This window comes from Neoarius graeffei, chromosome 11 (assembly GCF_027579695.1).
Source record: "Neoarius graeffei isolate fNeoGra1 chromosome 11, fNeoGra1.pri, whole genome shotgun sequence".
Taxonomy (NCBI): domain Eukaryota; kingdom Metazoa; phylum Chordata; class Actinopteri; order Siluriformes; family Ariidae; genus Neoarius; species Neoarius graeffei.
This window is the reverse complement of record NC_083579.1, coordinates 45840080-45912168: the sequence shown is the minus strand read 5'-3', so window position 1 is coordinate 45912168 and position 72089 is coordinate 45840080. Positions and strand designations below refer to the sequence as shown.

The following is a 72089-nucleotide window of genomic DNA, read 5'->3' as shown; positions in this document are numbered from 1 at the left end:
CTTTTTTTAGTAACGAGTAATCTAACTAATTACTTTTTACATCGTTATAACGCCGTTCCCGTTACTTACAATAAAATACTATGCGTTACTTTATTAAAGCTGTTCTCATCTGGCACGCTGCTCGTTCAGCCTCTCTTTACTCTGCTTTAGTGTGGGGCGGGGAGACACGAGACAAAGGCACAGTAAGCCAATCAGAGTAGATTTGGACAACATACGTAGGTAGGCCACGCCTACTGCACTTCTGCGCGCTCTTTCAATCGGAAGACCCATCGATGGCGAGCGGTGAGCCCAACACTGCGCTTTCACACTGGAAATACAGCCATTACTTTTCATTACTTGAAATAAAAGGCAAGAGTGTTTACGTTCAATGCACATTATGTCGAGGAACAAAGCGTTTGTCCTCGTCAGTGGCCAGTAATTAGTAACATAATTTTAATAACTACAAAAATATATTACATTTGATAGATGTCTTATCTCACATTGTCCCACAAAAATATTAATATAGTGTAGATCACGTTACTAATTGGTTCTGTTAAGTGTCCATTTCAGTCATTAAACACATTTAATATTCACTTTTATTATGATTACACTAATTGAATTTGATTTTTTTGAGGGGGAACAAAATGTAACGGAATAATTACTTTCCCTGGTAATTAGTTACTTTTATGACAAAGTAACTCAGTTACTAACTCAGTTACTTTTTGGGAAAAGTAACTAGTAACTATAACTAATTACTTTTTGAAAGTAACGTGCCCAACACTGGGCATGACCCTTTATTTATGAATTTAGGGTATCTTTACTTGGTTTGCAAGCTCAGTTTAGGACACAAAGCTAGTAAATATGATAAAACTAAGAGAAAATTGCACTGAGTGCCTGGCAGCAATCCATGTTATGGCCTTAAATTAAACAACATATCTTCATTACATAATGATGTAAATGATTACAGTAATTATTGGAGTGTGCGCTCTGCAAGTTTCATGTTTTTCTAAAGCGCTCAGGTCTGTAGATTCTGTTGGTTAAAACATTACCAGTCAGAATGGATGATATTGACACATAACACTTCAGCATTAATGTAAAGTCATGGTAATGAAGTAAAGCATAAAACATGTCAGGATGTGCTGTTATTGGAAAAGAATTAATGATGGGGTGGTGTGTTGCAGTTGTTACCACCCTGAAGTGGATTTATTTTTGTGGCAGCGGGGGCATGGTCAAGCGTCGGTCTGTGACAGGAGGGTGGAGCCAGGGAAGGTGAGTGGCAGCATCGCTACACCTGACGGTAATTAACCTGTGTTTTGTGTGTGTTTTCCCAGTAAACTGCTGCCTATTTAAGGAGGCTGAGAGAGAGCAGAGGGAGCGCGACCCAGGATTGGATGCAGAGTGTGTGTGTTTGGGTGTGTGTGTTTACGCTGCTTAGACTGAAAAGTTGGAAAAATAAATAAGCCTTCTCTGCCTCCAAACGTTGTCTTGCCGTCCTCTGTGCTCCACCCACACTTGATCCGCGCTACAGTGGTGCCGAAACCCGGGAAGGTGGAGCACCAGCTTTGCAGCCCCATGGAATCCTCCCCGTTCGTGGACTTGGTCCACGCCCTAGCCACGGCTCAGAAGAGCCAGCACCAGGCACTCGTCATGCTCCGAAAGGAGCAGGAGCGCCGCTTCGAAGCCCTGGTGCTGGCCCAGCAGGAAGATCGAGAGGCGTTCCGGCGTCTCCTCGCGTCGGCGGGGTCCACCAGCGCCCCGGCCGCGGGCCCGTCTCCCCTCACCTTGACCAAGATGGGCCCGCAGGATGACCCCGAGGCTTTCATCACCTTGTTCGAGCAGGTCGCCGAAGCCTCGGGGTGGCCGATGGAGCAGCACGCGGCGCGCCTCCTCCCCCTCCTGACGGGAGAGGCGCAGCTGGCCGCACTACAGCTCCCCGCCGACCGCCGGCTGGCCTACACCGACCTTCGCCGGGCCGTGCTCCAGCGCGTGGGGCGCACGCCCGAGCAGCAGCGCCAGCGCTTCCGCGCGCTGTGGATGGAGGAAGTCGGCAGCCCATTCGCGTTCGGCCAGCAGCTCCGGGACGCCTGCTGGCGGTGGCTGAGGGCCGAAGATCGTGACGCCGAGGGAATCATCGACCAGGCGGCGCTGGAACAATTCATTGCCCGCTTACCAGCCGGAACCCCAGAGTGGGTCCAGTGCCACCGCCCGGCGTCGCTGGATCAGGCCGTAGGACTGGCGGAGGATCATTTGGCGGCTGTTCCGGCGGCAGGACAACTGACGACATCATCTTTTCTCTCCTCTTCTCTCTCTCTTTCTTCTCCCCCTCCTCCCATGTCCCGTCCTCGCCCCATTCCCCCACCACGGAGGCGGGGGCCGGCTCCACCCCAGCCGGCCCGCCGCACCCATGGTGGCCCCCCATTTCTCCCTTCTGTGTCTGTCTCTCCCCCCCCTCAGTTGAGTGAGCCCCAGAACACAGCTGCAGAGGGAAGGCCCAGGCCGGTTTGCTGGCGCTGCGGGGAACCGGGCCACCTGCAGCAACAGTGCGCAGCGATGGAGGTGGGGGCGGTGGTGCGGATCCCCGACGCGCCAGAGGCTGCCCTCGATCGGGCCGGAGCGTATCGCATACCGGTAAGTGTACAAGGGGCTACATATCAGGCATTGGTGGATTCGGGTTGCAATCAGACCTCGATCCGCCAAAGCCTGGTGCAAGATGAGGCACTGGGGGAGCACAGGGGGTGAAGGTGTTGTGTGTGCACGGGGATGTTCACAGCTACCCGTTGGTGTCGGTCCACATATATTTCAGAGGGGAAAAATCGATAGTGAAGGCGGCGGTTAATCCTTGCCTTACCCACTCTTTGATCTTGGGGACTGATTGGCCGGGATTTTGGGGTTTAATGGCACGCCTAGTAAAGAGTGGGTCCTGCCGGTTGACAGGGGAGGGTCCCGGTGTCGCTTTGGCTGGAGCTGCGGTCGCAGAGCCGTCTACGTCATCTCCGCGACAGAGTGAGGAGCCGCCGGCCCCTCCTCTTTTTCTATTGGGGAATCCCTCGCAGATTTCCCACTGGAACAATCGCGAGACGAGACTCTGCGACACGCGTTTGACCAAGTGAGAGTAATTGATGGTCAAATGCTCCAGCCGAACGCCACCCCGTCCTTCCCCTATTTTTCCATTTTGAAGGATAGGTTATACCGAGTGACGCAGGACACTCAAACGAAAGAGCGAGTCACCCAGTTGTTAATTCCAAAGAGCCGCCGGGAATTGGTATTCCAGGCGGCTCACTTTAATCCCATGGCTGGACACCTCGGGCAGGATAAGACACTCGCCCGGATAATGGCCCAATTCTATTGGCCGGGGATTCGCGGCGACGTCCGTAAGTGGTGTACGGCGTGCCGCGAATGCCAGTTGTAAATCCAGCGGCCATTCCAAAAGCGCCCTTGCGCCCCCTACCATTAATCGAGACCCCGTTCGAAAGAATTGGGATGGATCTCGTCGGGCCATTAGATCGGTCAACACGAGGGTACCGCTTTATATTGGTTCTGGTGGACTATGCAACGCGATACCCGGAAGCGGTGCCTCTTCGCAATATCTCAGCACGCAGTATTGCAGAGGCCCTCTTCCACGTCATCTCCCGGGTTGGAATCCCAAAAGAGATTCTGACTGACCAAGGCACCTTGTTTATGTCACGAACACTGAGCAAACTGTATGGGCTACTGGGTATTAAGCCGATCCGCACCAGCGTTTATCACCCACAGACGGACGGTTTAGTTGAACGGTTCAATCGCACCCTCAAGAATATTATCAAAAAATTCGTAAGTGAGGACGCACGTAACTGGGATAAGTGGCTCGAACCCTTGCTGTTTGCAGTGCGAGAGGTCCCCCAAGCCTCCACGGGGTTCTCCCCATTTGAATTATTATATGGGCGTAAGCTGCGCGGCATCTTAGATGTACTGCGGGAAAATTGGGAGGAGGGACCTTCACAGAGCAAAAACGAAATTCAGTACATTATGGATCTGCGCGCAAAACTCCACACGCTCACCCACCTAACTCAGGAGAATTTGCGGCAGGCCCAGGAACAGCAAGCCCGCCTGTACAACAAGGGCACGCGCCTTAGAGAGTTCACTCCGGGAGATAAGGTACTCGTCCTGTTGCCCACGTCGAGCTCCAAATTAATCGCCAAGTGGCAAGGACCCTTTGAGGTCACATGGCGAGTCGGGGACATCGACTATGAGGTTAGGCGAACGGACAGGGAGGGGGCACTACAGATCTACCACCTCAATCTGCTGAAACTCTGGAACGAGGAGGTCCCCGTGGCGTTGGTGTCGGTAGTTCCGGAGAAGGCGGAGCTGGGGCCGGAGATCCAAAAAGGGACATTGGCATCACGTACCTCTCCGGTCCCCTGTGGAGACCACCTCTCCCCGACCCAACTCACGGAGGTCGCCCAGTTGCAGGCCGAGTTTTCGGATGTGTTCTCGCCCCTGCCCGGTCGCACTAACCTCATAGAACACCACATAGAGATGCCCCTGGGGGTGGTAGTGCGTAGCCGTCCTTATAGATTACCTGAACACAAAAAAAGGTGGTTCGGGAAGAACTTCAGGCCATGCTCGAAATGGGCATCGTCGAGGAGTCCCACAGTGACTGGAGCAGCCCGGTGGTCTTGGTTCCCAAGGCCGACGGCTTGGTCCGGTTCTGTGTGGACTATAGAAAAGTCAACGCGGTGTCTAAATTCGACGCGTACCCAATGCCTCGTATTGATGAGCTGCTCGATCGACTAGGCACGGCTTGCTTTTACTCGACACTGGATTTGACGAAGAGATATTGGCAGATCCCCTTGACTCCATTATCCCGGGAGAAAACGGCCTTTTCCACACCGTTTGGCTTACACCAGTTCGTCACACTTCCGTTCGGGCTGTTTGGGGCGCCCGCTACGTTTCAGCGGCTGATGGACAGGGTCCTCCGGCCCCACGCCACCTATGCGGCCGCTTACCTAGATGACATTATCATTTATAGTAATGACTGGCAGCGGCACCTGCAACACCTGAGGGCCGTCCTTAGGTCGCTGAGGCAGGCGGGACTCACTGCCAACCCGAAGAAGTGTGCGATTGGGCAGGTGGAAGTACGGTATCTGGGCTTCCACTTGGGCAACGGGCAGGTGCGTCCCCAAATTAATAAGACAGCAGCGATTGTGGCCTGCCCGAGGCCCAAGACCAAAAAGGGGGTGAGACAGTTCCTGGGGCTGGCTGGCTACTATCGTAGGTTTATACCTAATTATTTGGACGTCACCAGCCCGCTGACTGACCTCACTAAAAAGGGGGCGCCAGATCCCGTCCAGTGGATGGAGCAGTGCCAGCGGGCTTTCTCTGAGGTAAAGGCTGCACTGTGTGGGGGGCCACTTTTACACTCCCCTGACTTCTCTCTCCCTTTTTTGTTACAGACGGATGCGTCGGACAGAGGGCTGGGGGCCGTTTTGTCCCAGCAGGTGGAGGGGGACGACCGCCCGGTCCTATACATCAGCCGGAAGCTGTCAGTGCGTGAGGGGCGCTACAGCACAATTGAGAAAAAGTGCCTGGCGATCAAGTGGGTGGTCCTCGCCCTCCGTTACTACCTGCTGGGGCGCCCTTTCACCCTCTGTTTGGACCACGCGCCCCTCCAGTGGCTCCACCGCATGAAGGATGCCAACGCGCGGATCACCCGTTGGTATCTGGCACTCCAACCCTTCAACTTCAAGGTGGTCCACAGGCCGGGGGCGCAGATGGTCTTGGCGGACTTCCTCTCCCGTCAAGGGGGGGGGGGGAGTCGGCTGCGGGCCGGACGGGCGCCCGGCCTGAGTCGGGCGGTGGGGGTATGTGGCAGCGGGGGCGTGGTCAAGCGCCGGTCTGTGACAGGAGGGTGGAGCCAGGGAAGGTGAGTGGCAGCATCGCTACACCTGATGGTAATTAACCTGTGTTTTGTGTGTGTTTTCCCAGTAAACCGCTCCCTATTTAAGGAGGCTGAGAGAGAGCAGAGGGAGCGCGACCCGGGATTGGATGCAGAGTGTGTGTGTTTGGGTGTGTGTGTGTTTACGCTGCTTAGACTGAAAAGTTGGAAAAATAAATAAGCCTTCTCTGCCTCCAAACGTTGTCTTGCCGTCCTCTGTGCTCCACCCACACTTGATCCGCGCTACAATTTTCCTTTACCAGCACATTCTGAAGTTGTTTTTTTATTCAACTTTTACTACTTGGCTTATACCATCAGAGTTTAACCATTATAAAATGAAGTAAATTTGTTATTTATTAAAGAACAATGACTTATTTTTATCTGTTTATAAGAAAGTTCCATGAAGCAAGTTAGTTCCCATTATCACTATTATAATTGCTATAAATAGTTCCCTCACTGGCTTCTCTATTTCTCTTTCTATCTCTCTTTAAGGACATAAGACAAAAAAAAATTTCAGTTCATCACAGTATTAATCAGAACTCAGTCAGAATCAATAATTCAACAAAGCTGATACCTTAAAGCTTGCATACACAAGTTAATTTTGCTTTATGGTATAGACAGCGTTAAAGGAAAAGGCAACTTTTGTACAAAACCAGGTGTGTAATAGGAGAAAAACATATACGTAATCAATTCCGTTAATTATTTCCATTATATATCGAACATCTCGTCTCGTCTCGTCTTCTTCCGCTTTATCCGGGACCGGGTCGCGGAGGCAGCAGTCTAAGCAGGGAAGCCCAAACTTCCCTTTCCCCAGACACCTTGGCCAGCTCCTCGGGAAGAACACCGAGGCGTTCCCAGGCCAGCCGAGAGACATAGTCCCTCCAGCGTGTCCTGGGTCTTCCCCGGGGCCTCCTCCCGGGGGGACATGCCTGGAACACCTCCCCAGGGAGGCGTCCAGGAGGCATCCGAAAAAGATGCCCGAGCCACCTCAGCTGATTCCTCTCGATGTGGAGCAGCAGCGGCTCTACTCCGAGCTCCTCCCGAGTGACTGTGCTTCTCACCCTATCTCTAAGGGAGCGCCCAGCCACCCTGCGAAGGAAACTCATTTCGGCCGCTTGTATCCGCGATCTTGTCCTTTCGGTCATTACCCAAAGCTCATGACCATAGGTGAGAGTCGGAACGTAGATCGACCGGTAAATTGAGAGCTTCGCCTTTTGGCTCAGCTCCTTCTTCACCACAACGGACCGGTAAAGCGACCGCATCACTGCGGAGGCTGCACCGATCCGCCTGTCGATCTCACGCTCCATCCTTCCCTCACTCGTGAACAAGATCCCGAGATACTTAAACTCCTCCACTTGAGGCAGAACTTCTCCACCAACCTGGAGAGGGCAAGCCACCCTTTTCCTGTCGAGAACCATGGCCTCGGACTTGGAGGTGCTGATTCTCATCCCAGCCGCTTCACACTCGACTGCAAACCGCCCCAGTGCATGCTGAAGGTCCTGGTTTGAAGAAGCCAACAGGACAACATCATCCGCAAAAAGCAGAGATGAAATCCTGTGGTTCCCAAACAGGATTCCTTCTGGCCCCTGGCTGCGCCTAGAAATTCTGTCCATAAAAATTATGAACAGAACCGGTGACAAAGGGCAGCCCTGCCGGAGTCCAACATGCACTGGGAACAGGTCTGACTTACTGCCGGCAATGCGAACCAGACTCCTGCTCCGTTCGTACAGGGACCGGACAGCCCTTAGCAAAGAGCCCCGAACCCCATACTCCCGAAGCACCCCCCACAGAATACTACGGGGGACACGGTCGAATGCCTTCTCCAGATCCACAAAGCACATGTGGACTGGTTGGGCAAACTCCCATGAACCCTCGAGCACCCTATGAAGGGTATAGAGCTGGTCCAGTGTTCCGCGACCAGGACGAAAACCGCATTGTTCCTCCTGGATCCGAGGTTCGACTATTGGTCGAATTCTCCTCTCCAGTACCCTGGAGTAAACTTTCCCTGGGAGGCTGAGAAGTGTGATTCCCCTATAATTGGGGCACACTCTCCGGTCCCCTTTCTTAAAAAGAGGGACCACCACCCCAGTCTGCCACTCCAGAGGCACTGTCCCTGACCGCCACGCGATGTTGCAGAGGCGTGTCAACCAAGACAGCCCCACAACATCCAGAGACTTGAGATACTCAGGGCGGATCTCATCCACCCCCGGTGCCTTGCCACCGAGGAGCTTGCAAACCACCTCAGTGACTTCGGCTTGGGTAATGGACGAGTCCACCTCTGAGTCATCAGCCTCAGTCTCCTCAGTGGAAGACATGACGGTGGGATTGAGGAGATCCTCGAAGTATTCCTTCCACCGCCCGACAATGTCCCCAGTCGAGGTCAACAGCTCCCCACCCGCACTGTAAACAGTGTTGGCAGAGTACTGCTTCCCCCTCCTGAGGCGCCGGACGGTTTGCCAGAATTTCTTCGAGGCCGACCGATAGTCCTTCTCCATGGCCTCCCCGAACTCCTCCCAGTTCCGAGTTTTTGCCTCCGCAACTGCCCGAGCTGCAGCACGCCTGGCCTGCCGATACCCGTCAGCTGCCTCGGGAGTCCTGGAGGTTAACATGGCCCGATAGGACTCCTTCTTCAGCTTGACGGCATCCCTTACTTCTGGTGTCCACCACCGGGTTCGGGGATTGCCGCCACGACAGGCACCGGAGACCTTGCGGCCACAGCTCCGAACAGCTGCGTCCACAATGGAGGTAGAGAACATGGTCCACTCAGACTCAATGTCCCCTGCCTCCCTCGGAAGCTGGGAAAAGCTCTCCCGGAGGTGGGAGTTAAAGACCTCCCCGACAGAGTGCTCGGCCAGACGTTCCCAGCAGACCCTCACCATACGTTTGGGCCTGCCAGGTCTGTCCAGCTTCCTCCTCCGCCAGCGGATCCAACTCACCACCAGGTGGTGATCAGTTGACAGCTCAGCCCCTCTCTTCACCCGAGTGTCCAAGACATAGGGCCGGAGATCAGATGAAACGACTACAAAGTCTATCATTGACCTCCGACCTAAGGTGTCCTGGTGCCACGTGCACTTATGGACACCCCTATGCTCGAACATGGTGTTCGTTATGGACAAACCGTGATTAGCACAGAAGTCCAATAACAAAACACCACTCGGGTTCAGATCGGGGAGGCCGTTCCTCCCAACCACGCCCCTCCAGGTGTCACTGTCATCTCCCACGTGAGCATTGAAGTCCCCCAGTAACACAATGGAGTCCCCAGTCTGAGCACTCCTCAGTACCTCTCCCAGGGACTCCAAGAAGGCCGGATACTCTATACTGCTATTTGGGCCATAGGCACAAACAACAGCAAGAGCCCTCTCCCCAATCCGAAGGCGCAGCGAGGCGACCCTCTCGTTCACTGGGGTAAACTCCAACACATGGCGGCTGAGCTGGGGAGCTATAAGCAAGCCCACACCAGCCCGCCGCCGCTCACCACGGGCGACTCCAGAGAAGTGGAGAGTCCAGCCCCTCTCGAGGAGCTGGGTTCCAGAGCCCAAGCTGTGCGTGGAGGTGAGCCCGACTATCTCTAGCCGGTACCTCTCAACCTCCCGCACAAGCTCAGGCTCTTTCCCCCCCAGCGAAGTGACATTCCATGTCCCAACAGCCAGCCGCTGTGTCCGGGGATCAGGTCGTCGAGGCCCCTGCCTTCGACTGCCACCCAATCCACATTGCACCAGTCCCCTACTGCTACCTCTGTGGGTGGTGAACCCACAGGAGGTCGGGCCCACGTCACCTCTTCGGGCTGAGCCCGGCCGGGCCCCATGGGCAAAGGCCCGGCCACCAAGCGCTCGCATACGAGCCCCAACCCCGGGCCTGGCTCCAGGGTGGGGCCCCGGCTGCGTCATCCCGGGCGACGTCACGGTCCTCGGATTTTTCTCCATAGGGGTTTTGGTGAACTGCTCTTAGTCTGGCCTGTCACCTAGGACCTGTCTGCCTTGGGAAACCCTGACAGGGGCATAATGCCCCCGACAACATAGCTCCTAGGATCATTCAAGCACACAAACCCCTCCACCACAATAAGGTGGCAGTTCAAGGAGGGGTATATCGAACATGAAAAAATATTTTTAACTTTGAAATCATGTATTGACACAGAGGAGTCGAAGTTGGAGGAGTCAGCCATTTTGAGATTGTGGGCAACTATAAACCAATCAGAATCTTTCGTTAATGCGCCTCCCTCTGATCTGTGATGTCACTGGGCCCATGAAAACAGTGTTTACAAGCAGATCACTGTGATTAGGAGTCCCGGCGGGTGGCCTGTATTCGATTCGTTTATATCCCGACCTTGTCAGCTGTCAGATTTATGTTCATGGACCCAGTAAGCTGGTAAATAATATTTATTTATTTATTTATTTATTTACCAAATTCTAACAGAAAATGAGAGCGCCCGAAAGGGAAAACCGAGCCGAGCCGCTTCACGCATGCGCAGTAGGCTTGGTAGGACAAATCCAAATAGGAGTCATTCAGGATTCAGCCATGTTTTTGCTCCGTGTTTTACTCAACCAAAGTTATACAGTATTATGAGCTTTAAGTTGCATAAATAAAACCATTTGGTGAAACTTTGAAGAAGCGATTGTACTGGTTTTTTACCTTATTACCATGAAGCACTGAAGAGTTCTTTTCAGTGGTGGGCCACATGACGTCACGCAGTAGATCAATATGGCGGAACGCATCTTCGCTGAGCTCAGCGCAAGCCCATATTATTAAAAGTTAAAAGATACTGTTATGCGGTCTGTTCTTTCTCTATAAATTCCATGATCGATTACTTTATATATTTATCTATCTATTTGTGGTGATTTTGTACAAAAGTTGCCTTTTCCTTTAAAAACCTAATGTGGTTAAAATTGATTGATTGATTGATTGATTGATTGATTGATTGATTGATTGATTGAATGAATGAATTAACAAACAAATAAATAAATGGTTATACTTACCAAGTTGGGTGGCATGGTGGTGTAGTGGTTAGCACTGTCATCTTTGCCATGTCCCTCCCACTGTGAGACTGGGAGTCCGTGGGGCGGGCGTTTTCACAGTATTTGTCCAATAACCATCTTGCATTTTGATATTGAAAAGCGCATAGCTCCCAAATGCCATTGAAGTCCACTGAGGCTGGGCTGCATCGCGTTGTCACGAGGGGGAAAAACTCACGCACACATTAGGCGAACTGGGGAAAGTTATAACGGAATGATTTCGCACTGTAGTTGGGTTGAGCACATATATTTCTATGATTCTGGATATGAAATAGCAATGTTATAAGGTCGGCTATAACATAAGCCTAGCGCAATTCATCCTACACAATGTTCGTCATTTTTAGAGGAGGCTGAGCCTCCCTCGTTGTCTTAGAGCAATCGCCCGTGATGCACACCATTGTTGTTCAGTGTTCTCCTGATGGTGGACTCATGAACATTAGCCAATGTGAGAGAGGCCTTCAGTTGCTTAGAAGTTACCCTGGGGTCCTTTGTGACCTCGCCGACTATTACACGCCTTGCTCTTGGAGTGATCTTTGTTGGTCGACCACTCCTGGGGAGGGTAACAATGGTCTTGAATTTCCTCCATTTGTACACAATCTGTCTGACTATGGATTGGTGGAGTCCAAACTCTTTAGAGATGATTTTGTAACCTTTTCCAGCCTGATGAGCATCAACAACGCTTTTTTCTGAGGTCCTCAGAAATCTCCTTTGTTCGTGCCATGATACACTTCCACAAACATGTGTTGTGAAGATCAGACTTTGATAGATCCCTGTTCTTTAAATAAAACAGGGTGCCCACTCACACCTGATTGTCATCCCATTGATTAAAAACACCTGAATCTAATTTCACCTTCAAATTAAGTGCTAATCCTAGAGGTTCACATACTTTTGCCACTCACAGATATGTAATATTGGATCATTTTCCTCAATAAATAAATGACCAAGTATAATATTTTGTCTCATTTGTTTAACTGGGTTCTCTTTATCTACTTTTAGGACTTGTGTGAAAATCTGATGATGTTTTAGATCATATTTATACAGAAATATAGAAAATTCGAAAGGGACAAACTTCCAAGCACCACTGTATAACAAAGAATTGGATTTGGAAAAGAAATTACCGGTACAACCCCAGTTCCAAAAAAGTTGGGATGCTGTGTAAAACATAAAACACTGTAATGATTTGCAAATCCTTTTTGACCTAAATTCAATTAAATACAATACAAAGACAAGGTATTTAATGTTCAAACTGATACTTGAAATTTTATACACTCTTTCTGAATTTGATGCCTGTAGCATGTTCCAAAAAAGTTGGGACAGGGGCAACAAAAGACCCTTGTGAACATTGTGAAATGCTCAAAAAACAACAACACTTGTTTGGAACATTCTACAGGTAAACAGGTCAATTGGTAATTGGAAAGACTTAGTCATTCACAGGAAAGGATGGGGCAAGGTTCACCAAGTTGTGAAAAACTCCATGAACAAATAGTCCTACAGTTTAAGAAAAATGTTTCTCAATGTACAATTGCTCGGAATTTAGGGATTTCATCATTGACAATCCATAATATCATCAAAAGATTCAGATAATTCAGAGAAATATCTGCACATAAGGGGGAAGGCCGATAACCACCATTGAACGCCTGTGACCTTCAATCCCTCAGGCGGAACTGCATTAAAAATGGATTTGAATGTATAAACGATATTGCTGCATGGGCTCGGGAACACTTCGGAAAACCATTGTCAGTAAACACAGTTTGTTGCTGCAGCTACCATGCAAAGTGAAAGCGATATACAGTATCAGTAACATCCAGAAACACCACAAAATTCTCTGGGCCCAAGCTGATCTGAGATGGACTGGCACAAAGTGGAAAAGTGTAATGTGGTCTGATGAGTCCACGTTTCAAATTGTTTTTGGAAGTCATCGACGTTGTGTCCTCAGCACAAAGTTCAAAAGCCAGCAGCTGTGATGGTACGGGTGTGTGTTAGTGCCCATAGCCTGGGTAACTTGACAGCTGTGAAGGCAATGTGAATGCTGAAAGGTACATACAGATTTTGGAGCAACATATGCTGCTATCCAGATGACATCTTTTTTAGGAATATCCCTGCTTATTCCAAGACAATGCCAAGCCACATTCTGCATGTGTTACAACACCGAGACTTCATAGTAAAAGCGTGCAGGTGTAAAACTGGCCTGCCAGCCTTCCACTGAAAATGTGTGGTGCATTATGAAGTGCAAAACGCTACAACGGAAACCTTGGGCTATTGAGCAACTAAAGTTGTATATCGAACAAGAATGGGAAAAAATTTCATGTTCAAAACTTCACTAATTAGTGTCCTCATTTCCAAAACACTTCCTGAGGCTTGTTAAAAGAAAAGGCGATGTAACACAGTGGTAAACATGCCCCTCTCAAAACCTTGTCAAAATATGAGGGCATATTTACAAAAACAATAAATTTTATCAGTTTGAACATTAAATATCTTGTCTTTGTTTTGTATTCAATTGAATATATGTCAAAGTATTTACAAATCATTGCATTCTATTTTTATTTATGTTTTCCACAGCATCCCAACTTTTTGTAATTGGGGTTATAGTTTTTGTAACAGAAATTGACTAGTTTTTCTTTTGTTAAGATTGATTTTATTATATTTATACTTTATTGTATTTACAGTGTAAGTGATTTTTGCGTGGGAAGCATGGTGGTGCAGAGGTTAGCACTGTCACCTCACAGCAAGAAGGTTCTGGGTTTGAACCTGCCGATTGACTGGGACATTTCTGTGTAGAGTTTGCATGTACTCCTAGTGTCTATGTGGGTTTCCTCTGACAGTCCAAAGACATGAGGATTAAGTCAACTAGCTACTTTAAATTGCCCATAGGTGTGAATGTAAGTATGAATGCTGTCTGTCCCTCCAGGGTGTGCCCCGCCTCTCACCTGATGTCAGCTTTTGGCTCCAGCTAACCCATGACCTGCTATGGACAAGTGGTATAGAAAAGGAATGAATGAATGATTGATTTTTATGTGAAAGAGTTTAACTGCAAAGCGCCACAGTTAAAAAAATTACTTTAGTAGTATTTAAAAATATATACTGTCTCATTATCAGTATAAGCTGATACTCAAGGCTTCAGTGTCCATGTCAATATTGTGCCATCTCTACATTTAACATTTAGAATAGTTTTACATAAACAAAGAGCTTTTTCCTATATAAGATTTGTATGTAGCAGTACTTTTAGGCTGCTTGTTCCATCGTAGATGTTTAATCTTTAACTATGTACTAATAATCAACTCAACTTTTTCCAAGCTGACCCTGACCCTAACTTCAGTGTAACACTGAACCCTATTCTTAGTCAAAATCACTACTTAACAATTATTTGCTGAAGGTAAAGTGAATATCAGTGAATAATCACTGAGACGAAGTCAAGGTCATTATTCACCAATATTCACTGACCCTGAGGCGGCTAATCATTTTACTATAAATACACAGGTGATAATTTAAAAAATGTACTAAAAATAATTTCTTTAAAACTTCAAAAGCAGCATGCAAATGTCATGTGCACAGACTTGTGTCACTTATCTATGCCGACTCACATAAAATACTTTGTTTTAAAATAGATAAAATAAATCACAATATCACCTTATCTTTGAATAGTTTTAGACCAAACATTGTAGTATCTTTAGTGCTTTTAGGAACAGCATTTTCATTCATAATTTGTAATTCTTCCTCAATTACGGTGACAAAGCGATTGACCGCCATTTTGCCGAGTTGCTCGAGGTGATTACTGAGAAATAGTCCAAATTTCTCAACCAATCAGCGCAGGGGATTTCCGATAATCACCTGCAAATTTATACTAATGCTATTTTTTGGGTTAAGGTTATAGCTAATAATCTGAATATTAGCAAGGTTAAAAGCTTAGATGCCAGAGTCTGTTGTGAAGCGCAATTATTTAATCAAACATGTATGTAAGAACAAGGAGAACTGTGCAAGTCGTGGGTCCTCAAGAATGGCACTGGGAAGAAGTGATCTATTGATACCTCCCAAATAAAAGATGAACAGAGGTCCCACTTTAGAGAAAGTAGTGAGTTATGGATCTATTAGTGGGCAAAAGGGTTGGTCTTTCTATAAAGCTTACTTATGACAAATAAGAAATGTTCAATACAGCAAGCTCACATTAGTAGTTCCTATCCTGGAGCTGGAACACAGAATTAATACAGAGTATGTTCTAAGAAAAAAAAAGATGTCTAAGACTGTTCTGGGCTTTGTAGAAGTAAATGAAATTTCAAAACTGTCCAGCCAGCAGTTCTCTTATGCATACATAGTAGTCTATATATGGGAGAGCTTTCCTTATAAACAGAAGGAAAATCACTTGCTTGATGAGGTCTGAGGTTAGCAGAGAATGTCCACTGTCTACTGGTGTTTAGCTGCTCGTGTTTAGCTTCGATGGATGTAGTTTGATGATAGTATTGCACAAACTGTTTATCAGAAATAATCTGAAGAATATAGCACCCATGCTGACAGTTACTGGATCATGGTGCTACCACTACACTGTGCGTGTACGGTTCTGGAGAATCATTTGGATGGAAGGTATGGGAGTACATGGATGGGGTCACCAAGTCTGACAAAAGACATTGTGGCTTTGTTGGTGTTATCGGTTCTTGTGATAATTAAACGGTTTCAAAATAATGCTGCTTTTGTTCCATGTTTCATTGGTGCCAACGTCTAGAGTTTAGCCACAGCATTTTTATGATTTTTGATGCTATGTTGTTCTGCTTTCTCAATTAAAGCAGCAATAAGACTGACCACAGAAGTAAAATTGACCTGTCAGAAAAAGCAGTTCCCTGAAGAGGAAAGGATGTGGAATGTGAAAGACATGTGTTTGTGCTTGGTCATGGTTACTTTTGCTTTATGCTGAATTTGTTCTCAGTTTACTTTGACTTGAGAAATCACAAACCTCAGTGTTGTGAACCTTTTAAAAAAAGAGGGTGTGACCATCGTCTTTGGTCAATAAAAGCACAGTGTGCAATGTGCTGTTTATGTTTGTGGTATTATTATTTATGCCGTTAGAATGGAGCTATGGAGCTATCTCATTCACCAATATATGCTGGAGTTTTTGTGGGGGAAAAATCTGCTTTTGCTCTCTGCTTGCTGGGATTTTGTTGTGAGCAATGACCAACTTACGGATAGTGTTGCATCAACTACTACTCCTCTGTGTCATGCAAATAAGATAGTCTACGGTAACTTGGTAAAAAAAAAAATCCCAATTATCCTGTTTTTGGATTTCTACTTCCTGGATGTGTCTGAGTCAGCCTGCTGAGGAGGTGTGGAGGTCAATAGGAGGATAAGCCTCTTCCTGAGTCACGTAACCACACCAGTACGAACCAGGCACAGTGCCAACAGCACGGGAATGTTGGTGAAAATATATGAGATGCATGTGATGCGTGAGCTAATGGTGTTGATCTAAGTCAGACAAGAGGGGCATGGAAACTAGAGGAGAGGTTATGTACCGTAGCTCATGTCCCCTCCCCTACAGAGTAGTGCACTTCTTTCTGTGGAGCTGCACTATTCCTGGTAGGGTTAAGTATAGACTAGCATACTGCTTGTGGTTCAGTGGCAGCTAAACTCAGTGGAAAGTGTCAATTGGAGTTAGCAGTCCTGATGACACATTGATATACTGATATTCTGACACTCAAGCCTTCTTTTGTGGGTGTGTATATAGGTGAAGGGGCAAAGTGATTTGTTTTGTTGAAGGCTGAACTTCAGTAGGTCTGGTTCTACCATGTGAGGTGCACGTAGGCGTATGCTGAAACCTGTATGGTTTAAAACTACAGTAAACACATTACACAACTCAGAAAAGAGATGCCCTGACTTGCACTTATTTGTTGGTGTTTATGACTCCAACTTCCAAATGAATTTTGCACAAAAGTGAGCCAATCATTTCACTTAAACCTTTTGAAAAACTCAACAATCAGATTTTAAGGTGATTTTAAGGGGATAAACCCACTGTTTGCTGTTTAGTGAGGAAGGTTCAACACTCAGCTATTTCAGTACACCTGCATTTTTGTTGCAGAGAGGCAGGTAAATCTGTAAAAATCAATCAATTCCGGGATTTTTTTCCTTTGTGAGTTATAAAGGTAGCAGTGGTCTTGAACTTAGTTTTATCTTATAGTTTTATACATCACCAGCAGCCATATGTTCTTATTGCACATGAAACCCTATTGGTTCACTCAGCCTTGACTACAGAGATTGTCATAATGTCATTAAAAAAAATCACCTGATGTTTTTATGAGGGCATATAATAACGGCATAATTTCTGTAAGCTGCTATTTACATCAGGACACTGACAGACCACTTTAGTCAAATGACTCTGAAGCCTCAAGGCCTCTGCATGCTCTTGCGACAAGGCTTTCACAGATAGCTTTTCGCAGACAGTTGTAATTTATCGTTGAGCGGGGAGTAATAGGCGTGCGTGATGTTATTCACCGCCACAACGCAAGGGGGCGTGAAGTCGCGAAATCGCTAGGAGTAGTTGGTGGGTGTGGTTAGTGGAGTGTTTATCCTCTGCTTACTTATAATGACTAGAACTGGAGTCATATAGATGTACGTACTTCCTCACTTCCTCAATCAACCGCTCTTCGTGTTGCTCCATCTTCGCTCGTGTTTTTAAAAATGGCGGTTGTGAAAACAAACCAAACCGGGAAAGTAGGGAAGCAGAAGTGCATGTACAGCGGATGTAGAGTGGACCAATCAGAGCCCTCTTGTCTGCGACGCAGTCTGCGAGGCTTCTGCGGTGGTCACAATTTTTGGGAGGTGCGCACAGAGCATCTGCGAAGGTGGGGGGGCTACGCAGACGCTATCTGCGACGCTGTCTGCGAGGACTGGGTTGTCAGCATAAATTGGCCTTCAGAGTGACTGCAGAACAAAACATACCTCCACACCTGCCTTGCTATCTTTGAACAGTATCTGTATGAAGAAAATTCTTCTTATATATGTGAAACTCTGCCATTACAGGAACACATGTTCCAAGCATACGGTTTTCTCCAATGATGAGGTTTTCTTGGAATTGTTTGGATTAAATTAGAGAACTGGCAGAAAAAAAACAGGTCATTCTGTGGCTGGGAAGTTATTTAATTTGAGGGGATTCCATAGCAAATAATGTGTATAAACCTGCTCGCTTCGCGCAGTCAAGCAGACAGAGTAAGTCCGGTGTACGCATACACAAGTTTATCTGCTTCTTCTTCTTTTCCTTCTTCTTTTGGGTTTTACAGCAGCTGGAATCCAATGTTGCATTACTGCCATCTACAGGTTTATCTTGACCATGCACTGACAGTTACATCATTCTGTCGCCAAACGAACAGTTGATCACACCGAGGTGCTCGCTGACCACCGATATTTATTAGTTTCATCCTGCATTTCCTTTCTTTCGCAACATAGCATCTTTTCTTCTTGCTTTCTGTTACTGTAGTCGGTCTTTCACATTTCATTCGCATCCTCCATTTTCCTCTCCTGTTTCAAATTTGTATCCCACAATGCCTTGCGCGAATGGGGAAAGCCCACCATGTGATGCATGCCATAGTATCTTGAATTGGGTCACAGTGAAGCAAGAAAAAATATCAGAGAATTTAGGGCCACGTGGCCCTAAATTCATAAATTTTTCCATTAAAGAAAAAACTCATAAAATTGGAAGTCTGTGACTCAAATTCAGTAGCTTTCAATCCACTAAACAAAAATAATTGGGTGTCAGGGAAAATTCTTTTTATGACCTACACTTGAAAAATCTGAAAGGCAGTCTACCTTCTGCTTTCATGGTCTCTTAGCCTCCTATAATGTGTGTATAATATATGAATAATAATAATGTATTTATTAAAGAAAACAGAATACTGAGTATAAAAGTGCTTCTGAAAGCTAAGAAACATGATGCACATCATAACATGGCCTGAACAGGCCTGCCTGACTCACTGACTAATCCCCTTTGTTGAAATGTGCATGTGCCGAGGTCACTCAGGATATCTAAACACAAATAGCAGGACACACCTAAGACATGGACAAGCAGTCCTGCCATAAACTAAGAGAGGTGGAGTATCAAAAACAAACTCACTTGTGTGCTACAATTATTCCTGCCGCTTGTGCTAGTAATTAGTGTTAATAGTTCTTAGAGCAGTCTTATAGCAGAAAATAGAAATTAATATCCTTTGCCTTCTTGAATGCCAGCATGCTGCAAACTAGCAAAAAAAAACTTGGTATGCCAGAATTTGAGGGCATGGGCAAGAATATCTTCAGGGTAGGATTCACCAAATAATAATTGCAGGGGTGATTATATTTTTGAAAACCTGTATTAAAAAAATACTTAACACTTTCTTTACATTAATTTGTAACACATCCCCATGTCTAAGCCCCAAATACCACTTATTACATGTTAATTAATTTTATATATTCATCTACCCGGGTGGCATGGTGGTGTAGTGGTTAGCGCTGTCACCTTACAGCAAGAAGGTCCGGGTTCGAGCTCTGTGGCCGCCAAGGGCCTTTCTGTGCGGAGTTTGCATGTTCTCCCCATGTCCGCGTGGGTTTCCTCCTGGTACTCTGGTTTCCCCCACAGTCCAAAGACATGCAGGTTAGGTTAACTGGTGGCTCTAAATTGACCGTAGGTGTGAATGTGAATGGTTGTCTGTGTCTATGTGTCAGCCCTGTGATGACCTGGCGACTTATCCAGGGTGTACCCCGCCTTTCGCCCGTAGTCAGCTGGGATAGGCTCCAGCTTGCCTGCGACCCTGTAGAATAGGATAAAGCGGCTAGAGATAACAAGATGGGATGAGATATTCATCTACCCTCACCCACCACTTTATTAGGAACACCTGTATGCTTGCTCATTCATGCAATTTCTCAGTCAGCCAACCATGTGGCAGCAGCACAATGCATAAAATTATACAAAGACAAAGAGCTTTGGTTCAAACATCAGAATGGGAAAAAGGAAATCTGATTTTAGCGACTATGACAGTGGCATCGTTGTTGGTGCCAGTGGGCTAGTTTGAATATTTCAGAAATGGCTGATCTCTGGATTTTTTCATAGTGTTGGGCTCAAGACTGAGACCACAGCCAGTGGAGTCTGAGTCATGACCGATTAAAACGGTGAGGCAAGTCCAATATGTGACCAACACCACACATGGACGAGTCTGCGTCAAGACTGAGACTAGATGCTCATGTGTTATTTTGCTGGTTGTATTAGCTTTGTCAGCTTTTCACATCTGGATCAGTTGGGGGGCAGATCCCAAAACCTTGAGGCAAACAGCTCTAGCACTCTGCTATTCCACTGCAGAATATTGCTCACCAGTCTGGGCAAGGACGTGTCATGCACACAAAGTGGACTCAGAGCTGAAAAAGACATGCAGGACAATCACTGGGACACTGAAAGCTACACCAACATCAGCATTATATAGACTCGCTGGGATACCATCACCAAACATTCGCCGTGAAACCATCATGAAAGTCGAGAAATACAAACAAGCAAATGACCCAAGACACCCTCTGTATGGTCACCAGAAAGTGAAACAACAATTAAGATCACGCAGAAGCTTTATGATGGTCAAGGGCCTGGATAAAGCACAGGCAGTGGCTTACAGATTGGACAGGTAGGGACAGACTGACCAACACCCCCACAACAAAGCCCTGCCAAGTCCAAGTGAAATGCTACCCAGTGGGTCAGTTCTAGACTGAAAGGAGTGGGTGACCTTAAATAGAGCACAAGCAGGTGTGGAGAAGACTGGGGACTCCCTCCATAGATAGGGTTTCTCCATAGAGACTGGGTGCCCTTGCAGTGTAACTCCTCAGACCATGCATCACATCCTCCATGATTACCCCCAAGGACTTACATGTTCAGAAAGGGACCTTAAATCTTGCACCAGTGCTGCTATTGCATGGATTAGACATTGGTGTGACAAGATATGATGATGACATCTGGATCCTGATATTTTTCCCATTTGTCTTGGCAAAATTACTCAAGCTTTGTCAGATTGGATGGAGACCTTGAGGAACAGCAATTTTCAAGTGTTGCCACAAATTCTCCAAAAAAAAAAAAAGTCAAAGTCCCTCTCATGCCAGAATCTGGTCTTCCCAGGCAGTCTCCTGTCCCAGTACTAACCAACTCTTTAAGGCGTACGGCACCGATCTCCGTTTTGATCGCCCTAGGCCTCTCACCTATACAGCTAGGATTACGGTGGGGGGCTAGTTCTCTAATAACCATGAGAGTTTGACTTCCCCACTCTCATGTGTATTGCAGCCTTGCCAGATGGTAGGTAGGTACCATTTTTATGATGGTCTTTGGTATGACCCAACTGCAAGTAGAACTCACAATCTCCTGGTTGAGAGGCGGACACACTAACCACTAGGCCAACTTGCGGTGCACAAATTCTCAACTGAAGTCTTTTTGAGACTGGGGGCTGGGCTTTGACTGGGACATTCTAACACATTCAGGTTGTTGGTTTTGAACCACTCCAGTGTTGCTTTGGCAGTAACCAACCCCTGATTGATACTTTTTGAGAACTTTGTCCTGGACTTCATTTAATACAGTAACTACTTCATCTGCATCTCTGGTCCTGCTCAGCCCAATCAAGACTGCTGTCTGTCCTGGCTCCCCATTGGTGGAACCTTCCCATTGAGGTCAGAACTACCGACTCCCTGACCATCTTCAAGCGCAGACTGAAGACTCACCTCTTGCGGCTGCACCTATCCCCTGCTTCCCTGTCTACTGTGTAATTGCATATTGGTCTTGACCAACCCAGGCTGTGTACTGTCTAGCCTAGGGTTAGCCATTGAGGTTTTATTTTTCTCTATTTACAACCCCGATTTCAAAAAAGTTGGGACAAAGTACAAATTGTAAATAAAAACGGAATGCAATAATTTACAAATCTCAAAAACTGATATTGTATTCACAATAGAACATAGACAACATATCATATATCGAAAGTGAGACATTTTGAAATTTCATGCCAAATATTGGCTCATTTGAAATTTCATGACAGCAACACATCTCAAAAAAGTTGGGACAGGGGCAATAAGAGGCTGGAAAAGTTAAAGGTACAAAAAAGGAACAGCTGGAGGACCAAATTGCAACTCATTAGGTCAATTGGCAATAGGTCATTAACATGACTGGGTATAAAAAGAGCATCTTGGAGTGGCAGCGGCTCTCAGAAGTAAAGATGGGAAGAGGATCACCAATCCCCCTAATTCTGCACCGACAAATAGTGGAGCAATATCAGAAAGGAGTTCGACAGTGTAAAATTGCAAAGAGTTTGAACATATCATCATCTACAGTGCATAATGTCATCAAAAGATTCAGAGAATCTGGAAGAATCTCTGTGAGTAAGGGTCAAGGCCGGAAAACCATACTGGGTGCCCGTGATCTTCGGGCCCTTAGATGGCACTGCATCACATACAGGCATGCTTCTGTATTGGAAATCACAAAATGGGCTCATGAATATTTCCAGAGAACATTATCTGTGAACACAATTCACCATGCCATCCACCGTTGCCAGCTAAAACTCTATAGTTCAAAGAAGAAGCTGTATCTAAACATGATCCAGAAGCGCAGACGTCTTCTCTGGGCCAAGGCTAATTTAAAATGGACTGTGGCAAAGTGGAAAACTGTTCTGTGGTCAGACAAATCAAAATTTGAAGTTCTTTATGGAAATCAGGGACGCCGTGTCATTCGGACTAAAGAGGAGAAGGACGACCCAAGTTGTTATCAGCGCTCAGTTCAGAAGCCTGCATCTCTGATGGTATGGGGTTGCATTAGTGCGTGTGGCATGGGCAGCTTACACATCTGAAAAGACACCATCAATGCTGAAAGGTATATCCAGGTTCTAGAGCAACATATGCTCCCATCCAGACGACGTCTCTTTCAGGGAAGACCTTGCATTTTCCAACATGACAATGCCAAACCACATACTGCATCAATTACAGCATCATGGCTGCGTAGAAGAAGGGTCCGGGTACTGAACTGGCCAGCCTGCAGTCCAGATCTTTCACCCATAGAAAACATTTGGCGCATCATAAAATGGAAGATACAACAAAAAAGACCTAAGACAGTTGGGCAACTAGAATCCTACATTAGACAAGAATGGGTTAACATTCCTATCCCTAAACTTGAGCAACTTGTCTCCTCAGTCCCCAGACGTTTACAGACTGTTGTAAAGAGAAAAGGGGATGTCTCACAGTGGTAAACATGGCCTTGTCCCAACTTTTTTCAGATGTGTTGTTGTCATGAAATTTAAAATCACCTAATTTTTCTCTTTAAATTCTTTTTTTTAATTTTCTCAGTTTAAACATTTGATATGTCATCTATGTTCTATTCTGAATAAAATATGGAATTTTGAAACTTCCACATTATTGCATTCCGTTTTTATTTACAATTTGTACTTTGTCCCAACTTTTTTGGAATTGGGGTTGTAGTTGTACTTTGTCAGCTCATTTGTAGGGTTGGCTTGTTTCCTTGGCTGCTTACTGAGTGTTGGTATGTCAACAGAAAATTACACTAAGTGTTATTTTGTCACTTGTTCAGTTGGCACTACAACTTTTTTGTCTAGAAGTTCAGCACTTCTTGTACCTGACTTTTACCCTTGTTGTACGTCACTCTGGATAAGAGCGTCTGCTAAATGCCTGTAATGTAATATGATGTAATGCATCATCCTGTTTATTTAGGTATATTCTCTAATAGGCTGTATTCAGGTCACATGACTTTTGCTTGTGAGTTTACGTCCGGTGAATGAAGTGGCGGTCTTGCAGACCGATTTGGCTGCCATTATGCGGAGAACTCAGTGCAATATGTATACTGTTCCTACTTATTCAGGTGACATTGGGCATACCTAACAACCTGTGTTATCCCCCCCACCCCCCACCCCAAATCTATCCCTCTGAGTTACATGTCGGTCCTGGGATCGAGATGCTGACCTCTTCTGCTCCTCAGACCTGCCTGATCCATCCTGGTGCCCTGTGTCTGGTTGGAATCTCATCGCATTGCTCCTGTGGAGAACGGCCCCATGTGGACAGTTGAAAGTCACACTTGGAGGATGCTCTGGACACTTACAGTAATGCTTTTATGGCTGAGGACTACAGTTGACTTGCTAACTTTAGGACTGCAGTTGTCATGAACAGTTTTGCACTCAAGTTTCCATCAGTGAAGAGTTATAACATCAACGAAACTGACTTCATGTTAAAACTGTTAATGTTATAGTCATGTTGTCTGTTGTTGCCCAAATGAGGATGGATTCCCTTTTGAGTCTGGTTCCTCTCGAGGTTTCTTCCTCATGTCATCTGAGGGAGTTCTTCCTTGCCACCATCACCACAGGCTTGCTCACTGGGGATAGATTAGGGATAAAATTAGCTCATGTTTTAAGTCGCTCAAATTCTGTAAAGCTGCTTTGTGACAATGTTTATTGTTAAAAGTGCTATACAAATAAACTTGACTTGACTTGAACTAGTGAAACCGTTGCCGACTATTTTTGCAGTTTAGAGGCCAATGCATGGTCAAGATATCATCAGAAAGTTGCTCTTTGTGATGGGATAGATCCTTACACAATAACAAAGAAGGATTTTTCCTGTGAGTTGGAAAATTATCCATTTGTTGAGTTCCATGACATCTCAAACTACCTGTAGACATTGTTCTACACAGCCAAACAGATGAAAACCTTGAAGAACATGGAGGCGTACAACTTTTTATATGTGGCTGAGTTAAATATCTAGGATGCTGCAAGTTTTAGTATCAGCTGTTAACAAACCACAACCACTCAATTCTCAATCCTCCCTGCTCTTCTCTCCAGTTAAATTATTCAAAAAGGTCCACAAAAACATCTTTAATGACCTGGGTATTGGTGAAACAGGACGGAGAAGTTATCACGACTAATTTTAACTGCATGGCCAGGTAAGCAGTTTCATGCTGTTAACTCGTGAGCTCTGCTTTTGAGTTTACGTGGATCGTCTCAATTATCTTATCTCTCTAGTTCAGTGTAGAAGCCCAATCTACATCATCATCCTTGTAAAGACTGCTCAGACATCCTGATAAATAAAGTGAAAACATGTGTTAGTTTACAATATGGCAACCACAATCAAACAGTAAACAAAAACACATCTGAGGACTGAAGCATCTCCTGAACTTCAAAACATCATGAAATAACAGAAAATGGTGAGAAAAGTGATTTGTGAATCCAAATGAAATAAATCAGAGGAATTTACGAATCTTTCACGAAGCGATCACTGCAAGCTCGAGTGTTCTTTGACTCGTCTCCCTTCCATCACAGCAAAAGTTTTAAGAGCCACCTTTCTTGTCGTCTTTTCGTAAAATCCTTTGTGCTTTCACCCTTTATCACTTCACAGGGAACCCGGAAGAAACTTTTATCAGTTTCACGGTTTGTTCAATTCGAGCAGTCCAAAACAACACAAGCATCAGGCATTTTAATGACTAGCAAGGCGCCCCAGTGATACTAACACTTTGTGAACAGTGAGCTCAGCTGACCACCACTTCATGTCTTGCATATCTAATGAGGCAGATGTGACGTTGGATGTAACCCATGGTGCACCTATAAACTCTGGAACCTTCCGAACAGGTGGAATTTTTATGGGTATAAACCTCCAATTTCCACACATGCAGGTACAATTTTGATTATTAAGGCAACTATTTGATATTTGACAATAGCACTACATCTGTTACGACATCAAGTGATGCAACTCGATATTGCAGTCTGTAATTGATATGTCACCAACTCTGTTCAAAATCTGGAGAAATTTGTAAGTAATGCAAAATAGAGAAGGACTATTTTAAGTATAAAAGTTACAGGCAAATAACCTTATTAGCCTAGTTAAACATCAGTTTAAAATAAGAATTGTTTTTAACACACCAGTTGTTTGTCCTTTTTTCAATAATTATCATACTGATAATCACTGATTTTGATTGTTGCCATAAATTATTTCTATTGTTGCCTAATCGATCAATGCATCAGTCCAAATTGTCTGATCATTATATCCCTAGTATTTAGAACACAATCACAACTTTTACCTAATTTTCTGGTAATTCTTTTTTTAAATAAATATTCCCCACTTCAATATTAAGAGCTATTTTTGTGTAGCTGCATCACACAATAATGCCAATTAAATCAATTTCAATTTAATGCTACAAAATGTGGAAAGGCACCCAATATGCCCTTGAACTTCTCACAAAATGCGTCCAAATCTTTGCAGTTTGAACATTCTTGGGCCATGAATGCAATGTAAATCCACCTTCTGTCATGTTGCTGCACCGGCCAGCAACACATCTACGTGGCATGGCGATAACTTAGCTCAAAATGGAGAATCGGAGTTGCAGTCAGCTCTGTGTTTCAGTATAGCAGAAATGGTGATGAGACCGATAGACTTCCTGTTGTGACGTTACAGACATCAAGGTCATTCACTCAGACCGCTACTTATATAAATCACTTTAATCGTAAAAATTACTATATTAGATTTATTGTTAACGCTTAAAACTATTCCTGTGCCATTCTTGAGGTCTCAAGGCATTTATAAACGAAAGTGAGGCCATGGCTCTGCGTACAGGTATTCGTCTACTTATGACTGCGTTTGGTTATGACTGACTGGTTGTAAACCAATCTGGTCGTAAGTCGGCCTATGTTAAATGAACATAAGTATATTGTGATGTGTAATGATATTGTAATCATCTTAAAGTCTTATTTTATCAACATTTTCTTATTTCATTACTGTGGCTCATTATTTGGTTTAAGTCAAACACTGCATACTACACTGCGTACAGTACAATTCGTTTAATATGTGCAAAACAAAAAATATGAAATACAGGTGTGAAAAATAGAAAACATTTTAGTTTGAAACATACCAAAATACAAAACTTAGTGACCGCTGGCATCACTGGTGCTTGGCTGTGGGTCGTCTACGTCATCATCAGCTGTTACAGTGCTCGGGCTGGCGGGAGCATTTGCTCGTTTCATAAACCAGGAGCTGGGGCGGAAACTGTATGACGGAGTGCGTGAGGGAGCGCGAGAGAGACTGCGCGTGTGCCTAGAGCTGGGGCGGAAACTGTCGTACGCGGCGAGAGGCGCTGCCGGGAGCTGGGGCAGAAACTGTCATACGCTCAGCTAGCTCAGCTGGGAAACACTTGCCAGTCATAACCAGACAGTCGTAAAGTCGATCGGTCGTAAGTCGCATAGGTTGTAAGTCGATGACTACCTGTATATGCTTTAAGGGGGTGAATACTTGTGCAAGGCGCTCTACATATATGTTCCAAATATAGATCCTCAACATGAAGTGCTCACTGGTAGTGGTGGAGAATATGTGACATTTCCCACAAGAGAGATACCAATAATTTAGGCTATTAATTTAAAAGGAAGAGACCAAGTTTCATTCTGAGCTGCTGAGTTTCTCTCTTTCAAACATACAGTGATGGTTATTGCTTGCAGAGCATTTGTTTAAGCAGATAAGGCTACAAATCAAGTCAGTCAGATTAGTGCTGCTTTAGCAGGTATGAATGTAATACTTTTAGAATTGCTGATTGAGGCTTTAATGGAAAAGGCAGTAAAAATATAGGGTGTGTCAGCTGGAAGAAGTGCTCAGATAATTTACCACACAATTTGTAAGAAGTACCAGTGCATTCCCAAAATGATCCAACTAATAGTGAACTTAGAGTAAACTTGCTTTTCTGTGTCACCTTTCTGACAGATAGAAAACAAAGTTAGCCCATTATGTCATCCGAAAGAAGATGTTGCAGTAAACAAATTTTTGTTTGATAGATGTTTAATAATGCATTAAAAGCAGAGGAAGTGGGCGTGTACAAGGAAAGCCTTGAACCAGCTGTGTCCTCAAATGCCCTCTTTCTTCATGCCATAAGACACAGTCTTCACAATGTACTTAAGTGATTTAAAAGCACTACAACTATCCAGAAATAACATGTACTACATTAAAAATATATATAAAATAGCAGCCGTGTTACAGTGTTGTAGCTGCTGGACACTTTTTTACATTCTTGTTATTCCTGCAGGAATTATTACATTTTAAATGTGACTGATTATCTTTTATGTGCCTTTGTTGAGATTTCAGCATGCTGAACCAAGGAGACAAGAAGATACAAGCTGTACTGTACAAGACTGTAGAGAAATAAATAGACAGAGAAACAGTAATGGAAAGGGCAAGAGAAGGAAGGGCGGTAGTAAACAGAAAGCAGATGGCTAACCACAGAGAGCCGTGGCGTCCAGGCGTTGGCTGCCTGGTTAAAGTCTAACCAGATCTCTCCTCCTCTTATCTGCAGCCCACTGCTCCTAGTGCATTTGTAAACATAAGAAACTCCCCTCCTACGCACACCTCAACTCACAGCCTTCTCAAGAGTCTTCTCATCTCATTATACAGTCAAGGTTAAGTCTACATGCCTGTTTGAGTCCTACTGTTGCATTGCAATGCACTTGTGTTGATTATATACATAGAGTTTAATAATAAGGTATAAGAAGTTAGACTCTGCCTAGATGTAGTACTCTTGTGCAGTATGTCTCCAAGCTCTTTGACTTGTCCTAGAAGTGCTTATTATTTTTAACAGATCTCATTAAAGGAGTGCATTACATAGAAATGTTAATGTGCAAGCTGTAAACATGCTGTTCTCTCTTTTATTAACACTGTGTGAAAAGTTGTCTAGAGCTGGAGTGTATTTAAGTCACCTTTACATTTTACAGCTCAGTATAGCGTAGGGAAACAAGGGGTATTTGAGGACACAGATACTCCGAGTCACTCCATTTCCACGCCCATTTCCTGTCCTCCAGACAGATGGGCCATTGGATCACAGACCTTGTTGCCAGGACTACTGCTTTGGCTGCAGCCAATAGAAAACCACGCAACACATGGCCAATCACAACAGCCAAGACAAGCTGGCTTTTATTGCAACTAAATGAAAATATGTGCACATAATAACAGCTAAAGCCATACAGCAAAGAATATTTGAGCCTTTTAGGAGGAGCTAATAGAAATACAAATCTACCCTGTGTATAAATACAGCATAGTTTTATAGTTTTGATTCCATATAAAAGCATTTAACATGTAACAGTATATAACAGCAATGCACATTTTGTTTGAAGAACAATATCAAAAATACCCCACCCAAATATAATAAATATACAGATAAGTACTTTGATACAAAAAATTAGCTGATAATTGAGTTAGAAAACTGTTTTAAAAAACCTGATGCTATACAGTTTGTAGTTTAAAAAGACTCCAAACAGGATGACTGATAAACAAAATTTAAGAGAAAGCAATGATCCATGGACACTGAATAAACTATTGATAGTCTAAACATAATACTATTAACTTGGCATTATGAATCCAAAACCTCTTACATGTGTTGCATGGTAGTTCTGGTTCTGTGTTAGTAATTTATCATGCTCTGTTGGAAAATTTTACTCTTGTTGGGGGAGTTTTAGGCATTTTTGATCAGGGAAAACACTAGTATCTGACTAGTGTCTACCTGTAACAAATTATTTATTATGATCCCTCATCTCTTAACTTTATTAGTTAACCAGCACCAGAAACAGCAGCAAAAATCTGCATGAAATCGACATGGAATTCATGTTGCTCTGTTTGTTTTTCCAACAGGGGCATTAAGTCAAACAAACAAACAAACAAAAAATGTCCTTGTTTGTATCCAGAACAAGAACTTTCTGCTGTGATATGCAAAAATTACAGAATTCACTTTAAGGACATCTTATCTGTTTTTGGATGAAACTGTAATGAATCCCCACACATGTGTATATAGATACATAATCTGCACTTATCCACCCATACATACACAAGCAACACTGGTGACACAGTACCTCATTGAGCTGCTCAGCATGGGGTTATGCTGTACACACGAAATACTGCTCAGTGTTTATGTATAAATACAGAAACCAGTGAGAATGCCCTAAATTCCCTCTAACAGCAACAATACCGCATTTACTGTATGGATTCAGCTCTCAGCTCTGAAGATCAGGATCTCCAGTGCTGTTGCATCTAAAGCTCTATAACACCAATAAAATATTAAGAGGGAATCTGATTTTCTCAGATTCTCAGTCTATTCAAAACTACAAATATTTGCTTTTTTTACATTCCACAAAAAAAAAAAAAACCACATATGGCTCAAAACTTCAGAAGTTATATAATAAAGGCATGTATATTCCCCCCTCCATTTTCATTTCACACATTGCATAGTTTGGTATAAACTTCACATGTCACAAGTGATGCACGCAACAAATAGGATTTGGGGAGATTAGAGGAGAAAATCTTAGTCTTAGCTACATGTAGGAAACCACAGACAAGAAGTGCATGGAAGGCCTGAGGTACCCCCAAGGCCATGGATGCAGACAGAGGCATGTAAACAAGTCCATATTGGGGAAGGAGGCCATTCAAATCTCAGTGAGAGTGAGCTTTACCATTCCACCAATCTCCTCCATCTGGATCTGAAAGGTGTCCTCATTAGAGTAATGCTTGATAATATTATCGTCCATGTTGACCAGGATCCTGTCAAAATGACACAGTTTTTTTTTAGTGGATGGTGCAGTGCTCAAATGGTCATGGATTAGAGTGAGTTTACCCTTACCTTTACCAAAATACAAAAAAAGCTTACCCTTTTTTGCACTTCTTATAGACCTTCCCCAGTTTATCAAGAGGAACCTCATACTTCTCTGAAATCTGAAAGAGAAGATAGAAGGTTGAATTATTTTTCACAAATATTACCACAATAAGTAATCCATATCAGGTATTGCTCTTCCTTATGAAGGAACAGCTGAAAACATGTGACCCTTCTGCAGAGATTTAATGGAACATTTGTAAGCAGAAGCAAATGGGTGCGTTGCCAAGTCGTATCATAGGTCGACTTATTTTAAAGGGGGCTTAGCGTAGCGAATTCACCACCCCTCCCTCCCTGCCCACCACCCGTCTGTCATTCTACTCTCCACATTCCCAAAGTCCATGCCAGTGTAATGTGCGTCTACAATGTCATCATTCACATGTATGCACACACACAGCACACTGTAAAAAATGATTTGTTGTTTTAACTTAAAAAAGTGAATACCCAAGCTGCCTTAAAATTTTGAGTTCATTGAAATTAATATAGTAAGTTAACACAATCTATCTATATATCTATATATATCTACAGTATATCTATATATGTGTTTGTGTGTGTGTGTGTGTGTGTGTGTGTGTGTGTGTGTGTGTGTGTGTGTGTGTGTGTAATACACACCAAAAATTGGAAGCATGCTATTCCTAACAGTTCTGGCCTATCTGCATGCTTTGCTACAGCCATCTGTGTGCCCTTTTACCTACATTCCTTCTCCTAAACATCATACACACATTCCCCATCTACTGGACTTCACATTAGCCATGACAGGCCCCTTTTAGTGTGCATTTGGCTCATTGTTGAGTCAGGACATTGAGGTTTTGGCTATCTTTTGATTGTTTGGTGCTGATATCTATGAGGGCACTGACAGGCTTAGACTTCACCACTGAGTCCAACACCTTGATTAGTGAGGTATAAATGAATGCATGTTGGTCATACCCTTGTGCCTGCCTGGACTCTTGGGAACTGGTTAGCATATTATTCTACTGTACTGTGGTCTATACTGTGGCTTTAGATGGATTACATAAGAACTGTGAAAGAGGAAGGAAAAAGCAGCCTATGCATGCAATTTTCTGTTCTATCATTTCTGCTGATTCATTTGATAGATGAGAGGAGGCATGAGACTAGGATATTGTTTCCTAACGTGGACCCTGAATTCTCCCAGAAAAAAAAAATTACTTTCCCAGGCATTCACTGTACTTGGTTTTCTGGTACAGGTGTATTAGGTGCACAGAGAAGAGAAAAATGTGACTGCCTGAGAGCCTCAGTGGCCAGTTCAGGAAGCACTACACTCACTGCTTCCACCAGTCCTTTCAGTGTAGGAGTCTTCAGCATGAGGGCATCGAAAACCTCCTCACTCTCCTTCCGCACGTACAACAAAACTGGAAGGGCCAGAGAAATGTGGTTAATTCTGGTTTCACACGCATACACCAATCAATCAATCAATCAATCAATCAATCAATCAATCAATCAATCAATCAATCAATCAATCCACTTTCTCTGACAGTCTCAAAACTGAGATCAGAGCTACACAGGAATAAAAACAACAAACCCATTTACCAGCAGAAAAAAAAAAAAAAAGTCAACATAATCTGTTTTGCAAAAGCTTCATGTGACCTGGGGAGAGCATTTGATCTGTCCTGTGTGTCCTTGGCTCTAGTGACTCTGAACCTCACATACTGTTCCCTTCAGTTAGGGATGCTGCCATAACCACAAGACTCACACCATTTTCCTAGGGTCTGTAGAAGGAGTGGGCAGAATTCTGGAGTGGGAGGTATATTTGAGTGAGTGGAGTAAAAGTAGACGCAGCAGTAGATGCAGTGTGGCTCACAGTAGAGTATTAGAGCAGGGAATTACACAAAGCACTGTTGATTTTGGTGCAAAGCCAGTCCAAACACGTACTCACCTGCACACCATGCCACAGCAAAATAAATGCTAACTGTCCCTACCAATGTAGGTCATAGGTTATGCAAAACATAGTTATAGGTTTGCTAATGTGTACTTAACATCCCACCACTGTTCTGCACTGGGTGCAAAGGAAAACAAGAAAAAAAAACCCTGTATGTTGCTCATAAAATACACAAGGGAATAAGATGCAAGTGTGTGATTGGAGGAGGAGATGGGTGGTTTTATGTAATGAAGCACCTTGAAGGAAAGTCCCACTGAGACTCTACCATGGTGACAAAAGCAGTCTGTTACTAAACCAGCACACTCATTTCTGTCTCTACACTCCTATCTCATGCACACAAATACAAACAATAGCTGGTACAGAAAAGTGGTGCACAAACATAAAAAGTAGACAACACAGCGAAATAATGTTGCACACCTCTCTTTTGTTCATCCACCTTGGCCAACTTATTAGGAGGAGAGCCAAACTCGTCTTCTGAGTAGGGTAATCTTTTCATCCCTGAGCTGAAAGAGAAAGAGAGACAGGTTGAGCACGTGTGTGGTTCTTAGAAAAGTGCATTAGCCTTTGATCCAAAATAATCCCAATCTGTGTTCTTGACATTCCTGGTATTTCCTGGACTTGGCCAAAGTTTGACTTTTGCCCCATAGTACACAATAATCCAGCACACAGAGCCAGAGTTGCTTCATTCATTCATTCATTCATTCATTCATTCATTCATTTGTCTTTAGTAACTGTTTATCCTGGTCAGGGTCATGGTGGATCCGAAACCAACGCATCGCAAGTTAGATGTCAGTCCATCGCACTGCACCATGCACACACTCATTCAAAAACCCATTCACACCTAGTGGAATTTACCATAGCTAATACACCTACTGGCATGTTTTTAGGAGATAGGAGGAAACATATAAATTAGCAATATATCAAATGCAAACCTACCCATCTTCTGCATCATCAGACGAGAAGGGCTGAAAGAAGAGGAGAAAAAACAATGAAGGAAATATTTAATTACTCAAACTGTTCAGTGCAACAGTCTGTTAACAGACTTGCAACACACTAAACTGATATCTATTTGCTGAATAGAGCCTATGATGACTCTGAAATTCTTAATGGATGTGTTATTTTTATAATTGTCTACTAATGGTGCGTTCATGTGCTATGGGAATTATGGTAAATACCAAACACCGACATGGAACGCACACATGAACGCCCCCTCTTGTGGTATTTTCCACTGGGCAACTCGTAGAAAATTTTGATACACGAGTTGCCGAGATGAGATGAACTTTAACCTTTTCAACATGGCGGCGAGCGGTACAAGACTAGCTTATGAACCAAGAAAGAAGTGGTTTTCACCTACGGAAAGCTGACTCTCACCTTTAAACGAGTCATGTTATGTATATTATATTATTATAATATGTATATTATAGCCTAATACAAAATATTCTGTGGCTGTCCAAAGAACGCCAACAATGATCTAGATACTGGCTACTCTCATTGTGGCTACAGCCAAATTTCCAAAAACTGCGTGGCATTCAATGTGTTAAGAAAATCTCTACTTGTCATGATCAGGAAATATTCAGCATTTTTTGACAACTCATATTCCTGCTGCAGCTGATGAACAAGGCAATCTATAATTGTTTTAGCCAAATAACAGGCCTGATTCTGAATCTGGTCCACCATCTTTAATTTGTCAACAACAAAAGCATGTGAACACAACACACTGGTAAATACCACTTCCCAACTGGAAAATATCATCTTCCCATAGCACATGAATGCAGCATAAGTACACACTGTTCATACTTCAATTTTGTAACCCAAGGACAAAACTTCAAAGAATGTGTTTAAGTCAGTGAACAACATGTACAGATCATAAGTCACACTGCAGAATTTCATAGCATGTGAAAACACATTGTCCTCTTCCCTATCCTTGGTGTGTGTGTGCGCTTTATTAACTTCTATGTGACTAAACCCAGAATAGGTTATGTGAGTTAGCACTGGATCTGCACCAAGACTGTGTGCTAAAACAAATGTTTTTTCTGTGTAATTCAGAACAGTAAATAGTCAGAAGGTTTATTTTTGGATTTATACTGCTCAAGGGGTCAGGACTAGACCTGCTGGTGTGCAGCCACTAAAAAGGTCAAAGGTCTTTTTCAGGGACACTTCTCACCTGTGAGCCAATGGAAAGCTATAAACATGACATCAGCAATAGCGTTTAATAGAAATTGCATCTAAGTTATGGAGTATGTCTCAGGTTTCAAACAAGACATCTCCTCTATCGTCTCCTGTTAACATTTGAGTACTCAAAGGATTTTTCTATGTCATTTGATTTCTTAATGTACCAGAAAAAATGGCTACCTGTAAAAAAAATCAGACACGTTTTAGTTAGGACCTGTGGAAACTTTCCTTGCCATATCTATCAGAGTCCAACATGATAACAGCCAAAACTGTGCCATAAAGAGCTTGGTTCATTGAGAGAGCATGCTGTTTGCACATGTTAGCCAAGCACAGCTCTGTGGTCATGCTGACCTGACACTTGGTTTGTTATCTCTAGGATAGGTTGTGGGAAATTTTAGTGCTAGCATGCAAAACACTTCAACCAGGCTTTTTCTCCCCCCAGTACAGAGAAACAGACGCTATTGGTCATGTAAAATGTCATGTTCTCATATAAGTCTGCTTTTAATGAAATTGATCAGTTCTGTTAATTAGTTTAAACTGTATGTGTACACTTGGGATTATTTGCTACTACATGTAGGGGAAAAAATCTTACAAGAAAAGCTTACAAGACGTCTCATTGACACAACCTCAGTTGTTCATTCAGTATTGTGAGCTCAGATGCTTTATGTGCAACTAAGATTTTGTGTGGAGCTCTGGTTATAAGAGACTATCTTACGACATGTGAAACTAGCTAGGCTTTTAGGGGCACCAACAGCTTTAGTTAATTGTATACCAGGAGCCAGGATGCCAGACATAACAGGTACTTTTAAGGTCTTAGGCAAGCATATGTTTTCAAAGTTGGTTATTCATGTAGGAGCTGACGATATACGCCTTTGTCAGTCTGAGGTTATGAACAGTAACTTTGTAGAGATGTTTAAATTAGCAAAAAGGCAATGTCTGATGCTGTAATATGCTCTGGCACCATCTCAGTGTGGCGTGGCGATGTAGCTTACAGCAGGTAATGGTCGCTAAACTGCTGGTTGTCCACGTGGTGCTTGGAAAACAATGTGGGCTTTGTAGATAATTGGAATAGTTTTGAGGGCAAAGCTGGCTTGTTAGGGCAGGACAGTATCCATCCTACTCGGAAAGGTGCTGCTCTCATTTCTTGCAGTATAACCCCTAGTCTCCGAACAGGAATAGTTAATTTGTGGTAATCTAGAGCCAAGGCCAGGGAGCAGACAAACAGGCTAAACAGACTGTCTGCTAGTTGCACAGAGTCATCACTCAGGTTCCACTATATCAAGACTGTGTCTGTTCCCTGAGCTATACAAAAAAAGTAGAGCTACTTAGAGAGTTTGTTCTATTCACCTAATTAACATAAAATTAGATCATTCTGAATGCACAGCCACTGACAGCACCTTTGATCTCAAAGAAAGAAAGCACAACTTTATTCATCACACACTCGTGAAATTCCTCTCTGCATTTAACACATCTGAAGCAGTGAACACACACATGCACACACACATGAGCAATGAGCACACACACATACCCAGAGCAGTGGGCAGCCATGCTAACAGCACCTGGGGAACAGTTGGGAGTTAGGTGCCTCGCTCAAGGGCACCTCAGCCCCAAGGCTGTCCCATATTAACCTAACTGCATGTCTTTGAACTGTGGGGGAAACCGGAGTACCTGGAGGAAACCCACACAGACACAGGGAGAGCATGCAAACTCCACACAGAAAGGCCCCTGCCGGCCGCTGGGCTCGAACCCAGAACCTTCTTGCTGTGAAGCAACCGTGCTAACCACTTACACCACCGTGCTGCTCAAGGTAGGATTATTAAATATTAGATCTCCATCTAAAGCGCTAATTGTTAATGACATTATCATTGATCCGTAGTTTAAAGTACTGTGTTTACCAGAAACGTGGATTAAACAAAATAAATATGTAGCATTAAATAAAGCTAGTCCTCCTGGATACAGTTATATACACCAGCCTCGTCTAACTGGCAGAGAAGGTGTCGCAGTTATTTATAATGATTATCTAGGCGTCACACAAAAGTCTGGTCATAAATTCAATGCATTTGAAGTTCTTTATGCTCACTTAACATATGTAGCCACAAAAAAATAACTCTTCCCAGTTGATTCCACTAATTATTATTTACGCACCCCTGGGCCATATTCTAAATTTCTTTCTGAATTTGCAAATTTCATCTCGAACGTCGTTGTTTCTTTAGACAAAGCCTTAGTTGCTGGAGATTTTAATATTCACTTTAATAACCCGAAAGACCCTCTACAAACAGCATTCCTGTCCATTCTATGTTCAGTAGGGGTTAATCAGAATGTCATAGGAACCACTCATAATGGTGGTCACACTCTTGATCTAATACTAATATTCAGATTAAATATAGAAAATATAGTCACACTTCCACAGTCTGAAGCTACTTCAGATCATTATCTCATCTCATTCATAATATGTCTTAACAATAATGCATGCACCTTGCCACACTACTGCGTTAAATGTACATTCATATCAACTACTGGACAATGTGTTATAAATAGTCTCCCAGAGTTATCAACTTTGAATGGATCAGAGTCAGACCCCACAGAAATTGATCAGGCAACTGAATGCTTAGAGTCAACGTTCCACTATACTTTAGATAATGTAGGTCCACTTAAAAGAAAAATAATTAGAGAGAAAAAATGAACACCCTGGTATAACAATTACACTCGCACCTTAAAACAGACCACTCAAAAATTAGAATGTAAATGGTGTCACAGAAAATCACTTGTATTCCAGTTAGCATGGAAGGAGAGCCTCCTGAAGTATAGAAAAGGTCTTAGTGCTGCTGGAGCAACGCACCTCTCCACCCTAATATAGGATAACAAAAATAACCCTAGATTCTTATTTAATGCTGTGGCAAAATTAACTAGGAATAAGACCACCGCAGAAACATATACACCTTCAATATGTAGTAGCAACGACTTCATGAATTTACCGGTATTTCAATGACAAAATTTAAAATATCAGGCAAATTTTTTTTTCCAAACTATTAACTTAAAACCAGACAATTTGATAAGTAACACTTTAGAGAACAATATAACTGTATCAGATCAGACATTAGAATGTTTTACTTCCCTTAGAGAAACTGAATTAACTTCACGGATTTCCTCATCAAAATCTTCAACTTGTGTACTAGAACCCTTACCGACACAACTCTTCAAATATGTAATACCAGAAGCAATCAAACCTCTTCTAAAAATAATCAGTTCTTCCCTTAGCATTGGCTATGTGCTCAAATCCTTTAAACTAGCAGTTATCAAACCCCTGATTAAAAAACCTGACCTTGACCCCTTTCAATTATAGGCCAATATCAACAAACCAATATCAATCTTGGCCTTTATCTCCAAGATTATAGAAAAAGCTGTGGCACAGCAGTTATGCTCATATCTACATAGGAATAAGATCCATGAAATGTATCAGTCAGGATTTAGACCTCATCACAGCACAGAGACAGCACTAGTTAAATTAGTAAATGACCTACTACTGGCCTCTGATCAGGGCTGTGACTACTTGCTTGTGTTGCTTGACCTTAGTACAGCTTCTGACACCACTGATCATACAATTCTCCTGGATAGACTAGAAAATGTTGTGGGAGTTAAGAGAAAGGCCCTCTCCTGGCTCAAGTCTTATTTAACTGATCACTATCAGTTTGTTGATGTAAATGGTGATTTTTCTAGACATACTGAGGTAATGTTTGGTGTTCCACAAGGTTCTATCTTAGGCCCACTGCTTTTTTTTTCTGTATATATGCTACCTCTGGGTAATATTATTTGTAAGCATGGTATTAGTTTCCACTGTTATGCTGATAACACACAGTTGGATGTTTCAGCAAAGCCAGATGAGAGACACAACCTCAATAAAATTGAGGAATGTGTGAAGGACATTAGACACCGGATGCTTATGAACTTTCTTCTGCTTAATTCTGACAAGACAGAAGAACTTGTACTAGGACCACATACAGCTAGAAGTAAGTTTTCTGATTACACAGTAACTCTGGATGGCCTTTCTGTTTCTTCATGTGCAGCAGTAAAAGACCTCGGGGTGATCATTGACTCCAGTCTTTCATTTGAAGCTCATGTAGATAATATTACAAGGATACCTTTCTTTCATCATAGAAATATTGCTAAGATAAGAAATATGTTACTACATGATGCAGAAAAACTAGTTCATACTTTTGTTACCTCTCGGTTGGATTATTATAATGCCTTACTGTCTGGATGTTCCAAGAAGTGCATAAACAAGCTCCAGTTAGTCCAAAATGCAGCAGTAAGAGTCCTTACTAGAACTAGAAGATATAACCACATCGCCCCTATCTTATCTACAGAGTATTGGCTCCCAATCAAATTTCACCTTGATTATAAAATATGACTATTGACCTTTAAAGCACTGAATGGTCTCACGCCACAGTACCTTAGTGAACTTCTGGTCTTTTATGACCCACCACGCCGACTTAGATCAAAAAGTGTAGGCTATTTGTTGGTACCTCAAATAGTGAAGGCTACAGCAGGGGGCAGAGCCTTTTCTTACAAAGCCCCACAATTATAAAACAGCCATCCAAGTAGTGTTTGGGACTCAGACACAGTCTCAGTGTTTAGGTCTATTCTGAAAACATATCTGTTTCGTCAAACCTTTTGTTAATCACTTTTATTATGTAAAGGGGCAGATCTGTAGGGTTCTCAGGCATAGAGTGTTTTGGTAAACTGGCGTTCACTTGGGATCATTGACGGTGGAGTGGTTGGCTGCTTTATGTCCCAGGACTCCCTCATGTCTGTGTTACCTTCTGGCTCTCCCTTTTAGTTATGCTGTCATAGGTCTTGCCGGAGTCCCCGCTTGCACTCAGCACAAAATGTATGCTGTTCTTAATCATTAGGCAACAATGAGCATATCTAACAATTTGTGGTTTTCGCCTGCCTCTCTCTCTCTCTCTCTCTCGGTGTTGAGTCACAGATGCAAATCCTGAGAGACCAGTGATACTGGCCTCACCTGCTCTTTGGACCTGCCCAACCCATTTTAATGCCCTACTTCTGGCTAAGGTTCTCATCACTTCACTCCTGCGAGGATGGTCCCATATGGGCAGTCTAAGGCTATGTTTACATTAGACCGTATCTGTCTCGTTTTCTTCGCGGATGCACTGTCCGTTTACATTAAACCGCCTGGAAACGCCGGGAAACGGGAATCCGCCAGCGTCCACGTATTCAATCCAGATTGTGTCAGCTCCGGTGCTGTGTAAACATTCAGAATACGCAGATACGCTGTGCTGAGCTCTAGCTGGCGTCTCATTGGACAACGTCACTGTGACCTCCACCTTCCTTATTCGCTGGCGTTGGTCATGTGACGCGACTGCTGAAAAACGGCGCGGACTTCCGCCTTGTATCACCTTTCATTAAAGAGTATAAAAGTATGAAAATACTGCAAATACTGATGCAAATACTGCCCATTGTGTAGTTATGATTGTCTTTAGGCTTGCCATCCTTCCACTTGCAAGTGGTAAGTGATATGCACTGGGATCACACACACAGCGGCTCAGTCCCGAATCACAGCTTGTTCACTTCACTCGCGTGCTCTGTGAGCTGCGCAAGGCCGGAGTGCGCACCCTCCAGAGGGCACTCGCTGTTCAGGGCGGAGTGATTTGGAGCGCAGGATGCCTGCGGAGCCGAGCGTATCCGTGTATTGGTATTGCTGTGTGCACGCAAATCGTGTATTGGTGTTGCTGTGTGCACACTAATCGTTTTAAAAACGTTAATCTGATGATCCGCTGATACGGTCTAATGTAAACATGGGCTAAAGATACAATTAGAAGACAGCTCTGGACACTCACAGTTTTGCTATGATGGCTTAGGACAACAATTGCCATGATAACTCTAGGACTGCAGTTGTCATAAACAGTCTTGCACTCAAGTCACCATCAATGAACAGTTGATAACTTCAACAAAGTAGACTTCATGTTAATACTATAATGAATTTCCTGGTTACACAATTGCACTTTTTGACCCTATAGGATACACTTATTGGCGAGTTATTTATAATCTTGCGATCTGTTATCACCCAAATGAGGCTGGGTTCCCTTTTGAGTCTGGTTCCTCTCAAGGTTTCTTCCTCATATCGTCTCAGAGAGTTTTTCCTTGCCACAATCACCTCAGGCTTGCTCATTCAGGATAAATTTATTAGGGTTACATTTATAAGTTCATATTTTTCAAATCTTTATTTTTTGATAAAGTTGCATTGCAACAATGTCTACTGTTAAAAGTACAATACAAATAAATTGATTTGACTTGATGTGTACTGCTCATACACATCATGTGTACGATGACCATATATTTTTATGCAGTAATAGTACAATGGCGCTTGAAAGTTTGTGAACCCTTTAGAACTTTCTATATTTCTGCATAAATATGGCCTAAAACATCATCAGATTTTCACACAAGTCCTAAAAGTAGATAAAGAGAACCCAGTTAAACAAATGAGACAAAAATATTATACTTGGTCATTTATTTATTGAGGAAAATGATCCAATATTACAATATTACATATCTGTGAGTGGCAAAAGTATATGAACCTCTAGGATTAGCAGTTAATTTGAAGGTGAAATTAGAGTCAGGTATTTTCAATCAATGGGATGACAATCAGGTGTGAGTGGGCACCCTGCTTTATTTAAAGAACAGGGATCTATCAAAGTCTGATCTTCACAACACATGTTTGTGGAAGTGTATCATGGCACGAACAAAGGAGATTTCTGAGGACCTCAGAAAAAGTGCTGTTGATGCTCATCAGGCTGGGAAAGGTTACAAAACCATCTCTAAAGAGTTTGGACTCCACCAATCCACAGTCAGACAGACTGTGTACAAATGGAGGAAACTCAAGACCATTGTTACCCTCCCCAGAGGTGGTCGACCAACAAAGATCACTCCAAGAGCAAGGTGTGTAATAGTCAGCGAGGTCACAAAGGACCCCAGGGTAACTTCTAAGCAACTGAAGGCCTTGCTCACATTGGCTAATGTCAGTGTTCATGAGTCCACCATCAGGAGAACACTGAACAACAATGGTGTGCACGGCAGGGTTGCAAGGAGAAAACCACTGCTCTCCAAAAAGAACATTACTGCTCATCTGAAGTTTGCTAAAGATCACGTGGACAAGCCAGAAGGCTATTGGAAAAATATTTTGTGGACGGATGAGACCAAAATAGAACTTTTTGGTTTAAATGAGAAGTGTTATGTTTGGAGAAAGGAAAACACTGCATTCCAGCATAAGAACCTTACCCCACCTGTGAAACATGGTGGTGGCAGCATCATGGTTTGGGCTTATTTTGCTGCATCTGGGCCAGGACAGCTTGCCATCATTGATGGAACAATGAATTCTGAATTATATCCACGAATTCTAAAAGAAAATGTCAGGACATCTGTCCATGAACTGAATCTCAAGAGAAGGTGGGTCATGCAGCAAGGCAATGACCCTAAGCACACAAGTTGTTCTACCAAAGAATGGTTATAGAAGAATAAAGTTAATGTTTTGGAATGGCCAAGTCAAAGTCCTGACCTTAATCCAATCGAAATGTTGTGGAAGGAACAGAAGTGAGCAGTTCATGTGAGGAAACCCACCAACATCCCAAAGTTGAATCTGTTCTGTACGGAGGAATGGGCTAAAATTCCTCCAAGCTGGTGTGCAGGACTGATCAACAGTTATCAGAAACGTTTAGCTGCAGTTATTGCTGCACAAGGGGGTCACACCAGATACTGAAAGCAAAGGTTCACATACTTTTGCCACTCACAGATATGTAATATTGGATCATTTTCCTCAATAAATAAATGAGCAAGTATAATATTTTTGTCTCATTTGTTTAACTGGGTTCTCTTTATCTACTTTTAGGACTTGTGTGAAAATCTGATGTGTTAGGTCCTATTTATGCAGAAATATAGAAAATTCTAAAGGGTTCACAAACTTTCACAAACTTTCAAGCACCACTGTAAATAGCTTTGAGCAACACTACTTTTGGGAAGAATATGAAACAGGAAGTTACTCACATGGCGCTGGAAATTTGCAAAGTGAATGTCTGGGATGAAGAGGATGGGCTGAGTGTCCAGGTCTGTCATCATCTTAAAGACAGTGATATCACTACGCTTGTGTATCAGAGGCATTTTGGCATCCACATCTAGAAAATAGCCACATACATATACAAACATCAGAGGCTTTTTCTTTTGCTAAAAGTGCAAAATAAATAAATAAATACATACATACAATTTAAAAAATCACAAGTTCATCGTCATTTATAACTAACCATCTACCTACCCCTACTAGTTATTGTGTATTATATTATGTGATAATTATTCATTTTCTTATTAGCAAACATAGAAACATGAAGTAATGCAGTCCACACTCACAAGAAGCCAGGTTGGGGTTCACCTCGGGACATTTGCTCTTCCTGCGTGACTGCTTGCGCTCTTCATCACGGATCTTCCTCTCTGCACCCTTGTCACAGAACACCTTGATCTGGCAGTAGGCACGGTGAATAGGCTTGTTGCTGCGGTTGTTGTAACTGTACGTGTCGATCTGCAGATTCAATGGGAGACCCTTTACACCCTTCTGAGAAGAAAAGTCTGTGCTCAGGCAGTTGACCGAGATGAAGATCTAAAAAGTTGGAGAAGGAAAAGAGCCATGTAAAAGACTTCTCCAGCTGATAGTATACAGTACATTATGACTGTGGTGATCATGAAACTTTTGAAGCAATATACCATAAATTGGGTACATTGTTTACAGTTGGGTATTTAGAGCACACTTCTAAACCCCAAACATAATGCAGTCCATCATTTATTCAAGAATTAATTTTTAATTATATTACCTTTTGTTTTAAATGTTATGTACAGGATGTTATAATCACATGCTATAAATACTTATAACTGTTTCATAAGTGAACCAGATCACAGGTACAGAAGCAATAAGTTGATGTATGTCTCCCCCTTTGGGCTCAGATGAAATAATGCTTGATTTCTTACAGCTAAATATAAAACAAGATATATTTACAGCAGCAAACAGAACTATCTTAAATGCCTTTCTCAGAGAGCCATACATCATAATATTAATGGGAAAAAATAGTTATAATAATATATATATTATTCCTTTCTAATTTGACAAATACTTAACACAACTATATGATTATTAATTATATAATTTCTTAAAATAATAAGAAATAACTTATTAATGCAAAATTATAATACAGAATGTTCAAGACTAAGCAAGATAAAATAGAAATTTTTAACTGGCACCTTGAAATCAGCGCGTTATTTTATTACATGCTGTTTCACAAATGTCCACTAGGAGGCACAAGAGGCTTGAATATCTATATTCTTTCTCCATCATCAAGTTTGTTTCCTAGCTGCTTTGTGTCTGTACACAGGTCTATTTCAGTTGACAGAACAAAGAGCGACATTTCGTTATTAATTACTGTACAAAGTGATATCATAATTCATGTTTTCTCTACTTCTTATGAACAGCAAATAAAAATGAACTACAGAGTGAATATCGCCACCTCTCATTTCATTTTTCTCATCTTTGCACACACACATAGCAAACAGAGAGCACTCCAGAGCACACAGATGAATATCCTATGACCGCCCGCATACCTTGTGATCTACATCCTGGTTTTCAGCACAGCACACAAGACTGCATTTCGGCATGACTCATTACAGTAACGTTAGCCTATGCATTAACCTACAACACAACTGATGGCAGATTTCAGATGAGAAAGGAAACCGGGCCACTGACCATTTAGGGCTGAAAAGAAGCTAAATTGGTCAATGGAGGTGGATTGAAAAAGTCAAGCTGCCACTTGATGAGTGACATGTTGTACCAGACTTGTCTTGATATACTCGTTGAACTGGATTCCATAAATTGTCACTGGTAGGGTTTAGGTCTTGGCTCCTTGACTTTCCTTTACATTTCCTCATTCCTCTTTGGGCAGAGCTGCGTCTCACCCAAACATTTCCTCTGAGCGCATCACCTTTGCATACAATAGGACTGACAGATGAAATGAGCTGAGAACTCATTCTTAATAACTAACATGTGATCACACCCAAACACATGCACATATCTTTACTCTGTCACACAACAAGTATTTATCTTTGTCTTACCAAACAGGATTTTTTTTAACTTTTCATTATTCTTTCACTATAAGAAAGAGGGTCCAGAATTAGTTGAAATGAGAACACACTTAAAACCAAATCAAATTGTAAGCCATGGAAACTCCCTGATTAGCACTTCCTTGCTCATATTCACTCCTAATTACACCTTTCAAACCAGGAGAAACAGAGCACTTGTTTTGTTTTGCCTGAATGACAACCATTGTTTGAGTAATCACAATGTGCCCAACACTGCACTGTCTATTTTGAGTATAAATCTCTTCCACTGGCCTACTTTTCGAAAGGTCAAGTTTATTTTAAGAGGCAAGGAAGGTCAGTTTAACACTAATATGGCAACAAAATGGTTCAATAAAGACTACAAACTTTACTGCACCATAAACCTTTGACAAACTATTAGTCTGTAACCTGAACTAACAAACTAATGTCTAATCTGCCTACAGATCTCAAACTGATGCGATGCCACATAACAAATGGACAGAACAAGCACAGAAACAAGTACATGCATTCTTGCTCTACTCTTATTACGAACGCTTGATTCAAACTATTTTTAAAAAGTAAAGCTCACGCAGTTAAGGTTCTTCCTACTGAAATAACAATGAAGAAATTCTTAAGCAACATTTGGTCAAATTCAAATGTTCAGTCACAACTCATGGCTCTTAAGTGAAACCTGATTTTGTTACTTCTTGGACTTTCAACTGAAGCTGAAAGCGCGATGACAGTGTTTTCTGAAGCCTACCTTTGCCTCCTCGTTGATGTCCCATGTGAAGGAGATAGAGTTGTAGGAGATCTCTTCGATATTGCTGATGGTATTAAAGCTTTCTTTGTAGTCAGCTGTGGACAGAAGGAAATGCTGAAGTGAGCACTAAGGGACCCGGGGAAGAGAGGAAAGGTTGAGGTTGTGGAAGAAAATATGAAATGACATGAAAAGGTGCTGAGGATTTACACAATGAAGACGACAAGAAAAAAAACAGCCACCACTGGTTTTGTGAGTTATTAATATAAGGCAGGTAAAACAGGACCAGCTCCCTATGGTTCATATGTTCTTGATTTTTTTTTCAACAGACTGCATAATTTCACTGACCAACAATAAGAGCACCAAAAACCTGTCATCTCTGAGACAGCCCATCACTGCAGCTCATTTATGACGCGATTACTAAATGCCACTTATATCTATCAACTTTATCCAGCCCTCCAAGTATGGAAAAAACATTGACATTGCCACTAAATATAAAAATATTGAAAATGTCCAATCAGATTTAACATCCATTGGTGGTTGGAAGCTAGTTTTATTTGGATACCAACAGATTCAGGAGTAAGAGGCTGTATTGTCATCTTTGTTGTGTGTTGAACTGAGTTACCAGACTAACTTCAAGCTCTCCTTTTCCAGGTCGATTCAGACTGTTTACCATGTTGCATTGTTTACCTGCTGCCCCCATTCATTGGAGCACGGTTTGTAGATGGTAAACAAACAGGATCATTAAGCTCTTTCTACCTCCACCCCCTTTCTCCCCCACCCACTTCCACTGTAATATGGCTCTCATCTTTGATCTATAGAGCATTCTCTGAGACTGTAAGGCAAAATCACCTAAAAGCCTTAGTTAGTATTTGTTCAAACAAGCTTTGAACATATAATTATGTTATTACTCTATAGTAATCTCTAATGCATACCTTATCGTCTTATACTAGTATAAGAAACCTGTGTTATGTGTTTTGAAAAATTGGCAACACCCTTTACTTTTATATATAACGATCATTAGCACAAACTGCTGAAAAAGTTAGTGCTGGCTAAAACAGAAAGGTGTCAGCATTAACTTTTTTCAGCAGTTTGTGCTACAGTAGCGCTTCTGTGGGATTGGACCATATTGAGGTATTTCACCTGACGTCACAGGGTCACGTGACGCCCCGGTGTCCGCCATTTTGAACGTCAAGCTAGCTAATGTCAACAACAGTAGCTGGTATGTTACTGTAGCAATGTTTACGTTCAGTCATTTGGATGACTGTTAAAACCTTTCAGTCTCAAGTTTTTCCTTTACTGGATTTACTAGTTTACTGAGCTAGCACGCCGGCCGCCGGCAGGCTAGCGCGCGCTAGCTCCCAGCTTGCCCGAGCGCGCTAGCTCAGTAAACTAGTAAATCCAGTAAAGGAAAAACTTGAAACTGAAAGGTTTTAACAGTCATCCAAATGACTGAATGTAAACATTGCTACAGTAACATACCAGATAAGATGCTGTTAGCACTAGCTAATGTCAACAACTAGTTGCTAATACACTGCTACAACTACACCGACCCTAATAATACAGTTCTTGGTCATTGCCTGATAACAGCAAATTTATAACAGGCCATGTCTCAACAGACTAAGAAGTTATTTCAATGACATTTAATAACATTTTGTTTATCCTGAGGACCGAAAGTAAATGAAAATGTGAACAAACCTTAGCTGTAATAAGATGGCGACCACCGGCTCCAGGGACGACCCGCTGATGTAGGCATGTTACCCAGCCTGACACAAAATATTTGTAGGTATCCAAACTCTTATACGTTTTCAGATCAATACCTGTGTATGGCGATGGGTTTTTAACGACATAGGTATACAGATCATGTGGGCCGAAGTCAGGTAAAGACGAGGGCTTCGTGTACTTCCGTACGTCAGTGAACAATCCTGGTGGAAGCAGGTAAACGTCGTTCTCTAAGCCTGCTAACTTCAATTTTTGCAAATACCTCTCCCTCTGCTCACCCTGTAAATGCCCTACGTCGCTGGATAGTGAAGGTGTTTTCTGCATCTCGCTCCTTTTTCTTTTATGTTTTTCGTTTGTCGCCTTCCTCGCATTCAAACTGATTCGAGCCGTACCGTCCAAAATGGCAGCATCACATGACTTGGTCACGTGGGTGAAATACCTCAATAGGCTAGCCTTCATGCCCCATGCGAATCAGTGAGCCTTGGCCGCCCATGACCCTGTCGCCAGTTCACCAGTTGTCCTTCCTTGGACCACTTTTGGTAGGTACTAACCACTGCATACCGGGAACACCCCACAAGATGTGCCATTTTGGAGCTGACCCAGTCATCCATCCCTTTGGATCCATTTGGCCCTTGTCAAAGTTGATCCTTACACTTGCCCATTTTTCCTGCTTCCAACACATCAACTTCAAGAACTGACTGTTCTCTTGCTGCCTAATATATCCCACCCCTTGACAGGTGCTATTTTCATGAGAAAATCAATGTCATTCACTTCACCTGTCAGTAGTCATGATGTTATGGCTGATCGGTGTATATATAAAGGATATTACACAGTGGTGCGAAGATATGAAGTTTATCTTCGAGTGGTGAATGGATATATTATGAGTGAGTGAAGCAAATGAACGATATATTTTTCAACACGAGAAGATAAACTTCATATCTGTGCGCCATTGTGTAATAGCTTTATATGATATGGAAACATCCACAAAAAAAACCCTTAATTAAAATAATTTTAATTTTGAACCAGTTCACCATTTTGATAACATGCGTCTAGTCAGTGCGAAAACACTGGGAGTGACGTCATCGGAGTGAAATGTTGGAAAATACTGTATATCACTCAGATCCATGATGTATTTCACATGACAAATGCAAGTTTTTCAACACAAGAAGATAAACTTCATATCTTCAAGCCAACGTGTGATTTTCTTTTTATTATATAGAGTCTATATTATAGACACATTCACAAACAAAAAGTACCCAAATTTATCAAAACAATTAATTGAGTTCCTCTCGAGTGACATAGAGAGATTAATGTCATGGTTTTGGTTCTCCATGTCCTGGATGTAGCTCGTATGAAAACACCAGTAAAACACTCATGTCCATAGCAAAAAGGGAATTGTATATTGAAACAGGCACAAAAAGTGTGTTTCTTGGCCCACCTTATTGAATCACTGTTTTTATATTGTCCTGAATAGAGAATCATGGTCTTTACTTGTGTCTCATGAAGTCTACAGTTGCACTGATTTTCCTAGCACAGGTGATGGGGCCTGAGTCATGAAGAAAACATGGTCTGTGAGAGTATCTGAAACCCCTCACCTATGTCGATGCATCTCTGTTTGGCCGTGTGTTGTCTAGAGTGCCAATACTTCCAGTGCTTGAGCTGGTCATCCCTGCATTTCTCCTCACCGAACACTACCATCACAACACTCTGTAAAAACAATGTATGGTGCAAATTATATATGTTCATGACACATGTTTAAGTTACCATACAAATATGCCCGCGCACACACACACACACGCACGCACACACACACATATTCTTGTACTTCTATCTTTGTGGGGACACTCATTGATATAATGCATATCCTAGCCCCTGATTCTAACCTTAACCATCACAACTACATGCCTAATGCCAACCCTTACCCGAACCCTGACCTAAACCTAATCCTAACTTGAACCGTAAAACTAAGCCTTAACCCTCAAACAGCACTTTGAAGGAGTGAGGACCAGCCAAAATACCCTCACTTCCAAGAAATGCCCTACACACACACACACACGCACACACATATACGTACCCTGACTTTGCAGATGGGGTGGTGAAGGACTTTGCTGTTGTCTGTTTCCTTTAGAGTGATAGGGTAGAACTGGCCCTTATTGAGGTATGTCATTGTGCCATCACCTGACTTCTGCCTGAGGGACTTTGATGCTTCCAGTGTGTACTCAAAATTATTACTGGTAAACAAAAACAAAATCATGGCTTCTATGAAATTAAGCTACAATGAAATTCCACTTGTAAGCAGTTAAACCCAGAACAATTTTCATTCTGTTTACTGATATATGAAAATTAATGTACTGTATATTCACTGTTACTGAAGGTTGACAGTAACAAGAGGACTGTCCTAGCTATTTGCTTGCAAGCTTTAATCAGAACACCACATAATTTGGGATTCATCTCAACACAGTTGTCTGACATAATCTGTTTACTCCCAAGAGGGCTTCTCTGGAGTGAGGCAGTGAGTATGGCTTACCCTGACACAGTGTCAAAGGTGGGATAGTCCTCTTGTGCAATGGAGCCCATCCGTAAGTGGAGATCCCCTGGGAACGAGAACACCTGTGGAGCACAAAAGAGTGTCCGAAAGGGACTGGCTTCAGTGCAAACAGCCATGCCATGGCCTTGCTTGCATCCAGCCAAAGCATGCAACCACAGGGCAAACAAAAAGAGAGCTTCCCCCTGTGCTATCTGTGCGTGCAGGGTTTTGTTGGGCATTCTAAAATAATCCCCCGCCCCTCTACAACCTAGGTTTTAATACAGACTAGGAGAGAGTTTAAAAAAGAGAGAGAGAGAGAGAGAGAGAGAGAGAGAGAGAGAGAAGGCCCTGGCTTTTGTGCAGCAGGAAAACACAGCACTTTATTGTGCCAGCGAGACAATGGCATAATGACATGCTAGCCGCTCTTCTGGCTATGTTCAAATAACATTACAAGCAGTACACCGCCAGGCTCTGGAGTTTGCTGTAAAGGTGATATTATATGTGGATTGGGGTAGGGGGCTTAGTGTGAGAACTGAAGAACCCAGATTAAGGTAGTGAGAGAAGGAAACAATAAGTGACTGAAGGAATAAAGGGAACATAAACCTACCTCCTGAACCCCATCCTTGAAGGGCTCAGGGAAAGTAGAGTCTGGTGTACGGGGCTGTGTGTTGGGGCTGAACTGACTGTGGGCAAGCTGACGCTCGAATGCCACTGCATGACTCTCAGGCTCAGAACAGTGCGGGTTGGGCACAGTGACAGAGAAAGCATGCGATGGCTCCTCAGTCTTTACAGGGTAACTGGGCATAGCAGCGATGGACACAGTGACTGTAGTGTCAGGTGAGGGGAACAGCGCTCTCTTGTCCTGCACCGGGTGGTTCCCAGGGAGCACGATGTTCAACGGGACTCCCTTCAGAACCTGGATCCTGTTGTCAGCCGATGCCATTGAGGCCTCTGGGAGAGGAGCCATGAGGTTCCTGCTGAAGAGAAACACAGACGTCACACAACAGCAAAGATAACAAAAGGGTCGTCCATAACCACTGCTTTGAACAAGAACACGTCACCTTTTGTTGGGATCCACATCAGAGCCTAGGATGTCAGCCTTTGGCTGGGATATTGTCCTCTTTTCCCGTGGCACCTGGGGAAGGCAAACACAGCCTCTGTCAACCTGAACTACACATTACTTTATCTTTATAGATGACCTGTTATTTAATCCAGTGGACATACAGTGCATTCACTGCCACAGCTTCTGTATTAGTGAGCTGCATTTAAAATGTCACTACAGAATGTCAAATTAAATTTCATAGTTCTAATCAGTCTTATTAATGTCCAAGCAATTCTATAAACAAACTAAAAAAATAAACTACTAAATATATACATACATAAGTTTGCTTTACATTATCATCTCAGAATTTCAGGACATTGTAGATATCTACAGTTGTCTGTTGCAGTTGAAATTACTGAGTAAAACTTCTCCATGTTTTCTTCAGATCACAGTATCTGCCCAACTTCTGCCCTGACATATCCCAAGTTTCAACATCAGACATCATCAGGATCAGTTACTTGCCAATATATTAGAAGTATATAGCTTCTCAGAATGAATGCTGTCCAGGTATTAGGTTTTGCCATTTGGGTACTGATGAATTCCTTTATATAGCAAAAAAAAAAAAGCTGATAATAGAATCAAATAAACCCTAAGTGTGTTGAAATATGAGCCCAGGCCTGTTACCTTGTAATAGTCATAAAGAAGGCCCAGAGCAGCAGCACTGTCCTCATCTCCATTAATACTCATCATGGCCTTGGTGGCAGCTGTAAGCGGGTTCTCCAGGAAGGACTTCCATGCTTCATCTTCACTGGTGAAGGCACGACGCTGGCTGTAGGCTGGATCATTCTGTAGCACCAGCACTGCCCGCTTACTGTGAGAGATACAGATTTGGATGAGAGAGAGAAACAGCACTACTAGTGAACTGTAGAAGTATGTACAAAAAGAAACAATTGTGTAAAAAAAATGGCTAAAGAGAAACCAGTCAAAAACCTTAAAGAATAACAAAAGCCTTGTGTAACTGAAGAAGTTATACCGGCTTGGTTGTGCAACGGTGAAATGACAAGTGACAAATGAAGGTACATCTTGTACATAAAGCAGCCAAAGATCTTCAGTATAATGGCGAGCTAAGGTAAACCCATCTGAAAGTAGAACAAATCTCAGTAGTTTCCTGTCTGACAAGATGCTTTACTGGCTTTTCCAGTAAGACTGACAAAGATCGCAGTTCCTCTTTGGGTGGCTCTCAAGAATCTGCCTTGACATTACAGACTCTTTTACCATTGCCCATTATAAAGGTCTATTGTTTTAATGAGGAAAAAAAAAGATCTCTGATTTCTTCTTACTCTTCAACATCCTTCTTCAACATTTGTAGCTATCATTTACCGGGAGGTATTTTCTGCAGCTGACAGATATATTTTTCTAATGATGTGTATTACTTAGACCTAACTAGAACGAGACAGTATGTGCTTTAAACTGGGTGTAGTCATTCGTACATTGTGAAGGAAGGAGATTACAAATGACACCTTCAAACAGTAAAGACACTACAGTTTTGTTTTTTCTTAAAAATGAACTTGGAAAGATAAAGGTCTGTTCAGACCAAAGTACACCAAACAGTTTTAGTAAGTTCAATAGTTCAGTAATAATCACTCACATTTAGAAAGAAGTATATGACTGCATGTTCTTGAAAGACTTCATTGATGCCATTCTGAAGTGACAAGGTTTTGATTCACAAAGCCAATATTATAATGCATAGCCATGGAAACACTGACGCGTCCTTATAGGATAATTGTTGACGCAACATGGATTAGCAGAAATCTGATAACTAATTGTGCTATTCTTTAACCCCTTCCTGCTCCAGCCCTATTTGATTTTAACACTGCAACCTGAGAGATCCGTTATCCCGGGACAATAAAAACCTGAGTGGGAATGTAATCCCGCTACTAAAAACAAGAGGGCTGATCATGCACGAAATGGGTAATGATAGACTTTACACCGTATCCTGACTATATCCCGGTGGAGAAAGAAAAATGAAAAAAAAGTTTCTGCTGGAATTCTAAGGCAACGTCCTCAACCACTTTATTGCACCTATGACATTTCAAAAATTGCCTCATACGCAAAAGAAAGAAAAAGCACAACTTTATTCATCACACACTTGTGAAATTCCTCTCTGCATTTAACCCATCTGAAGCAGTGAACACACACACATACGTGAGCACACACCCATACATACCCAGAGCAGTGGGCAGCCATGCTAACAGCGCCTGGGGAGCAGTTGGGAGTTAGGTGCCTTGCTCAAGGGCACTTCAGCCCAAGGCCATCCCATATTAACCTAACCACATGTCTTTGGGGGAAACCCACGCGGAGGACATACAAACTCCACACAGAAAGGCCCCTGCTGGCTGCTGGGCTCGAACCCAGAACCTTCTTGCTGTGAGGTGACCGTACTAACCACTTACACCACCGTGCCGCCCCAAATAGGATGTAGGTCTATTATTGCCAACATAAACTCATATCTCATTATCTCTAGCCGCTTTATCCTTCTACAGGGTCGCAGGCAAGCTGGAGCCTATCCCAGCTGACTACAGGCGAAAGGCGGGGTACACCCTGGACAAGTCGACAGGTCATCACAGGGCCGATAGACACAGACAGCCATTCACACTCACATTCACACCTACGGTCAATTTAGAGTCACCAGTTAACCTAACCTGCATGTCTTTGGACTGTGGGGGAAACCGGAGCACCCGGAGGAAACCCACGCAGACACGGGGAGAACATGCAAACTCCGCACAGAAAGGCCCTCGCCGGCCACGGGGCTCGAACCCGGACCTTCTTGCTGTGAGGCGACAACGCTAACCACTACACCACCGTGCCACCGCCAACATAAACTGCTAGGCTTTTTTTTTTTGCCAGCTGCTGTTACGTTGCCTTAATTGTAGTAAGAGACAGTACATGCAGGAGGTCATTCAAGGGCTTAGAAACAGAGGGAAGAAATTATTACAGAAAGTGCAGAACAAACTTTGACATTACAGTTCTGACGATTTATTTAAAATTGGTTTAACATCTATGTTTTGTTCGTACAGTTAGTGAATCTCATTAATACCTTTGTTAAATATATATACACTACCATTCAAAGGTTTGGGGTCACCCAGACAATTTTGTGTTTTCCATGAAAAGTCACACTTTTATTTACCACCATAAGTTGTAAAATGAATAGAAAATATAGTCAAGACATTTTTCTGGCCATTTTGAGCATTTAATCAACCCCACAAATGTGATGCTCCAGAAACTCAATCTGCTCAAAGGAAGGTCAGTTTTATAGCTTCTCTAAAGAGCTCAACTGTTTTCAGCTGTGCTAACATGATTGTACAAGGGTTTTCTAATCATCCATTAGCCTTCTGAGGCAATGAGCAAACACATTGTACCATTAGAACACTGGAGTGAGAGTTGCTGGAAATGGGCCTCTATACACCTATGGAGATATTGCACCAAAAACCAGACATTTGCAGCTAGAATAGTCATTTACGACATTAGCAATGTATAGAGTGGATTTCTGATTAGTTTAAAGTGATCTTCATTGAAAAGAACAGTGCTTTTCTTTCAAAAATAAGGAAATTTCAAAGTGACCCCAAACTTTTGAACGGTAGTGTATATATAAAAACTGTTTTAAACCAAAATGTCACATGCCCTCAGATAGACATGCTCTGCTGTGAATACTTGTTGTGTTGCAAAACCCCAACAAGCAAAAATCTTCCTGACGGTTTGCTCTTCAGTCCTGTTTAGATTTTCGACTTTTTTTTAAAAAAAAAAAACAATTTGCAAAAGAGCTAAACAATTTGTTGCTGAGGGGAAACAGCCAACGCCTAAAAGGTGTACGATTTCACTAGAGTCAACAGACTCTCCGTCATTACACTCAAAAATTAAAAAGAAAAAACACCCACAGCAGGTTTAAAAAAAACAACAACAACAAAAAAAAAAAAAAAACAGCCGTTTGTAATTACATTCAAATTACATTTCAGGGAGTTACTCGCCATTAATGTCGTGAAAAATTAGCAGAAATTTCCTTCAGTGAGTCAAAACCTGTCAAAGATTAGAAGGGCGGGGGGGATAGTTTCAAACATGTCTCAAGCTGGTTTAAAATAGTTATTACAACTGAAAACTAAAATAAGGAAATTTCAAAGTGACCCCAAACTTTTGAACGGTAGTATATATAAAAACTGTGTTAAACCAAAATGTCACATGCCCTCAGATAGACATGCTCTGCTGTGAATACTTGTGTTGCAAAACCCCAACAAGCAAAACCCCAACAAGCAAAAAAAATATATAGTTAGCTAACTAGTTACCTTAATTTTCTTGAGTTCACTGAGGCTAAAGGCTACTGAATTAGCACAAACACGGGCTATGAGAAGAGCGAGCACGGTGAGACGGCAGCGCGCGCGGAAAGCTCGCGCGGCAGGTGCAGTACACCTGTGTGTGTGCGTGCGTGCGAGTGAGAGAGAGAGAGAGAGAGAGAGAGCGCGAGCGAGCGGCGCGCGGGTCTCAACACGACAGGTGGAACAGAGCCGAAATTCTGCGCGCGCGACTCATTCCCACACGCTGAGCTCGCGCACTTCTCAGCACAGCTCGCGACCTAAAACATAATGACCTCGAACCTTTCAGGAAAAAAAAAGCGTCTATTAAAATTAAAGAAAAATGTTCATAAAAACATTTCTGTGATAAATAAATAAATTTCAGTCTAGTCAAGTTTCTCTTGACAGCTGCTCCAAATGAGTACTGTCCTGTAACGGACTTCAGCTTGTCACTGCACACACACACACACACTCTCTCTCTCTCTCTCTCTCTCTTACTTGTCATGATCCTGTGACATCTCGTTTTGGTCGGACTGGACTTTCTAGTCGGTACTGTATATCCGACCCGTCTTCTTCCAGCAGAGGAAAGAGAGAATGAGGGCTATACCTTTGCGGCTGTCGGCGAGAGAACGGGTTTTGTTAGCTTTTCTTGCTTTTTGGGATATACTCAAAATTTAGGGCCGGTTTTACCTGTGACAGGGCATCGGATTGGGTTACACCTGGGAGGCGGGGACTAATATGCAACTACACTTGGGACCAACTTCTAATTGGCCCATCAGAGCAGTAAACAGAGAGGACCAACCAGAGAGCAGATGGAATTAGCGGAACCTGGTGGTGCCTGTGATTCTCTGATCATCTGTGAGATTGTGAGGCTGCAACGACCTTTCAAGAACATATTTACAAAATGTAGACATATTCATCTGTTATAGCTTAATAAACACAACTGCTTCATTATTTGGATACATGATTTGTTTAAATTATACATCACCTATTCGTTTAACAATTAAAAATGGCTTATTGACATATATGTTATTGCAGTGTAATGTATGGTACCCCAATATGCAGAGCATTTTTTTAACATAGTGGCCAGATTTGGTCTCCTAGTCAATGCCAAACCAGCTTCACTGGGAGACCAAATTTTAAACCAAGTTATGTCTTATCATTTGGTTCAATCAGTTGCAATTAATTAACCAAGTACCATGTAAGTATACATTTAACAAGGAAAACGAAGATCTATGTTATAAGATATACACACAAGATCATGTTGGTTAAGAAAAACAAAACTAAAATTTGGTTACTGAGATGGCTGATGTCAGAATCCGATGTCATTACTGTGTAACTTTGAGTGTCTTTAACATAACATTTGTGCTTGGTAATTGCTCTTGATAGCTGTGTAGTCACTGTAGTGTGTTTGTCTGTATGGTGATTGGTGAACCATTTTGCATCACAGAATATGCCGCAGCGGTGCAGCCGCATGGACTCTGGGGCCTGTGATTGTATTGCCCAGACCAGTTGGTCTCCTAGTGGAAAATCCTTAAAAAATGCTCTGCCAATATGTGCATACACATTTGTGTGTGTGTGTGTGTGTGTGTGTGTGTGTGTTATGTTTGCATTATCATTTATATATAATGAACTTTAATTCTATTTTTTTAGTTGTTGTAAATTTTGTTAATTATGCCTTAGATATCATAGTAATGTGTAAATAATGTAAAAAAAATTTTCACGGTGCAGTTTCCATCAAATCCTGCGCTCTGATTGGCTGGCGGGACCGTATCCTATGGTACAGACCCCAGTTACGGACCATTAATTTTACAGCATGGATAGCGATAACGACAGTCTTCACAGCGAAAGCGAGTTTTACTACACTGAAGAAGAAGAAATAAAAGAAAACATTTCAGGAGAAAGCTAAAAACCTCTAACTTGCTAGTGCCGAGCAAAAACATGGCTGACTCCTGAATGACTCCTATTTGTATAAATAGGGGACTACATAGGTGGCAAAATGTAATTTTTTCCTGCCATGGACATGCACTTGTATTCCGAGGAGGAAGCCATTTGCATGACAGCCGTGAATGAGGATTCAAAATGGCGGCTCGGCTCGGTTTTCCCTTTCGGGCGCTCTCATTTTCTGTTAGAATTTGGTAAAGAAAAAATAAATATATTATTTACCAGCTTGGTCAGTCCGTATGGTGAAATACCGTGACCTCGGCCCTCCTTTCAAGACCTCAGTCATGGTATTTCACGATACGGACCTCCCAGCTGGTACATAACATATATGTATCTACATTGGTTGTAAATTAAATTCAAATTAAAAAAATTAAACATGACTACAGAAAGTATACCATAAATCAATTCCTTCTGGTTTAAGTCCTGTTCCAGTGGTTATAACGCAGGTCCTTCCCAAGTCCAAAGACATGCAGATTAGGTCAATTGGCTACTCTAAATTGCCCATAGGTGTGAATATGAGTGTGAATAGCTTGATAGCATGATAGATTGGCGACCCTTCTGGGGTGTACCCTGCCTCTCATCCAAAGTCAGCTGGGATCAGTTTCAGTTCACTCACGACCAGCAATGCATATGTCTCATCTCATTATCTCTAGCCGCTTTATCCTGTTCTACAGGGTCGCAGACAAGCTGGAGCCTATCCCAGCTGACTATGGGCGAAAGGCGGGGTACACCCTGGACAAGTCGCCAGGTCATCACAGGCAGTGCATATGTGGTACAGAAAATGGATGGGTTTTCCTGACTTATACCTACATTCACATTTAGATCTAATAAACTGTACCACAGCAAAGATCCACAGCAGAGATGGGAGTATCTGTCCATAGGACCACTTTAAGCCATACATTCCACAGAGTGGGGCTTTATGGAAGAGTGGCCAGAAGAAAAGTAATTACTTAAGAAAACACATTTGGAGTTTGCCCAACAGCATGTGGCAGACTCCCCAAACACATGGAAGAAGATTCTCTGGTCAAATGAGACTAAAATTGATCTTTTTGGCCATCATGGGAAATGCTATGTGTGATGCAAATCCAACACCTTGAGAACACCATCCCTACAATGAAGCATGGTGGTGGCAGCATCATGCTGTGGGGATATTTTTCATCTGCAGGGACAGGAAAGCTGGTCAGGACTGAAGGAAAGATGGATAGCACTAAATACAGGGCAATTCTGGAGGAAAACCTGTTTGAGTCAGTCAGAGGTTTGAGACTGAGACGAAGGTTCACATTCCAGTGGGACAATGACCCTAAACATGCTGCTAAAGCTACATTGGAGTGATTTAAAAGGAAACATTTAAATGTCTTGGAATGGCCTAATCAAAGCCCAGACTTCAATCCAATTGAGAATCTGTGGCCTAACTTGAAGATTGCTGTACACCAATGCAACCCATCTAACTTGAAGGAGTTGGATCAGTTTTGCCTTGAGAAATGGGCAAAAATCCCAATGGCTAGATGTGCTAAGCTAATAAAGACGTGCCCCAAGAGACTTGTAGCTGTAATTGCAGCAACAGGTGGCTCTACAAAGTATTGACTTTTTTTTTTTTTTTTGGGGGGGGGGGGGGGGGGTGTACCTATGCACACTCCAGATTTCTGGTTTTTCATCTTAATTAATGTTTGTGTCAAAATAAAACAACAATTTGCACCTTTAAAGTGGTAGGCATGTTGTGTAAATCCACAATGTGTTAACCCACCAAAAATCCACTTTAATTCCAGCTTCTAATGCAACAAAACAGGACAAACACGAAGGGGGATGAATACTTTTGCAAGACACTGTACCTATAATTAGCTTTTAGTATAATCATTTAACAGTGCACTTCATGCACTTGTGGTTAAAGATCACAGCGAGAAGAAAATATTCAATTCAACTCCATTAAATTTTATTTGTGTGGCATTTTTAGCAATGGACATCATCACAAAGTAGCTTTAAAGTAATAAAAAGTATAGTTTAGTGACCTTTTTGGGGAGAGTATACTACTTACCAAATGTACAAACAGTTACCATTAAGTAGCTCTTGCTTCTTATTGTTTCATCTGAATTATCATTTCCACTGACAATTCAGAAATGATTTCCTGCCTAAAGCCTTCAGTCAGGTTTTCCATCTCACTCCCGCTTACACTGCATATGAAATGGGGAGTCACTTTCTGTTGAAACCACACTCTAAAAAAAGCCATTATGCACTGTGAAAAGGGAGGGGAGACGATTCTCAATGATACCCAGGGGTGTGAAGGGGGTTTCTCAAGAGTACCTGGATCAAATGTAATTCCAATTGGCTTAACCCACAATCTAGCTTACTTCTAAGATGATCAAAATGTAAATGGTGAGGATCACATTTTAGAGTGCAATAACATGCCTTTGAATCACAATCTGATATTATAATTGTTAAACTGTGAAGCCATGGCCTCAGTATTATAAGATTCAACCCCCATTCATTCTTAAGGTCACAATCTCATCTCATCTCATTATCTCTAGCCGCTTTATCCTGTTCTACAGGGTTGCAGGCAAGCTGGAGCCTATTCCAGCTGACTACGGGCGAAAGGCGGGGTACACCCTGGACAAGTCGCCAGGTCATCACAGGGCTGACACATAGACACAGACAACCATTCACACTCACACCTACGGTCAATTTAGAGTCACCAGTTAACCTAACCTGCATGTCTTTGGACTGTGGGGGAAACCGGAGCACCCGGAGGAAACCCACGCGGACACGGGGAGAACATGCAAACTCCGCACAGAAAGACCCTCGCCGGCCACGGGGCTCGAACCCAGGACCTTCTTGCTGTGAGGCGACAGCGCTAACCACTACACCACCGTGCCGCCAAGGTCACAATCATAAAAAAAAAAAAAATTTGCTTACATTAATTCTCCCTACATTCCTGTGAGTCATACAAAATATTTTTTTCTTAGAAAAGTACTATTAAGACAGAGAAGTGAGTTTGCATTCATTAACGTACTAAGGAGTCATTGTAAAATACCTGAATAAAATGTCTTCAGATTCTCACTCATATTCCTGTTCACATTTTTGTATGTGGCTAGTGTTGATTCCACATTATAACTGAAACAACATCTGAAAGGCTAATATTGTGATTATAAGGTTGTTGTTTTTTTGTTAGAAAACGAAGGTTTGTAAATCTAAAATGTTTTTGTACTGACTCAATAATGTAGAAGCTCTAAAATAAAAATCTATGACAAAGTTTGTACATTACATTACATGATATTTAGCATGCACTGTTATGCAGAGCGACATACGAGTGCAAAAGTCAGGTACATGAAGTGCTGAACTTCTAGACAAGAGGGTTCTAGTGCCAACTGAACAAGTGACAGCAATACCTAGTGTAATATGCTGTTGAAATACCAATACTATTTGTTTGAAAATAGTACTCTGTAGTAAAAAAAAAAAAAAAAGGGTGCCTAAGACTTTTACACAGTACTGTACATCAAAAGACAAATGTCTTTAAATTTATAGTCAAGTACATGCAATTTGTTACTTTCCACATCTGTGTACAGTTTACAAATGGTCTGAATCCTGGCAAGCAGTATGCCTGGCATATGAGAGTATACTAAAGCCAAGATTCATGATAGATAGGACAATAAAAGCCCACAATTTTATAAATATATATATATATATATATATATATATATATATATATATATATATATATATATATACACTACAGTAGTGCATCTCAAAAAATTAGAATATTGTGAAAAAGTTCAATATTTTCCATCAGTTATTTAAGAAAGTGAAAATGTTATTGTAGCGGTTTGTGTGGAAGGGTGGAGCACAGAAGACGGCAGAACAGAGATCGGGTTGACAGAGCGTTTTATTGCCACACTTTTCAGTTTAACAACTGGTATGCACTTTGCAGACACACACACACTCTCGGCGTCTGGTTTGGGAAGAGACCCTCTGCTCTCGCTCTCCCTCCTTAAGTAGGGTGCGGTCACTGGGAAGACACACAAACACAGGTTAATTGCTCTCAGGTGTAGTGATTCTGCCACTTACCTTCCCTGACTCCGCCCTCCTGTCACAGACCGGCGCTTGACCACGCTCCCGCTGCCACATACCCCCACCGCCCGACTCAGGCCGGGCGGCCGTCCGGCCTGCAGCCGACTCCCCCCCCCCCGATGGGAGAGGAAGTCCGCCACGACCATCTGCGCCCCCGGCCTGTGGACCACCTTGAAATTAAAGGGTTGGAGTGCCAGATACCAACGGGTGATCCACGCGTTGGCATCCTTCATGCGGTGGAGCCACTGGAGGGGCGCGTGGTCCAAACAGAGGGTGAAAGGGCGCCCCAGCAGGTAGTAACGGAGGGCGAGGACCGCCCACTTGATCGCCAAACACTCTTTCTCTATGGTGCTGTAGCGCCCCTCACGCACCGACAGCTTCCTGCTGATGTATAAGACTGGGCGGTCCTCCCCCTCCACCTCCTGGGATAAAACAGCCCCCAGCCCTCTGTCTGACGCATCGGTCTGCAACATAAAGGGGAGAGAGAAGTCAGGGGAGTGTAAAAGTGGCCCCCCACACAGTGCAGCCTTTACCTCAGAGAAAGCCCGCTGGTATTGCTCCGTCCACTGGACCGGATCTGGTGCCCCCTTTTTAGTCAGATCAGTCAGTGGGCTGGTGATGTCTGAATAATTAGGTATAAACCTACGGTAATAGCCAGCCAGCCCCAGGAACTGTCTCACCCCCTTTTTGGTCTTGGGCCTCGGGCAGGCCGCAATTGCTGCCGTCTTATTAATTTGGGGACGCACCTGCCCATTGCCCAAGTGGAAGCCCAGATACCGTACTTCCACCCACCCAATCACACACTTCTTTGGGTTGGCTGTGAGCCCCGCTCGCCTCAGCGACCTAAGGATGGCCCTCAGATGTTCGAGGTGCCTCAGCCAGTCATTACTATAGACGATGATGTCATCTAGGTAAGCGGCCGCATAAGTGGCGTGGGGGCGGAGGACCCTGTCCATCAGCCGCTGAAACGTAGCAGGCGCCCCAAACAGCCCAAAAGGAAGTGTGACGAATTGGTGTAATCCGAACGGTGTGGAAAAGGCCGTTTTTTCTTGGGTTAGAGGAGTCAAGGGGATCTGCAAGTATCCCTTTGTCAAATCCAGTGTCAAATAAAAGCGAGCTGTGCCTAGTCGATCGAGCAACTCATCAATCCGAGGCATTGGGTACGCGTCAAATTTAGACACCGCGTTGACTTTTCTATAGTCCACACAGAACCGGACCGACCCGTCGGCCTTGGGTACCAAGACCACCGAGCTGCTCCAGTCACTGTGGGACTCCTCGACGATGCCCATTTCGAGCATGGCCTCGAGTTCTTCCCGAACCACCTTTTTTTTGTGTTCGGGTAGCCTGTAAGGGTGGCTACGCACTACCACCCCGGGGGCGTCTCTATGTGGTGCTCTATGAGGTTAGTGCAACCGGGCAGGGGTGAGAACACATCCGAAAACTCGGTCTGCAACTGGGCGATCTCCACGAGTTGGGTCGGGGAGAGGTGGTCTCCACAGGGGACCGGAGGGATACCTGATGCCAATGCCCCTTTTTGAACCTCCGGCCCCAGCTCCGCCTTCTCCGGAACCACCGACACCAACGCCACGGGGACCTCCTCATTCCAGAGTTTAAGCAGGTTGAGGTGGTAAATCTGTAGTGCCCCACCCCTGTCCGTTCGCCTCACCTTGTAGTCGACATCTCCGACTTGCCGTGTGACCTCAAAGGGTCCTTGCCACTTGGCGACCAATTTGGAGCCCGATGTGGGCAATAGTACGAGTACTTTATCTCCCGGTGCGAACTCTCTAAGGCGCGTATCCTTGTTGTACAGGCGGGCTTGCCGTTCTTGGGCCTGCCGCAAATTCTCCTGGGTTAGGTGGGTGAGGGTGTGGAGTTTTGCACGCAGGTCCATAACGTACTGAATTTCATTTTTGCTTTGTGAAGGTCCCTCCGCCCAATTTTCCCACAGCACATCTAGAATGCCGCACGGCTTATGCCCATATAATAATTTGAACGGGGAGAACCCCGTGGAGGCTTGGGGGACCTCTCGCACTGAAAACAGCAAGGGTTCGAGCCACTTATCCCAATTACGTGCGTCCTCACTTACGAATTTTTTAATTATATTCTTGAGGGTGCGGTTGAACCGTTCCACTAAACCGTCCGTTTGTGGGTGATACACGCTGGTGCGGATCGGCTTAATCCCCAATAACCCATACAGTTCGCGCAGTGTCCGTGACATAAACGTGGTGCCTTGATCAGTCAGAATCCTTTTCGGGATTCCAACTCGGGAGATGACGCGGAAGAGCGCCTCCACAATACTGTGTGCTGAGATATTGCGCAGAGGCACTGCTTCCGGGTATCGTGTTGCATAGTCCACCAGAACTAATATAAAGCGGTACCCTCGTGCTGACTGATCTAATGGCCTGACGAGATCCATCCCACTTCTTTCAAATGGGGTCTCGATTAATGGTAGAGGGCGCAAAGGCGCTTTTGGAATGGCCGCTGGATTTACTAACTGGCATTCGCGGCACGCCGTACACCACCTACGAACGTCGCCGCGAATCCCCAGCCAATAGAATCAGGCCATTATTCGGGCTAGTGTCTTATCCTGCCCTAGGTGTCCAGCCATGGGATTAAAGTGAGCCGCCTGGAACACCAATTCCCGGCGGCTCTTTGGAATTAAAAGCTGCGTGACTTGCTCTTTCGTCTGAGTGTCCTGCGTCACTCGGTATAGTCTATCCTTCATAATAGAGAAATAGGGGAAGGACGGGGTGGCGTTCGGTGGGAGCGTTTGACCATCGATTACTCTCACTTGGTCAAACGCATGCCGCAGAGTCTTGTCTCGCGACTGTTCTAATGGGAAATCCGTGAGGGATTCCCTGAGAGAGAGAGGAGGAGCCGGTGGCTCCTCACTCTGACGCGGAGATGACGTAGACGGCTCTGTGACAGCTGCTCCCGCCAAGGCGACACCAGGACCTCCCCCTGCTGACGTATGGCAGGACCGACCCTCCACTAAACGGCTCATCAACTCCCCGAATCCCAGCCAATCAGTCCCCAAAATTATCGAGTGGGTGAGGCAAGGATTAACCGCCGCCTTTACTATGCATTTTTCCCCTCGGAAAAAAATGTGGACCGACACCAAAGGGTAGCTGTGAACATCCCCGTGCACACACAACACCTTCACCCCCTGTGCTCCCCCCAATGCCTCATTTTGCACCAGGCTTTGGTGAATTGAGTTTTGATTACAACCGGAATCCACCAACGCCTGGTATGTATCCCAATGAATACTCACCGGTGGGGGCGTCGTGGCTCAGGTGGATAAGGCGCCATACCATAAATCCGGGGACCCGGGTTCGATTCCAACCCGAGGTCATGTCCCGATCCCTCCCCGTCTCTCTCTCCCGCTCATTTCCTGTCTCTACACTGTCCTATCCAATAAAGGTGAAAAAGCCAAAAAATTATCTTTAAAAAAAAAAAAAGAATACTCACCGGTATGTAATACGCTCCGGTCCGATCGAAGGCGGCCTCTGGCGCGTCGGGGATCCGAACCACCGCGCCCACCTCCATTGCTGTGCACTGCTGTTGGAGGTGGCCCGTCTCCCCGCAGCGCCAGCAAACCGGCCTGGGCTTCCTCTCTGCACTGGTGTTCTGGGGCTCACTCACCTGAGGGGGGGGAGAGGCAGACACAGAAGGGAGAAACGGGAGGGCACCGCGGGTGCGGCGGGCCGGCTGGGGTGGTGCCGGCCCCCGCCTCCGCGGTGGGGGAATGGGGCGAGGACGGGACACAGGAGGATGGGGAGAGAGAGAGAAGAGGAGAGAAGAGAAGAGGCTGTCTGCTGTCCTGCCACCGGAACAGCCGCCAAATGGTCCTCCGCCAGCTCGATGGCCTGATCCAGCGACGCTGGGCGGTGGCACTGGACCCACTCCGCGGTTCCTGTTGGTAAGCGCGCGACGAACTGCTCCAGTACCACCTGGTCGACGATCCCCTCGGCATCGCGGTTGTCGGCCCTCAGCCACCGCCAGCAGGCGTCCCGGAGTTGCTGGCCAAACGCGAACGGCCGGCCAACTTCCTCCAAGTGCAGAGAGCAGAAGCGCTGGCACTGCTGTTCAGGAGTGTGCCCCACACACTGGAGGATGGCCCAGCGAAGGTCCGCATAGGCCAGCCAGCGGTCAGCGAGGAGCTGTAGCACGGCCAGCTGCGCCTCTCCCGTTAGCAGGGGGAGGAGGCGCGCCGCACACTGATCCATCAGCCACCCTAAGGTCTCTGCGACTTGCTCAAAGAGCGTGATGAAAGCCTCGGGGTCATCCTGTGGGCCCATCGTGGTCAGGGTGGGGGGGGACGGGCCCGCAGTGGAAGCATTGGTAGTCCCCGCCGATGTGAGGAGGTGCCAGAACGCCTATCGATCCTTTTGCTGGGCCAACACCAGGGCCTCGAAGCGCTGCTCCTGCTCCTTACGGAGCGTGACTAGCACCTGGTGCTGGCTTTGCTGGGCCGTGGCGAGGGCGTGGACCAGGTCAGCGAACGGGGAAGACTCCATGGGGCGGTTCGGCGTCTGTGTTCCAGGTCCCGGGTTTCGGCACCACTGTAGCAGTTCGTGTGGAAGGGTGGAGCACAGAAGACGGCAGGACAGAGATCGGGTTGACAGAGCATTTTATTGCCACACTTTTCAGTTTAACAACTGGTATGCACTTTGCAGACACACACACACTCTCGGCGTCTGGTTCGGGAAGAGACCCTCTGCTCTCGCTCTCCCTCCTTAAGTAGGGCGCGGTTACTGGGAAGACACACAAACACAGGTTAATTGCTCTCAGGTGTAGTGATTCTGCCACTTACCTTCCCTGACTCCGCCCTCCTGTCACAGACCGGCGCTTGACCACGCCACCGCTGCCACAGTTATATATTATAGACTCATTACACATAAACTAAAATGTTTCAAGCATTTTTCTATTTGAATTTTAATTAGTAATGCATACAGTACAAAAACATTTAAAAAATCTCGAAATATTAGAATATTTCATTTTGAGTTTGAGTAAAACAGTATGAACACAGTATCTCTCAGCCTAGTTCAGTACACACAACCACAATCATGGGGAAGACTCCTGACTTGACTGTTGTCCAGAAGATGATCACTGATGCCCTCCACAAGGAGGGTAAGCCACAAAAGGTCATTGCTGAAAAGGGTGGCTGGAAAAGGTGCACAAGCAACAGGGATGGCCGCAGTCTTGAGAGGATTGTCAAGAAAAGTTGATTCAAGAACTTGGGAGAGCTTCACAAGGAGTGGACTGAGGCTGGTGTCAGTGTATCAAGACCCATCACGAACAGACATCTTCAAGAAAGGGGATACAACTTTCGCATTCCTAATATCAAGCTACTCCTGAGCCAGAGGCAATGTCAGAAGTGTCTTATCTGGGCTAAGGAGAGAAAGAAATGGACAGTTGCTCATTGGGCCAAAGTCCTCTTTTCAGATGAAAGTACATTTTGCATTTAATTTAGAAATCACAGTTCTAGAGTCTGGAGGAAGAGTGGAGAGGCACAGAATCCAAGGTGCTTGAAGCCCAGTGTGAAGTTTCCATAGTCCGTGATGATTTGGGGTGCCATGTCATCTGCTGGTGTTGGTCCACTGTATTTTATCAAGTCCAAATTCAACACAGCCATCTACCAGGAGATTTTAGAGCACTTCATGCTTCCATCTGCTGACGAGCTTTTTGGAGATGCTGATTTCCTTTTCCAGCAGGACTTAGCACCTACCCACAGTGCCAAAACTACTACCAAATGGTTTGCTGACCATGATATTACTGTGTTTGATTGGCCAGCCAACTTGCCTGATCTGAACCCCATAGAGAATCTATGGGGTATTGTCAAGAGGAAGATGAGAAACACCCGACTCAAAAATACAGATATGCTGAAGGCCACTATCAAAGCAACCTGGGCTTCAATAACACCTCAGCAGTGCCACAGACTGATCACCTCCATGCCACACCGCATTGATACAGTAATTCATGGTAAAGGAGCCCCAACCAAGTATTGAGTGTATAAATGAATATACTTTTCAGAAGTTGGACATTTCTGTATTGTAAATCCTTTTTTTGACTGATCTTAGGGAATATTCTAATAATTTGAGATACTGGATTTCTGATTTTCATGAGCTATAAGCCATAATAATCAAAATTAAAACAAAAAAGGCTTTAAATATTTCACTTTACATGTAATTAATATAGAATATATGAAAGTTTAGCTTTTTGAATTAAATTATGAAAAAAAGGAACTTTTTCATGGTATTCTAATTTTTTGAGATGCACTAGTGTGTGTATATATATATATATATATATATATATATATATATATATATATATATATATATATATATATCAGTCCTTGGAAAAAAATCTCCCAGCCTTACTTGCCCAATGGGTGAGCAGCACCCAAAACATACTTGCCCAAAAAACAATTCCACTTACCCAGAGCTTTATTTTATTTTGGAGATGACAGAATGCAGTTGATTTTTTTTTAATAGGTGAAGCAGCATAATTATCACAAATCCACAAAACCATAACACCAATATATGCAGACACATTCAAAAAGAAAAGTTCTAGTAGCAGAGGAATTAATAATTTAGGGTATATTAAAGCTGTGGAGAGTTTTGAATGAGTATAATAATAATCATAATAATAATAATAATAATAATAAATACTGGAGGAGCTTTGTTTCCGTTATCAAAGGAACACAGTCCTGTGCAAAATATCACCGTGGAACCAGAGTGTAGAAATGAACCTACAGTCTGAGATAGTTCTACACAAACACTGAACTTTACAACAGCTGCACGCATGTGAAATGGAAATAAATCGACTCAGGCAGGAAAAACTATTTTGGATAAAATTGTTATTGTCAGTTACACACTTATCAACCTGTGTGACTCAGCTGTGCCTTTGAATCGAGAATTAATGAAAAGGGAACTGAACATTAACCGTTTATTGAAATTATTAATACAAGAATGATTATAGTTAATATATAACTACAGCTACAACTGGAATGTGCTGATTCTGTTAGTGTTTGTAATTATTGTACCATCTACTATTAGATAAAATTAAAATAAAATAAAATCTTACAATATTGTTTGAAAGGGGCGGCACGGTGGTGTAGTGGTTAGCGCTGTTGCCTCACAGCAAGAAGGTCCGGGTTCGAGCCCCGTGGCCGGCGAGGGCCTTTCTGTGCGGAGTTTGCATGTTCTCCCCGTGTCCACGTGGGTTTCCTCCGGGTGCTCCGGTTTCCCCCACAGTCCAAAGACATGCAGGTTAGGTTAACTGGTGACTCTAAATTGACCGTAGGTGTGAATGTGAGTGTGAATGGTTGTCTGTGTCTATGTGTCAGCCCTGTGATGACCTGGCAACTTGTCCAGGGTGTACCCCGCCTTTCGCCCGTAGTCAGCTGGGATAGGCTCCAGCTTGCCTGCGACCCTGTAGAACAGGATAAAGCGGCTAGAGATAATGAGATGAGATGAGATTGTTTGAAAGTCCAGAGCAAGATATTTTGGTATTTTACAAATAATAATACTTCAGATATTGTTTTAACAATAATAAGCATCACTGTATAAATGATAGCGTGCAGATAGCTGTGTGACAAAATGTCCTTGGGGTTGTTGAGACATGGACGGGTGGGAATAAGATCTAGCCCACAGTTCAAGTCAAAGCCCTTTGAGAGTAAATGCTTTGGCTTTCACAACATTCTGTTCCCAAAAGCTGATGTTGGGAAAAAGTCTTTACACAAAGAAGGTTTTCTTGCTTCTGTGTTTTTTTAAACTGTTCTTCTGTGTCGGGACTTTTCAGGAAAAAGGATGTATATTCCAACATGTAGCTAATGCTAACGCTAGGCCACAAATCTGCACCATCACTCCAGTCATTTCGAGGAATTTTGCACGGATCATAACTGCTAATAAACTCTCATTTCAGCATATATCCTTTGCTTCTTTCTGACTAAGACTGTCCAAGTAATCCAGTAGTAGAGCTTTTTCTTCGGACAACAGCAACAGACACCAGACATCTCCGCTTGGCTTCAGTATGTGAACAGCCAATCAGTGGGTCCCATATGTGTTTACAATTTTTATGTCACAATTTACAACCAATGGGAGACATCCTTTGTCAGCTGTCCACCACTCACAGGCTCCCGTGCCACAATGACGGTATGTTTATAAATATTTAGAAAATAAAAATGCAACATACAACCCCGATTCCAAAAAAGTTGGGACAAAGTGCAAATTGTAAATAAAAACGGAATGCAATAATTTACAAATCTCAAAAACTGATATTGTATTCACAATAGAACATAGACAACATATCAAATGTCGAAAGTGAGACATTTTGAAAATTTCATGCCAAATATTGGCTCATTTGAAATTTCATGATAGCAACACATCTCAAAAAAGTTGGGACAGGGGCAATAAGAGGCTGGAAAAGTTAAAGGTACAAAAAAGGAACAGCTGGAGGACCAAATTGCAACTCATTAGGTCAATTGGCAATAGGTCATTAACATGACTGGGTAAAGAAAGAGCATCTTGGAGTGGCAGTGGCTCTCAGAAGTAAAGATGGCAAGAGGATCACCAATCCCCTTAATTCTGCGCCGACAAATAGTGGAGCAATATCAGAAAGGAATTCGACAGTGTAAAATTGCAAAGAGTTTGAACATATCATCATCTACAGTGCATACTATCATCAAAAGATTCAGAGAATCTGGAAGAATATCTGTGCATAAGGGTCAAGGCCGGAAAACCATACTGGGTGCCCGTGATCTTCGGGCCCTTAGACGGCACTGCATCACATACAGGCACGCTTCTGTATTGGAAATCACAAAATGGGCTCAGGAATATTTCCAGAGAACATTATCTGTGAACACAACTCACCATGCCATCCGCCGTTGCCAGCTAAAACTCTATAGTTCAAAGAAGAAGCCGTATCTAAACATGATCAAGAAGCGCAGACGTCTTCTCTGGGCCAAGGCTCATTTAAAATGGACTGTGACAAAGTGGAAAACTGTTCTGTGGTCAGACGAATCAAAATTTGAAGTTCTTTATGGAAATCAGGGACGCTGTGCCATTCGGACTAAAGTGGAGAAGGACGACCCAAGTTGTTTTCAGCACTCAGTTCAGAAGCCTGCATCTCTGATGGTATGGGGTTGCATTAGTGCGTGTGGCATGGGCAGCTTACACATCTGGAAAGACACCATCAATGCTGAAAGGTGTATCCAGGTTCTAGAGCAACATATGCTCCCATCCAGACGATGTCTCTTTCAGGGAAGACCTTGCATTTACCAACATGACAATGCCAAACCACATACTGCATCAATTACAGCATCATGGCTGTGTAGAAGAAGGGTCCGGGTACTGAACTGGCCAGCCTGCAGTCCAGATCTTTCACCCATAGAAAACATTTGGCGCATCATAAAACGGAAGATATGACAAAAAAGACCTAAGACAGTTGAGCAACTAGAATCCTACATTAGACAAGAATGGGTTAACATTCCTATCCCTAAACTTGAGCAACTTGTCTCCTCAGTCCCCAGACGTTTACAGACTGTTGTAAAGAGAAAAGGGGATGTCTCACAGTAGTAAACATGGCCTTGTCCCAACTTTTTTGAGATGTGTTGTTGTCATGAAATTTAAAATCACCTAATTGTTCTCTTTAAATTATACATTTTCTCAGTTTAAACATTTGATATGTCATCTATGTTCTATTCTGAATAAAATATGGAATTTTGAAACTTCCACATCATTGCATTCCGTTTTTATTTACAATTTGTACTTTGTCCCAACTTTTTTGGAATCGGGGTTGTATATGAAACCATCAAAAACAATAAAAAAATCGTAATATATACTGATTAGTGGTAAGGAACATTATTCAGTGATATCGTTTATTATTAACTCCAATCATGATATAAAAGTTCCAAGTTTGACACCTGCCCGCTTCAACTGCGCTGCTGGCACACAATGTCCTTGACTCTCATCGCCCTTAGTCAATTGGTATAATTACATCACTACATGGACCCCTCTGAGCTGAGCTTTTCCAGTACACTCAAACACATGCATACTTCGATGAATTATAACCAAAAACAAGGAAATTTGAATGGTTTCCTCAAAATATTTTGTACTTTTATATATTGTCGTGTTGATGAATAAAACTTTTTAATGCATTTCCCGTGAAACGAGACGAGCTACTTTAGACTGGTTCCCTGCTCTCTTAGCGCCTGTGTGACTGTGTTGCTTAGGTTGCCAGTACTAACTTTTGTCGTCCGATCGGACGATTACCATTAAAGTTTTACTCGTCCTTGCACAGACTTTAGTCGTCTGGGACAATCGGACATGAGGTTTTTCGAGCATTAATATATATCAATAGCAATTTAGCAAAGCAACATAAAAACATTTTCAAAATTGGAAAAGTGATGGAGTGTTATTTTTTTAGATTTCTCTCCTTGAAAAAGAGAAATTTATTAATGACTACTATAGTAATATAATGTAATGTATAAATAATGTAAACATATTTACTTGAAAACCATATTCTAATTTTGTCTTCCTAATTATACGTATGATATACAGTACGAGTCAAACTTTTGGACACACCTTCTAAATCAGTGGTTTTTCTGTATTTTTATGAATTAAAAGACACTTCATGTCTTAAAGTAATGATGGATGTTGTTTCTCTTTACTTAGTTGAGCGGTTCTTGACATGCCGTAGTATGGATTACTACAGTTGTGGAATAGGGATATTTACTGAATTTTTATTATTTACTACTATTTGCTGTTTGATCTCAAACTCATTAAGAAATAAGAAATTGCACTAATTACCTTTTGATGAGGCACCTGTTAATTGAAAAGCATTCCAGGTGACTACCTCATGAAGCTGGTTAAGATAATGCCATTAGTGTGCAGAGCATCATCAAGGTAAGCGGTGGCTACTTTCAAGAATCTAAAATATGAAACATATT

General features: G+C 43.3%; 1 protein-coding gene across 4 annotated transcripts; it reads right to left on the bottom strand.

Moving 5' to 3' along the window:
- Positions 1–28777: 28777 nt before the first annotated feature.
- Positions 28778–55798, bottom strand: grhl1 (grainyhead-like transcription factor 1). Of its 4 annotated transcripts, none has more exons than XM_060934013.1 (15): positions 55634–55798; positions 51477–51663; positions 50812–50885; positions 50358–50727; positions 49751–49833; positions 49298–49454; positions 48819–48930; positions 45505–45599; positions 43014–43260; positions 42657–42784; positions 33363–33391; positions 32844–32929; positions 31814–31899; positions 30527–30591; positions 28778–30420 (listed from the first exon to the last, which is right to left on the bottom strand). In XM_060934013.1, exons 1-15 carry the CDS (start codon positions 55651–55653, stop codon positions 30306–30308), a joined length of 1854 nt encoding a protein of 617 aa, XP_060789996.1. In that variant the 5' UTR covers positions 55654–55798; the 3' UTR covers positions 28778–30305. The 4 variants fall into 4 exon arrangements, with proteins under 4 accessions (XP_060789996.1, XP_060789997.1, XP_060789998.1 ...); XM_060934014.1 differs by having other exon boundaries at positions 50358–50724; XM_060934015.1 differs by lacking the exon at positions 55634–55798 and adding an exon at positions 55130–55593.
- Positions 55799–72089: the final 16291 nt, after the last annotated feature.

Excerpts from the sequence above, each read along its gene's own strand:
- grhl1 (XM_060934013.1), bottom strand. The coding sequence starts at position 55,653 with ATGTCACAGGATCATGACAA. Across the intron at positions 43,261-45,504 it reads ACATCAACGAGGAGGCAAAG|ATCTTCATCTCGGTCAACTG; the intron begins GTAGGCTTCAGA and ends CCAACTTTTTAG. Across the intron at positions 42,785-43,013 it reads GAACCCCAACCTGGCTTCTT|ATGTGGATGCCAAAATGCCT; the intron begins GTGAGTGTGGAC and ends GCTATTTTCTAG.